General features: G+C 42.1%; 1 protein-coding gene across 4 annotated transcripts; it reads right to left on the bottom strand.

Annotated features, from left to right (window-relative positions):
* Nucleotides 1–33,743: 33,743 nt before the first annotated feature.
* BMS1 (BMS1 ribosome biogenesis factor) lies at nt 33,744–67,200 on the bottom strand. Of its 4 annotated transcripts, none has more exons than XM_025284566.3 (23): nt 67,080–67,200; nt 65,325–65,539; nt 64,295–64,485; nt 63,238–63,317; nt 61,004–61,192; nt 60,246–60,388; nt 59,404–59,525; nt 58,533–58,726; nt 57,395–57,534; nt 53,570–54,336; nt 53,256–53,357; nt 52,271–52,428; nt 49,169–49,250; nt 47,237–47,310; nt 46,413–46,589; nt 43,447–43,635; nt 43,178–43,358; nt 42,928–42,986; nt 40,013–40,135; nt 38,885–39,032; nt 38,186–38,361; nt 34,791–34,952; nt 33,744–34,258 (listed from the first exon to the last, which is right to left on the bottom strand). In XM_025284566.3, the coding sequence occupies exons 2-23, from the start codon at nt 65,498–65,500 to the stop codon at nt 34,028–34,030; spliced, it is 3,864 nt and encodes a 1,287-aa protein (XP_025140351.2). In that variant the 5' UTR covers nt 65,501–65,539; nt 67,080–67,200; the 3' UTR covers nt 33,744–34,027. The 4 variants fall into 4 exon arrangements, with proteins under 4 accessions (XP_025140351.2, XP_006050816.2, XP_006050817.2 ...); XM_006050754.4 differs by having other exon boundaries at nt 66,854–67,151; XM_006050755.4 differs by having other exon boundaries at nt 65,325–65,534; nt 66,854–67,151.
* Between the last annotated feature and the right edge of the window lie 4,889 nt (nt 67,201–72,089).

The following is a 72,089-nucleotide window of genomic DNA, read 5'->3' as shown; positions in this document are numbered from 1 at the left end:
AACTCTTCGCATGAGGTGGCCGAAGTACTGGAGTTTCAGCTTCATCATCATTCCTTCCAAAGAAATCCCAGGGCTGATCTCCTTCAGAATGGACTGGTTGGATCTCCTTGCAGTCCAAGGGACTCTCAAGAGTCTTCTCCAACACCACAGTTCAAAAGCATCAATTCTTCGGCACTCAGCCTTCTTCACAGTCCAACTCTCACATCCATACATGACCACAGGAAAAACCATAGCCTTGACTAGACGGACCTTTGTTGGCAAAGTAATGTCTCTGCTTTTGAATATGCTATCTAGGTTGGTCATAACTTTCCTTCCAAGGAGTAAGAGTCTTTTAATTTCATGGCTGCAGTCACCATCTGCAGTGATTTTGGAGCCCAGAAAAATAAAGTCTGACACTGTTTCCACTGTTTCCCCATCTATTTCCCATGAAGCAATGGGACCGGATGCCATGATCTTCATTTTCTGAATGTTGAGCTTTAAGCCAACTTTTTCACTCTCCACTTTCACTTTCATCAAGAGGCTTTTTAGTTCTTCTTCACTTTCTGCCATAAAGGTGGTGTCATCTGCATATCTGAGGTTATTGATATTTCTCCTGGCAATCTTGATTCCAGCTTGTGCTTCTTCCAGTCCAGTGTTTCTCATGATGTACTCTGCATAGAAGTTAAATAAGCAGGGTGACAATATACAGCCTTGATGTACTCCTTTTCCTATTTGGAACCAGTCTGTTGTTCCATGTCCAGTTCTAACTGTTGCTTCCTGACCTGCATACAGATTTCTCAAGAGGCAGATGCAAATTATTACATTTAGAATGGATAAACAACAAGGTCCTACTGTATAGCACAGGGAACTATATTCAATATCCTGTGGTAAACCATATGGAAAATAATATTAAAAATATATGCATATATATAGCTGAATCACTTTGGTGTACAGCAAAAATTAACACAGCATTATAAATCAACTATATTTCAATAAATAAATAAATAATTGCATTGTTATACATCTGCAACAACAATGAAATTTTAAATTAATTTTGATATTTGGCTGAGCTGGGTCTTTGTTGCTTTCGCGTGGGCTTTCTCAGCTTGCGGCTAGTGGGGGCTACTCTTCACTGTGGTAGGTGTGTGGGCTTCTCACTGTGGTGGCGTCTCTTGCTGCAGAGCACAGGCTCTAGGTGCATGGGCTTTAGTAGTTGTGGGTCACAGACTTAGTTAATCCATGACATGTGGAATCTTCCCAGAGCAGGGATTGAACACATGTCCTCTGCATTGGCTGACAGATTCCTGTCACTGTGCTATCAAGGAAGTCCCAACAATGAATTTTACATTTTTAAGTGATATAATATAGAAAGTGAAAGTGAAAGAAAGTGAAAGCCGTTCAGTTGTGTCTGACTCTTTGCGACCCCATGGACTATATAGTCCATGGAATTCTCCAGGCCAGAATACTAGAGTGGGTAGCCTTTCGCTTCTCCAGGGGATCTTTCCAACTCAGGGATCAAACCCAGGACTCCCGCACTGCAGACAAATTCTTTACCAGCCAAGCCATAACGGAAGCCCAAGAATCATGGAGTGGGTAGCCTATCCCTTCTCCAGCAGATCTTCCCAACCTAGGAATCAAACCGGTGGGGTCTCCTACATTGCAGGCAGATTCTTTACCAACCGAGCTATGAGCTATGATATATATATCATATATATCAAAAAAGAATAAATTTAACAAACTGTGTGCTGGGCTCTATACAGAAACACAACAACTAAATAACTGGAGGGATGTATCATGTTCTTAGATTGGAAGATTTAATACAATAAAGATGTCAATCATCCCCACATAGAGAGATTCAATGCAATCAATCAGTCACAGTCAAAATCCCACCAGGGTTTTTAGAAGGATTTGACAAACTAATTCCTAAAATGTTTAGAATAGAAATGAAATGGACCCTAAATAGCGAAAACACGCTTTAAGAAGACAAGGTGACGGAACTTGCTCTATCAGATATCAATAAAAATTATTTTAAGCTGTCTGACAGACAGTCTTGGTGCAAGAATAGACAGATTAGTGGGACAGAATAAAGAAGCAAGAAACATACTCATGCACTCATGGGCACTTGATTTTAGTTGTCATTGAAGGTCAAAGAACAAAGGATGGAGTTTTCAATAAATGGTGCTCGGACAACCAGATATGCATGTGGGGAAATAAATAAGGACTGACTCCTACTTCATATCATACATAAAGATCCATTTTAAGTGAACTGAAGATAATACAGGAGAATGATTTGGGAGGTAGGGAAAGACCTCTTAAACAGGATACATAAAGCATAACCATAAAGGAAGATTGCTAAATTGGACTACATTAAAGTTAAGAATATCTATTCATCAAAAGATACCACTGAGAGTGAAAAAAGCAACCCACATACTAGGAGAATATATTTACAATACATATAAAAAACCAAATTACTTTAATTTTCTCTATATAGCCTGTTGATGAACAAGGAAAAGACAGGCAAATCAAAAGAAAAACAGTGTAGAAAACTGAACATGGAATTCAAACAAAAGATACACCAGGGGGTAATATACACTTGCAAAATTGCTCGGTCTCAATATCGGTCAAGGAAATGCAAATTCACAGCTCTTTGAGAAACCATTACACACTCACCAGAATGGCTAAAGTTTAAAAGACTGACAATGGGCTGGGTGGAGACTGTGGAGAATGGGATGGGTACTCACACTTTGCTGGCAAGAGTTTATACTGTACCAACATTTTGGAAAACAGATGGCACTATTAATTGGAGTTAATATAAGCATATCCTATGACCCAGAAATTTCACTCTTAGATATATACCCAATCTAAATGTGTGAGCATGTATCTCAAGAGTCATGTACAGGGACTTCTCTGGTGGTCCAGTGGCTAAGACTCCATGCTTCCAATGCAGGGGGGCCAGATTTGATCCCTGGTCAGGGAACTGGATCCCACATGCCATAAATGAAAGAAAAACAACCCACATGCCAAAATTAAGACCTGGCACAGGCAAATAAACAGTCATGTACAGAATGGTCACAGTAGCATCATTCATAAAACCAAGGATCAGAAACAAGCCAAATATCCACCAACATTAGGATGGACAGATTATGACATAATCATTCAATGAAACATTATATAATAGAGAAAATGAATACGTTATAGCCACAGGCAACAATGTGGATAAAACTCACAAACAAAATGCTGAGTGCAAAAATTGAGGCATAAAATAATTCATACTGTGTGATTGATTATAACACATCATTGATGAAAATAATACATATCAAAACCTGAGGGATGCCATAGAAATGCACTAGAGGAATTTATGATCTTTAATGTCATCTGTTAGAAAAGAATATTTAAAGAGTCCAAATGAAGAGGAAGAAGTTAATAAAAATAAAATAATCTCTAGATAAGAAGGAAATAACCATGATCAGAGCAATGAAAGAGAAAATAAAGATAAAACATAAAGGATCAGCCAAATCAAAAAGGTAGTTCTGGGACTTCCCTAGTGGTCCAGTGGTTGAGAGCCCACCTGCTAATACAGGGACACAGCTTCGATCCCTGATCCAGGAAGATTCTACATGCCGTGGGGCAACTAAAACCGTGTGCCTAGAGCCCATGCTCTGCAACAAGAGAAGCCGCTGCAATGAGACCCTCGCACTGCAAGGAAGAGTAGCCCCTGCTCATCACAACTAGAGCACGCCCCTGCGTAGCAACAAGAGAAGACCCAGTGCTGCAAAATAAAATTAATGAAAAGGTAGTTCTTTGAAAATACTAATAAAAACAAACAAACTTCTAGAGCAAATGATGAAAAGAATGGAAAGAGAAAGAGTTATTAGCACAGAGGAGAGAAGAGGATATAATTTTAAACACAACATAAAATTTAAGATAAATACAGAACATCATTATGCCAGAGCACTTGAAATATTGGCAAAATGGACAATAACTGGAAGAAACAAAAGCTTGCACAGAATCTCACAGAGAAAGAGAAAACCTGAATATGTCTTGAACATTCGGAATTTAAAATCTACCCACAGAGCCAACTACAACAAAGTCAGATGCAGAAATCCAGGTGCTGTGTTCGTCAGATGCTTTCTGACCAATCTCGCCTCAGACAAGCTCTGCCAGTTTGCAGACAAGGGGACCTACTGCTCCACTCAAACTAGGAGACTGAGGTATTGATGGTGCCCGGGTCTCCCCTGGGTGAGGTCCGCCTGGCCGGCTCTCCTCCTACAATATCTTTTTCTCTCATTCTTGCACACACACACTCCACTACCAAGGGAGATCAAGAGGTAGCTGTTCACCCATTTGGGGAACCATCGGTCACACCTCTGTCTCCACTGGTTCATACTGGTCTCCCTGTGAAGCATGGACCTGGCACACCTGAAGGTCCCCTTCTGCCCGTTGTCCCTTCCCTGGCCTTGATGGCCATCTCACTTGGCACCCTTTCCCTTCTGCTGTCCATGCCCCCTGACCTTCTCCACGGGCCCCCTGGCTCTTCCCCACTCTCATCTGCCTGCCAGCTACCCTCAGCCTGCACACTCCTGGGGCCTCTGGATCTTCTGTGACCAACTCACTGGGAACCCTGCGATCAGGGTGACTCCAGTCTGGGTCCTCTGCACTTCTGTCTCGACCAGTGCAGGACGCCTCCTGTTCCATGGATCCAACACAGAGCCAGTCAGTTCCTTGGAACACTCACTGGGTCCCCCAGCCCTTGACCTCCTCCTCCATGCCTCCCTTCCCCCGACTGCAGCCGACTTGAGGGACCCTGACGCCCGGCCTTCATTCCCAGAAGCCTCCTGGCTCACCTCTGTCTTCCCGCCCATCATCCTTGAGTGCAGCTTCAGGACCTTTCAGAAGCACAGTGACCCAGTGGGCCCCCAGGATCCACTACACCACACAGGGCCCAGTTAAAGCTCCTGGGCATGTCCGTCACCCTCCGAGCCTGGCCTGCTTCCTTGACCTCTCCTCTTACACCCACACCCTGCCTCCCAGCAGGAGGACCAATCATTCAAGCTGGACCTGGATGCAGTACTTTTCCGACCCTTAGGACTTTTGTTGCTAAAACCAGGGAAGTCCTGGTCAGAGGGACGAGCCATGTCCCTCCACCTCTCGGTCTTGTGCTGCTGTGTCCTCAGCCTGAATCACCCTTTCCCCATCAAGGTCAGCTCTTCCTGCTCCAGGACTCACTTGGGGAGACTCTCACCCCCACCCCCCTACCTCTGACCCCATTGGGCAGGGTTCCTGTGTGCTCCCGCAGGCCCTGAGAACTTAATGCCCTATTCCCATAGGCTCTGGCTCCTGGGGAGAAGGAACCGTAGTTTTTAACTCTGTATCCCCCATCCAGTTAATGCCCGAAGGCACGGGGCATATTCGCTTACAGCTTGCTTAATAAGCATGAAAGATGGATTTGGTGTGTCTCTGACCTCAGCCCTGGGTCTCTCTTGGGGGAAGCGGAACCATGGAGAACATGGTAAAGCTCAATGCCTGATTCTCATGACTCATACCCACCTAGAGGGAGAGGGTCATGGCGGGAGGGACAGGGGAGAGGCCCCTGGGAGATCCTCTTAGGCCAGGCTGGGATTGCAACTGTGGCCCCTGAGGACCCAGGAACAGCGAGGCCCCAGGGAGGGACCCCAATGCCTTATGGGTCAGCCCTGAGTCCCCGGGTGTGGGGCGGACACACAGAGAGCCTGGGTGACTCCAGGAGGGAGGAGGAGGCAGCACAGGGGGACCAGACCAACTACAGATCCCACTGTCTTCCGACAGGAGGATGCCTCCAGCCATCACACTAGTCTTCCATCCCTGGCATAGCTCTGCCCACCACTGTTTCCAGCTGCCCAAGGGGCACTTCCAGCTGTCACCACCTACATAGGAACAGGGAAAGGGGTGGTGAGTGAGAACTGCCCCATGAACCTTCCAGGAGTGACTGGGTGAGGCTGGGCCGGTTCCCAGGTGATGCCCACCAAGGTGGCTGAATGGGCTCATCTCCAGGCACCATGCCACCACTAGGGACTCTCAGAACCCATTGGCTGAGGCCATTGACCGCTTAGCAGGCACCTGGTCACACCCCTGACTCCTGCGAGGGGCCAGGGGCCACTGCAGGTAACACTGTAGGAGGACCAGATGAAAGAGTGTGGCTGGCCCCTCTGAGCCTGGGCAGGAAGCGTGCCACTGTCGAGCAGAGCTGAAAATAGAAGGTGCTCCAGGAAGGGAAGCTGGAGAGGGATGCTCCAGGCCCTCAGAGCCCTGCAAGGGCTACACGCCTGCCCTGCCTCAGGCAGTCTGCCTGAATGCCTCCTGTAGGATGAAATGAAGGTTGAAGATGTAGCCTGTCAGCCTGGCTGAGTGCCGGCTGCCTCGCCTGGGGATGCTCCTGGGGGTCTGGCAGCTCTCCAAGCCCCATGCTGCTTCACAGACCTGCAGAGCTTCTCCCACCTGCCCACCCAGCCCCCTGGGCCTCGTGAGGCGGGTGGTGCCCACAGTGCTCAGTCCTCCGCAGGTGTGTGGCCATCCTCACCCTTCATTGCCATGGCCCTGCTGCTGCCTGCACAGTGCCCACCCTCTGCATCTCTCTACTTGTTCACCAGTTCACAGCCCATCTCCCCAAAGAACCTGAGCCCCACAGGGACAGACAGGATCCAGATCCACCCTGGATCCCTAGACTAGGGCCCAGCACAAGGAGACACTCAGCAAGTGTTTTTTTGGATGAACAAAAGGAAGCAATCGGTGCTTAGAAAGTTTTCCTATTTAATTGCAACAGGGATATTTCATCCGTTTTATGTTGTTTTTCATGACCAGCTTGGCTGTTTTGATCACCTTCACGTCTGTATTAGTCAAGGCCTCGAGAGAAAAACAGAACTAATAGGAGATAGGTATATACATAGATTGATTGATGAGATAGATACATACATAGACTGACTGATTATGAGGAACTGGCTCTTGTGACTATGGAAGCTGAGAAGCCCCACAATCTGCAAGTTGGAGACTCAGGCGAGACACTGCTGTAATTCCAGCCCCAGTGCAAGGACCTGAGTACTGGGGGACTGATGGTGTTAGCCTAGTCCGAGGACAGGAGAACACCGGCATTCCAGCTCAGTCTGACAGGCAGGAAGGCAACAGATCCTCCCTCCACTTTTTGTTTGGTTCAGGCCTTCAACTGATTATGAGGCCCGCCCCCCTGGGGAGGGCAAACTGCTTTACTCAGTCTACCAGTTTAAGTCCTAATCTTGTCCATGCATGCCTTCACAGACACACCCAGGAATAATACTTAATCTGCTTGCCCCATGGCCCAGGCAAGTTGGACACATAAAATTAGCCACCACAATATCTTAGTTATCCGCCCCTCATGCCTAGTCAAGTATCCTAGTCCCCTGTTTGTTCTGCTGAGAGAGGCTGCCAGAATTTCAGGGATGTTGTCAACCATCAACCTGCATCCATCAACCTGAATGAATACCAGTCACAGCATCATGTGTTCCAGGCTCATGTGGCCCCAGGAAGAGACAGTTGAGAGGGTAGGCCACACCACTCACTAGCTCAGAGCTGCAATTTGAACCTGTTCCAGCTGACTTCAAAGCCAAAGCTCCCAACTACTGGGCTACTGACTCTCAAGGGGTCTTCTGGCCTGGGGCAGTTTAAAGCCTCCCTGGTCAGCTGATGACACCATGCCAAATGCTGTAGAGCCCTGTACATGCCAGAAGTGACACACACCCAGGGGCTCTAACCCAGCCTCTGAAATCCTGTAGTTGGGGCGTATACATACATACATACATACATACATATATATACACACACACACATATTGTATACATATATATATTTATTTATCAGAATAAATTTGTGGCAACTTGCAAATAACACAAACATAAGAAAACTGAACATCAGGGAATTCCCTGGAGGCCCAGTACTTAAGACTCGGCACTTCTGGCTGCAGGGAGTATAGGTTCAATCCCTAGTTGGGAACTAAGATTCCACATGCCATGATGCATCCAAAAAAAAAAATCCAACAAACTGAACATCACAGCTAGACAATGGTTATGTGTGTGTTTATGCAACCATATCACACAAATATAGGTCTGTTGGCACACGTAGGCACATGTGTGTGTATCATCCACATACCCACGCACACGCAGGTCTGCATCATCTTCTAGAAATGGAACAGGCTCAGCCTTCTGACCATCAGCAGCTGACTCACCTTGCATTTGGAAAATGTATTTGATGGGAAGGTCCAAGAAAGAAAATGGCCGTGTGAGGCTGCAATGATTTCTTAAGAACATGTTGCTAAATGATTTAATCCCTTCCTGAGACACTGCCCATGAATTGATGACCTCTGCTTTTCCTTTCTCCAGTCTGATGAGCAATGGCTTTTCTGACAGGCCAGTAAATTTCTCCCATTGCTTCTGTTATGAAATTTTTTTTAAAAGATGATGAGGGCGAAGTGCTTTATTGCAAAGCACTCTGCACCCTGCCCCCTTTCTCCACAGAAGCGTAAAGCTACAGTTGAAGGAAGGACAAGCTGGTGGCCGTGCTCCCAGGATGAGCCGAGTCCCGTTAAATTAAAATAAATGAAGGCGACTTCCAGATGGTGACTCACACACGAAGGAGGCCGGAGACAAGGAGATGGCTGGCTGCCTTCCGGAACTATGCCCAGGCTCTGCGATGAGGCAGGAAAGGAGCACCTCCCAACCTCCCACTCCACCCGGAGAATCCTGAAAGTCCACACTCACATCTGGGGGAGCTGAGGGGATCCCAGAGGGACCAGAAAGGAACCTTACTCACCCTTCAGACCACACCATCCAACTAACACATTAGCCTGACAGCCATCTTCCACACCTAGCTGTGGGCCAGGTACACAGCCAACAGGAACACCTCTACCAGGAAGTCCTCCAGGATGCAGCACCAAGGAAGTGCTGTGCAGAGGCCTGGGGATCATCTGCAGCAGCCAGCAAGGGAAGGCTCATGAGCAGGGTATGGTGGATGATCATCAGGACTGACTGCCACCAAGGCATCCCAAGCGGAGGACACAGTGGGCAGGAGGCTGAGGAGATGCTGGGTCTGCAGAATGGGAAGCGCTGGGGGGTTGGAGCGGGTTCTTGCTCAGCACATGTGGCTCAGATCCTCCCTAACTCTGACTCTGTAGCACATAACCCTCCCCTGGGGGTGCTCCTACCCCATCCCCAGAGCAACTTCCAGGGCCCATTCAGTGCGGGACTAACGTGGAGGACTGTGAGGCCCCTGAGGGCCGTGTCCTTGGGACTCTCCTTCTCACGTGGGCAAGCCTTGAAGAGCCACACAGCCTGAGTAAGAACTCCTTTGTGGCTGCCCTCCCGGGGCCAAGTGGGGAGCTCACCCACCTGGTCCTTCCAATCCCAAGAGGCACTGTGTGCCCCCAGCCCTTGTCCAGGTGTGTGCCCTTCCCCAGCTCCCGGGCCTTTACTCCTGAATAGGAATACAGCATGATGTGGTGTGCAGGACCTCAAGAACACTCCCAGCCAGGCTCCATTAATCCCCAGATTGGGGTGGGGAACTGCACTGGGACAGGGGTGGTCCCCAGAAAAGTCAGGGCCATGACATGGGTTCAGTCAGTTCAGTTGCTCAGTCATGTCCAACTCTGTGACCCCATGGACTGCAGCACGCCAGGCTGTCCATCACCAACTCCTGGAGCTTACACAGACTCATGTCGATTGAGCTGTGCCATCCAACCATTTCATCCTCTGTCATCCCCTTCTCCCATCTTCAATCTTTCCCAACATCAGAGTCTTTTCCAATGAGTCAGTCTTTGCATCAGGTGGCCATAGTATTGGAGTTTCAGCTCCAGCATTGGTCTTTCCAATGAATATTCTAGCCATGACATGAACATTCTTCCCATGACATGGGTAGAAAACAATCTGAATTTCTAAGGAAAAAAAAAACACTAAAATTAGAAGGACATCTGTCCTTGTTGCTATTTAGTCAGTCTCCAAGTCGTGTCTGGCTCATTTGCAACCCCATGGACTATAGCCCGCCGGACTCCTCTGTCCATGGGATTTCCCAGGCAAGAATACTGGAGTGGTTGCATGCTTAGACACTTCAGTCTTGTCCAACTCTCTGCAACCCTATAGACCATGGCCTGTCAGACTCCTCTGTCCACAGGATTCTCCAGGCAAAAATACTGGAGTGGGTTGCCATTTCCTTCTCCAACTGGAGTGGTTAGCCATTTCCTTCTCCAGAAGGAAATACAAACTAGAGAATACTTCTATTAAATAAAACTGGCCAGGGACTTGCCTGGTGGTCCACCGGTTAAGACTTCAACCTTCCACTAGAAGGAATGTGGTTCAATCCCTGGTCGGGGAACTAATATCCCACAAGCCTTGTGGTGCAGCCAATAAATGAAACACATTTCAAAAAAACAAATATGACTGACCTATGAGTAGTTTTATGATACATAAAAAATTCGCTCAAGTTTTAATGAACTCAACAAGTCCTTGATAAAGTTGTAATGGGTCTGAACAAATAGTTTAAGAGAATGAAATACAAATAGCAAAACAAAACACAAGAACAAAAAATAGAGCGATCTGTCCAACTCCATAGCAGTCAAAGAAATTCAGATTGAGTGCTACACCAAATTAATGTCTTAATGCCAAACCCAGCAGTGACAAGTCTGAGTGCAGGAGCAAGTGTCTGGGGCAGTGGCCTGGGAATAGGCACCGTGCTTTGGGCTGGCCCCACACACAACCTGCATGCAAATGCTCCTCCTCAGGTGCACTAATCCCCCATTTATTACCCTCAGAAATGACTGAAGAGAAGAGAAACTGTGCACTAACAGGCTCACTGTACACTATCTTCATCAGGGGGCAGAGAAATGGGGACAACCTGGATCTCAGCAAGAGGCAGGCAGGCCACCGTCAGACACAAGCTCACATAGAGCCTGAGGCTCCTCTCTCTGGCATGAGGTCAGTGAGCAAAGCACAACACAAACATACACAGTGCTGCCGCAGGGACAAGCCAAGACAGCCAAGAAATCCGAAAGCAGTGACAACTGAATAAGGGGCACGGACTGTGATCTGGTTTTCACTCCTGTGCACAGGGAGGTTCAGCCATGCTCATGTGCAACACTTCTGTGCATTTCTAGAGTCTATGTCACACGGCATGCCATGATGTCCCTATAGGTGTGTGTTCCTTGACACCTACTCCTTGAGGCTATCAGTCCCACTCCTTTCCAGCCCACAGCCATAACCCATCCTGGGCAGAGAGACCTTCACAGACAGTCATCTCCTATTATTTCTAACTCACTCTTTATGCCTGACCTCCTTCCAGAAAAGATGTCCCACAGTCAGCAATAAAGGGAGGAAAATATACAAAAATTGAGAAACAGTCTTATTTAATAAAGAGAGAGAGACTTCCCTGGTGGTCCAGTGGCTAAGACTCCGAGTTCCCAAAGCAGGGGGCCCGGGGTTGAATCTCTGGTCAGGGAACAAGATGCCACATGCTGCAACTAAGAGTTCATATGCCACAACTAAAGATCCTACACGTTGCAACAGAGATTGACGATCCTGCATGCATTGCTGAGACGTGGCGCAATCAAATAAATATTTTAAAAAATAAAGAGAGAGACTGAGGGCTGTGCCAGCGAGCCAGGCCAGATACACCTGGAGAAGTGGTTCTTTTGGCCACCTCCTGGGAAACGGGGACCCCACCCCCAAACCCCCACATCAACCTCACTTTCAATCTCTAGTCCCTTCGTGGCTGGGAAAACCCAGACCTTAAATTCAGCCCCAGACCCTGACCGCCACACACCCTGCACGGCCCCCAATGCCCCCTGCTCATGCAGCTACAACTCAAACTCATCCCTTGGAGGGCCAGTCCCCACATTCTCAGACTGCACGACATCAAGTTGCCTCTGAGGTCAGTGCTGGGTGCAGGCTGGAGTGAGGAGGTGAGGGTGCAGAAAAACCAAGAAGCAAGCTGCACCCCAGCCGTGCCTGTATCTGCTTCCTGGAATGTTTGACTCCTTCAGTTCCGTCTCACCCTGACTGCCAGTGTCTGTTGAAGCCGCACTCTGGACAATTCCCAGGAGAGAACCCTCGGGAATTAACACAACTCTTTCATTCTGATTACAGCTTTTAATGGAGAGAATTTCTGGACTCTCCCCAATTTTCCTCTCTTCCTAAAATTTTCAATTAAGAGCCTAACCTTGATGGAAAATGGCCATTGTCTGAAATGCCCAAAGTACTGATTCTTCAATGCTAAGTGCTTTTTCTAAGCAGAAAAAACAAACTCTCAATGATTCTGAGTAACACCAGAACCAAGGACCTCAAAAGGAGGGAGGAGAGAAGAAGGCAACATGAAGACTCTCTGGCAAGGCTGCGTCCCAGAGCCAGCCTCTCCCTGTGGGCACAGGCATGGATGGCGGAGGGTCCCTGAGGCCCGTTCAGCCTGGAGAGAAGCCGTGAGCCAAAGAGCAGCGCAGTCGTCCAGGGAGCCAGGCCGGTCTGCCAGCAAAGCAGCTGAAGTCTTGAGGAAACTTCCTGATTGCATTAGCGAGGTGGCACCACCACAACATAATCAAATCTCTCTGGAGGACGTGGCTTCCAGAAGGGCTACTGCTCACACGTGGCCAATTTAGGGTAACCAGGACCAGACAGAGCAGGAGAGAGGAAGGCCAGTGCTTGGGACCCAGGGTGGGATGGCTGGGGGGCCACCCGACTGGGGATCAAGGATATCACAGGGCCGGCCAGCAGCACTGGATGCCAAGCCCCAGGAGGCAGCCTTTCCTGTGACCACGTGTGCAGACACCTGGCATTGGAAGGCCCAGTTACCTGCCCAGCAGCCCTACATCACAGGTCCCCCTAGTTTTACAGGTAAGGAGGGCTGCCTAAGAAACCTGTGTGCAGCAGGTGGGCACGGATCTGAGTTCACTGGCTCACACCAGGGCCCCCTGCTCAAGGGCATGAGCTCTGGACTCTCTTTCCAGGTCTTTCAGCTCGATGGTCCTCGCTCCAGCCTGCCTGAACCTCAGTAGGGCAGGACCAATCACAGCTGCTTGTCAAGACTGCTAAAAAGAGATTATATCACGCAGGGCTCTGGATGCAAGCCTAAGAGCTCCAGGGGTGAGGCCAACTGCAGTGCTGCCACCTACTGGCTAAGGGACCTAATTAACTCTTAATCTCTCTAAGGCTCTTTATCCTGTACTTGGGGCAAGTATAGGGTTGTTTTGAGATTCCAAATAACAGAATGTATGTAAAGAACTAAACACAGAGCCTGGCCCAGAGAAAACACCTAGTATATGACAGTGGATGTTGGGTGTTAGACGCTTGTCATGTCCGACTCTTTGTAACCTCATGGACTACAGCCCACTAGGCTCCTCTGTCCATGGAAATCTCCAGTTAAGAATACTGGAGTGGACTGCCGTTCCCTTCTTTCTGACCCAGGGATCGAACTGGGGTCTCCTACATTGCAGGTGGATTCTTTACCTTGAGAGCCACCAGGGAAGCTCCAAGTGGCTGTTAAGTTGATTGTTATTAGAAAGAAAAGACAGGACCACTCCCACTGGAGTTAGTGGCTGGGGTGGGGATGAGGGGATGATCTCAAAGCCTGATTCTTCATTTTGCAGGTCCAGTACCCTGGAGACACAACTCCTACTAACCCAACCACACCCAAGGGATACACCCAAGGCCAATGTCTTATAATGATGCCTCCTGGTTTCTTCTCTAAGAGTACTTTTTATTTATTTATTTATTTTTTAAAATTTAATTTACAGTTAAGTTTTTATCGATGTTCTTTTCATTTTTTAAAATTTTATTTTTAAACTTTACAATATTGTATTAGTTTTGCCAAATATCGAAATGAATCCGCTGTAGGTATACCTGTGTTCCCCATCCTGAACCCTCCTCCCTCCTCCCTCCCCATACCCTCCCTCTGGGTCGTCCCAGTGCACCAGCCCCAAGCATCCAGTATCGTGCATCGAACTTGGACTGGCGACTCATTTCATACATGATATTATACATGTTTCAATGCCATTCTCCCAAATCTCCCCACCCTCTCCCTCTCCCACAGAGTCCATAAGTGTCTCCTTTGCTGTCTAAGAGTACTTTTTATAATAGTTCTTAGGTCAGCTATAGTTTGATGTCCTGACCACGATGAGAAAGTACACATGAGAGTTTCTCCACATTGATTTGCTGGACAAAGAAACAAATACAGGGATTAAGGAACAACACCTAGAAACCAGGACATGGGCCTGCTGACGAGCACAGGGGTGGCCATCACGGGCCTCTCAGAGGAGCTCAGGCTTGGCACGTAGATTGCACTCGGTGGCTGCACCTAACAGGGGAGGCCCTGACATTCACTAAGCACCCAATGAATGTTCAGTGGCAGAGGAAGGGAAGAAAACAGGGCCAGATATGGCTGAGATGGGTTTGGAATATGGCTTTAAAGGACAGGCAGGGATGGGCAAGGGAGGGTATAATTCAAGGTTCAGAGACAAGAGGGCATGGGTGTGTGTGTGTGTGTGTGTGCATACAGGGGAGGCTCTGGTGGTAAGATACACACTACAGTCCACCTTCCCAGAGCTAGGAGAGCCCGGTCAGCTCCATATCTCAGGGCAGCCCAGGGGCCGAGGGGCTGACAAAACCCCTTCAGACGGCTGGATGGACCCAGCAAGATTCCTGGTGGTGTCTCTGTTATGCTGGGAAGGGGAGTAGGCAGAGGGAGAAGGGCTGGTCTGGGGACAAGGCAGATGAAAATGGTGGTGACTTTGGTCTTGTTCCTTAACCTCTGCAAGCCCCAGCACCTCATCAGCAAATCAGGTGACAACTGTGCCTCTGCTTCTCAGGTAAGAGCTGAGACTAAATTCCTATAAAGCACCTGAAATTGGGCTTTGTGCATAGAAAGTTCTCCATCAGTGCTGACAATGATGGTGAGGATGGAAATAACAATGCAGTTCACAGTGTGGTCCACCTTGGAAAGTCCATGCCAGCCAGCCGCACAGAGGCCCCAGGGCAGAACCCTTACAGTGGGAAGAGCATAATGATGGCAGCAACCTGAGTGTCTAGCCACGGGGGAGGTCTCAGCAATGGCAATATCAGGACAGAGATCCAGGTGCTCATATTAAGTAGATTGGGAATTCCCTGGCGGTCCAGTAGCTAAGACTCTGAGCTCTCACTGCCAAGGGCCTAGGTTCAATCCCTGATCGAGGAACTAGAACCCCAAAGTTTCATGGCCAAATAAAGGAATGATAAAAATAAATAAAGCTAAGTGCGTAAGTCCAGACTGCTTAGTAGTGCACCATTCCATGACTGCAACCATGGAAATATATGCAGACCTGAAAAAAAGCACGGAAGGGTCTGCTGCTGCTAAGTCACGTCAGTCGTGTCCGACTCTGTGCAACCCCATAGACGGCAGCCCATCAGCCGCCCCCGTCCCTGGGATTCTCCAGGCAAGGACACTGGAGTGGGTAGGGAAGGGTCTAAGCAAGTACAAGTAGGTCCTCAGGCCATGGTCTTGGCGGGTCAGGACTTTTCTTTTTCCCAAACCTGTGGAAGCAGGTGCTGCTTGTGCCCTGGAAGGTCTCAGCGGACCCTGTGATGTCAAATACTGTGTCTTCCCTAGCACTTGTCTTTCCTGACTCAGGGAGCCTGTATGTGAGAGGCATCCAGACCTTGGAGGAACTCCCGAGGGAGCAGTGGCAGGAAGAGTCCCACCCCCACACTCCCCAAACCCCTCACCCCACCCACACCCCGCCACCAAGCTGTCAGCCTCAGAGGCCCAAGGTCAGCATCTCCTCTATCCCATCTCCTCTCCACTCCCTCACACCTGCTTCCCTGCACTCATCTTCGAATTAACCACACGCTCACAAGTCTTCTGTTTAAATCTTCCTCTCTTTTTTACATTTAAAGGTTTAAACCATCTGGAATCTTTGTTAAACCATAGTGTAAGGAGTGAGTTTATGAGTTTTTTAAAAAAATGGATTAACTGCCTGTCTCAACTACCTTTGTAGATTAACCCGTCTCTCTCCTGCTTTGCCTCCTGCTTCACCTCTCCTGTGCTGCCTTGAAGTGGCACCATCACCTTATGCCCAGTTGTTCACACTCTGTGGGCCTCCTTCGAGGGCTTCTATTCCGAGCTTTAAGCACAGTCCCTACTGCAGTCTCCTTCCCAAGGGACAGCCTCAGCCCAGGGGCCAGGATGCCCTCCTGGCAGCGTGTGCATTTCTCAGTGCCCCCCCCCCTTTCCACTCCCTTCTCCAACCACTGTCTCCGTCTTTTCAGTCACTCTCTCTTCACGTCCCCTGAAGTACAGGCCTGTCCTGATCCAGTCCTGATCCAGTGCTCCTCTTTTCTTCCTGTAAGCAGGTTCTGAGCCTCTCCCCAAAACACGACACTGGGGATGCATCTGGACTATGGCATCTCTCCTGGGCACCAAATGCCCCGTGTTAACTGCCTTCCTGGCTTCGCCTCTTGACTTCTCCAAGTCCAGCTCAGACAGCCTTAATGTATACGTGCAAGCACACACTCACACAGACACATCCATGAAAACACACGTGTGCGTGCACACTCTTGCACACACCTGCACACACCTGTGTATGTACACACACAGGCTAAAAAAAAAAAAAAATCTATTTTATGTACAAGAACCTCAGGCTCAAAGATGTGTCCAAAGTCACACAACTACTGAGTGGCAGAACTCAGATCTCTATACTTTTAGCTCAATCCTGAACGGGGGTGTTTAACATCAGATTTACAAAAATACAGAGTTCCAAATTTTGGCGAAATAAAATGAGACAATGCACATTATGCGGTCAGCCCAGCGCCTGGGAGCATTAGCTTTAAATTAGCACTAACTGTCCTGAACAGTCATAATTATTACTCTCACCATCAGCGGTAGGCCAGGATCACGCGCTGCCCGCTCCCTCGCCATCCGCCGGAGGCCCACCGGCCGTCGCTCTGCATTTGCTTGTCTGCGGCGCCCCCTCCTGGCCTCTGCGTGTAGTTCCCTGGGCGAGCGCGTGGGAGCGGAGCCCAAGACCCTGGAGCGGCGAATTTACTCACCCAAGACGTCGGAAACATTCCTCCTCCTCTTATCCTCCAGGGTCTGAAGAGAAAGAAAGTCTTCCGCTCTGCTGGCAGCTCGGGCCGTCCTCTGTCTGAACACACACCTGTGCACGCTTACCCGCACGTACACGTGACACACATGCACGCACACGCACGGACACGTGTGCACAATCTTTTGCACCTGGATGGCTCTGCTCAGCTTACACCCGTTAGACACAGCTCACCATCAGGAAGGCAGGCACACAGTATCTGTGCTACGATAGCCTTGTTGGTTCATATCACAGATGGGGAAAGTGAGGCCCCAGAAGAGGACACACTATCCAGTCCAGCCCCACAGCGTTTGCTGACGGGCGGCAGGGCCGGATGTTAGGGCAGCAAAGAACGTAACCTCGTGGTTAGTTCCCAGGTGGGGCCCGCAACGCCGAGCCCGGCCAGCTGACTGTGGTAGCGGAGGATCCAGGAGGGCCCCACGGCCTCTGTCAGTCACAGCTGAGGACCTTGTCCAGGCTCTTAACATTCAGTGGCAGAAGCAGGTGTCTCAACAAACATGCAATAAAGTGTTAGGAGACATCACATGAGCGCCTGCGCTGAGCTCACCGAGAACCCGGACGTCAGTGGTCAGGAGCTGGTGGCAGCCTCTTTAGAGCTGAGCGTGAACGGATGTTATTAGAGGTCAAGGAACAAGTAGGGCAGGATGAGGAGGGGTGCTGAGGATTGGGCGGGAGGGCAAACCTGGCTGGCTAACCTCTCCTGGAAGAAGACTGGGAATAAACGAGATGATAAAATGAGTTTCTTCTTCCAATCCCCACCCCAAAGGAGGCACCCAGGGAAGGTGGCAGTGGCCGTTGCTAACACTGGGCGGGGCCGATCGAACAACTCTGCCAGTGTTAGCCCCCAGAATCATGCTTAAAATACTAGGATTTCCATTTTACAGATGAGGACTGAGGAACAAAGTGGTTTAGTAACCTGCCTAAGACCCAGTGACTTAACAGCCAAGGCAGGCAGACAGGTTCCAAAATCCAGGCCTAAAAAAAAGAAATGTGATAAGATCTGCATAACATAAAACTTGCATTTTAACCATTTTTAAGTGTCCAGATCAGTGGTATTAAGTTCATTCACAATGTTGGGCAAATGTCACCACCATCTCCAGAATTTTTTCATCTTCCCTAAGTGAAACTCCCAACCCAGGGAACAACTCTGGGTCCTCCCTTCCCCCAGCCCCTGGGGGTCCTATTTTTTATCCCTTCAATTTTGTCTTTTCTGGATATCTCATATAAGTGAAATAACATAATATTTTCCCGTTTGTGTCTGGCTTGTTTTACTAAGCATAATATCTTCAAGGTTCATCCATCTTGTAGCATATATTGGAATTTCCTTCCTTTTTTAAGGCTGAATAATATTACATTGCATGGATGCACCACATTTTGTTCATCCATCCATACACTGATGGACAATTAGGTTTCTTCTAAGTTTTGGTTATTGGGAATAATGCTGCTGAGAACACGGATGTGCAAATATCTGGTTGAGTCCCTGCTTTAAGGAATTACGTACTCTTAGCACCTGCTAGAGCAGGGATGGAGCCAAAGCAAAAAGAATACCCAGCTGTGGATGTGACTGGTAATAGAAGCAAGGCTCAATGCTGTGAAGAGCAATACTGCATAGGAACCTGGAATGTCAGGTCCATGAATTAAGGCAAATTGAAAGTGGTCAAATAAGAGATGGCAAGAGTGAATGTCAACATTCTAGGAATCAGCAAACTGAAATGGACTGGGATGGATGAATTTAACTCAGATGACCATTATATCTACTACTGCGGGCAGGAATCCCTCAGAAGAAATGGAGTAGCCATCATGGTCAACAAAAGAGTCCGAAATGCAGTACTTGGATGCAATCTCAAAAACGACAGAATGATCTCTGTTCATTTCCAAGGCAAACCATTCAATATCACAGTAATCCAAGTCTATGCCCCAACTAGCAACACTGAAGAAGCTGAAGTTGAACGGTTCTATGAAGACCTACAAGACCTTTTAGAACTAACACCCAAAAAAGATGTCCTTTTCATTATAGGGGACTGGAATGCAAAAGTAGGAAGTCAAGAAACACCTGGAGTAACAGGCAAATTTGGCCTTGGAATATGGAATGAAGCAGGGCAAAGACTAATAGAGTTTTGCCAAGAAAATGCACTGGTCATAACAAACACCCTCTTCCAACAACACAAGAGAAGACTCTATACATGGACATCACCAGATGGTCAACACCGAAATCAGATTGATTATATTCTTTGCAGCCAAAGAAGGAGAATCTCTATACAGTCAGCAAAAACAAGACCAGGAGCTGACTGTGGCTCAGACCATGAACTCCTTATTTCCAAATTCAGACTTAAATTGAAGAAAGTAGGGAAAACCATTAGACCATTCAGGTATGACCTAAATCAAATCCCTTATGATTATACAGTGGAAGTGAGAAATAGATTTAAGGGCCTAGATCTGATAGATAGAGTGCCTGATGAACTATGGAATGAGGTTTGTGACATTGTACAGGAGACAGGGATCAAGACCATCCCCATGGAAAACAAAGGCAGAAAAGCAAAATGGCTGTCTGGGGAGGCCTTACAAATAGCTGTGAAAAGAAGAGAAGCGAAAAGCAAAGGAGAAAAGGAAAGATATAAACATCTGAATGCAGAGTTCCAAAGAATAGCAAGAAGAGATAAGAAAGCCTTCCTCAGTGCAAAGAAATAGAGGAAAACAACAGAATGGGAAAGACTAGAGATCTCTTCAAGAAAATTAAAGATACCAAGGGAACATTTCATGCAAAGATGGGCTTGATAAAGGACAGAAATGGTATGGACCTAACAGAAGCAGAAGATATTAAGAAGAGATGGCAAGAATACACAGAAGAACTGTACAAAAAAGATCTTCATGACCCAGATAATCACAATGGTGTGATCACTGACCTAGAGACAGACATCCTGGAATGTGAAGTTAAGTGGGCCTTAGAAAGCATCACTACGAACAAAGCTAGTGGAGGTGATAGAATTCCAGTTGAGCTGTTTCAAATCCTGAAAGATGATGCTGTGAAAGTGCTGCACTCAATATGCCAGCAAATTTGGGAAACTCAGCAGTGGCCACAGGACTGGAAAAGGTCAGTTTTCATTCCAATCCCAAAGAAGGGCAATGCCAAAGAATGCTCAAACTGCCACACAATTGCATGCATCTCACACACTAGTAAAGTAATGCTCAAAATTCTCCAAGCCAGGCTTCAGCAATATGTGAACTGTGTGAACTTCCAGATATTCAAGCTGGTTTTAGAAAAGGCAGAGGAACCAGAGATCAAATTGCCAACATCCACTGGATCATGGAGAAAGCAAGAGAGTTCCAGAAAAACATCTATTTCTGCTTTATTGACTATGCCAAAGCCTTTGACTGTGTGGATCACAATAAACTGTGGAAAATTCTGAAAGAGATGGGAATACCAGACCACCTGACCTGCCTCTTGAGAAATCTGTATGCAGGTCAGGAAGCAACAGTTAGAACTGGACATGGAACAACAGACTGGTTCCAAATAGGAAAAGGAGTTCGTCAAGGCTGTATATTGTCACCCTGCTTATTTAACTTATATGCAGAGTATATCATGAGAAACGCTGGACTCAAAGAAACGCAAGCTGGAATCAAGATTGCCGGGAGAAATATCAATAACCTCAGATATGCAGATGACACCACCCTTATGGCAGAAAGTGAAGAGGAACTCAAAAGCCTCTTGATGAAAGTGAAAGTGGATAGTGAAAAAGTTGGCTTAAAACTCAACATTCAGAAAATGAAGATCATGGCATCCGGTCCCATCACTTCATGGGAAATAGATGGGGAAACAGTGGAAACAGTGTCAGATTTTATTTTTCTGGGCTCTAAAATCACTACAGATGGTGACTGCAGCCAAGAAATTAAAAGACGCTTACTCCTTGGAAGGAAAGTTATGACCAACCTAGATAGCATATTGAAAGGCAGAGACATTACTTTGCCAACTAAGGTCCGTCTAGTCAAGGCTATAGTTTTTCCTGTGGTCATGTATGGATGTGAGAGTTGGACTGTGAAGAAAGCTGAGCACCGAAGATTGATGCTTTTGAACTGTGGTGTTGGAGAAGACTCTTGAGAGTCCCTTGGACTGCAAGGAGATCCAACCAGTCCATTCTGAAGGACATCAGCCCTGGGATTTCTTTGGAAGGGATGATGCTAAAGCTGAAACTCCAGTACTTTTGCCACCTCATGCGAAGAGTTGACTCATTGGAAAAGACTCTGATGCTGGGAGGGATTGGGGGAAAGAGGAGAAGGGGATGACAGAGGATGAGATGGCTGGATGGCATCACTGACTGGATGGACGTGAGTCTGAGTGAACTCCGGGAGTTGGTGATGGACAGGGAGGCCTAGCGTGCTGTGATTCACGGGGTCGCGAAGAGTTGGACACGACTGAGCGACTGATCTGATCTGAGAGCACCGTGTGAGAGTTGGTTTTCATAAACCTCACGGAAGATGTGAGTCAGTTTGGGAGAGCAGAGGATAAGCAGTGAAAGAGCAGGGTAAGACAGAGTACAAGAGAGACAGGCTGTGAGAGGGACACCCCAAAAGCCACCACAGGAAGAGGACTGCCCACTGGGGAAGAGGTATGGGGCTTCCCAGACATCCTGATATCAGAGCAGCAGCAGCCTGGGGAGACCCTGGTTGTCTCAAAGGAACATAAGTTCTTCTCCATCCCTGCTGGGACCATGTCCACACTGTGGGCTGGCCAGGATCCCAGGCCAGGTGGGAGCCAGCTGACTAACAAGATCTATCATGAGGCAGGGGAGTGGGCAGTGTCTCAGCCGCAACAGCACAGGTGGGACTGCCCCCAGCCCAAGGGAAACGCACCCCACCCTACCACTGTGCTCACTACGCTCTGAGACAGGAGAGTGCTTACCTGGCAAGATGCAACGAGAGCAAATGAAAAGGTGCCAGTCCTGGACGACAGGCATCTGGCCCCTCTCTACTCTACCCCTTCAGCCTAAGCAGAGAAACATCCTGGCTACATTAAAAGTCTCACTAGCTTGAGAGATTTCAGCAAACAAAACAAATGAGGCTATTACAAAACAAGAGAACAGATTGGAATATCTCTAATGTGCTTTTACAGAAAGATTTGAACCCAACAGAGAACGTATGTTCTTGTCAAGCTCCTGTAGAGCATTTGGAAACACTGATGCTGTGCCTGATGAGCGAGGAGCTGTCAGATCCCACAGATCACATTCTGTCACCAGGGTGCAGTATAATTAGGGACAATACGAACATTAGAAATGCATTTTGGAACCCCAATTAATTTCCACAACGGGCATTATAAAATGTTGGATCTCAATAGCCATAAGGTATTTATATGAAATATGGAATTCAAAAAAATTGTGAAGTAGAGAGAAAGCCATATCCCCAAATGAATTTGTAGTAAACAGAATAAAAGGGGGGTAAAAGAAAGGCAGCTTATGTTGAAGAGAAAATAAGAGCTAAAATGAAAAACTCTTTACAGATGGTCCCTGACTAAAAATGTTTTAACGATTTTTCAACTTCATAATACAGTGAAAGTGATATGCATTCAGTAGAACCATACTTCAGTTTTTGAGTTTTGATCTTTTCCTGGGCTAGGGAAATGTGGTACAGTATTGTCTCATGATGTGGAACTGCGGCTCCCAGTTAGGCACACGATCATAAGGATAAACGACTGATAACTTAGAACCATTCTGTACCCGGACAACTGTTCTGTTTTTCACTTTCAGTAAATTACATGAGCTATCAACAACTTTCTTATAAAATATGCTTTGTATTAGATGGTTTTGCCCAACTATAGCTAATCTGAGTGTTCATTACCAGTAGGGCCACCTGGGAAGCCCGAAAAGAACAATAAACATAACTGAAAAGGTAATGAAGGAGGGCTCCCTCAACCTCCAGAGACAAGGGATTGCTGTTATGGACGTTACCAGAACACAGGAGAGAATGGGAAGCTCCCAGTTCTCTCTACAGGATTAACAGACTGAACAAGGATCACACACGCACACGCACAAATACACACAGGCTGCAATGATATAAAAGATCCTCCAGACGCATACAGTAGTGAAAATAGAGAGCTTCCATGGAAGAAAATTAATATACATGAATATAAGTGTCTAAAATTAGAGATCAGGAAGATACACATCAGACAGAGTACATGGTTAACTGTGAGGCAGAGAGTTTGGAAGGAAGTTAAAGAGAAAACAATTCCTTTTATGCTATTCCTATATTGTTGGAATGTTTACAATCTATGTTCATGTAGGATCTTATATTACTTCAAAATAATTAAACTAAATGTAAATAAATTAGTCAAAATAAAACCAATAATCACCTGATAAATATGAAATTGAAAAGAAAAATATTTTAATAATTATTAATATTTTAAGCTAAAGAATAAAAATTAAAAATTTAGAAAACATACAGAAATATTTTTTGAAAAAATAAGAGGATATTTAAAATAGAGGGTCATTTTTGTAATTAAAGAGGTAAGAATGACTCACCCAGACAGGACACAAAACCTCAAAAACAAAAAGGAAAACAACAGATTTGATCACATCAACATTTAAAACCTCTATACAAGGCATCATGGACTTATCAAAAGACAAGTGTTATACTGGAGGAAAAATATTTATAAGATTTATAAACAGCCACATGGTTTATATCCAGAATACCTTAGGAGCTTTTACAAAGTCAATACGGACCAACAGAAAAACAAGCAAAGATATGCACAAATTACAGAAGATATGAGAATGGCTGATAAACACTTGAAGAGATGCTAAAGCCCTCTAGATAGCTAATAAAAATGCAAATTTAAATGATAATGAAGTATTTCTTGTGCCCACCAGACTGGCAGAAATTAAAAGCATTGAGCACAAGTGTCACTGACAGGCGTCGGAAATGGGAAAATTCTCAGTTATTTTTCAAATATTTCCTCTTATCTGTTGATCTTTCCCTCTCCCTCTGGCACTCATATTATTAATAAATAGGAACAATTTCCCTTCTCACTTCCCTCCTCCCTTAACTCTCCATCTCGTTGGTTCCTCCCCATTCATTCATTTGTTCTTCTTCCCTTTAACCTTCCCATTGAGTTCATCATTTCTTCATTGTTAACACCCTTTATCCCCAGCTGGTTCTTCTTCATAACTGCCTCATCTAGCCTCATATTTCCAGTACCCTACTGAGGGTATTTATTATTCACATGTAAATGCTTTTCCTGTCTTTTCTGTCTATCTGCTCCCTCGGGTATTCAGTTTGTGATCTTTTCCTCTTGGTGTTTACTCTTCTCACGTCTCATTTTTCCCTACAGCCATTTTTTTTTTCTCTTTTATTTCTGTTTGTTTTGTTTTGTCTCACTTGTTTGGTTGGGTTTTTTGTTTGTTTTTGGCTACACCACAAGACATGTAGGATCTTAGTTTCCTGACAGGGATTGAACCCATGATCCCTTAACCACTGCTCTTGCAGTGCAGGCATGGCTTCTTAACCACTGGCCTACCATGGAAGTCCAAGCCACTCACTTTCCCTGGTGAAGGTCAGCCAACTTAGCCGGTTGAGTACACTTGTGAGGAGGAACCGGCAGCTTTCGCCCCAGGCCGCACCTTCCAGGTCAGTTAGGGAAGGCCGGTAGGATGCTCCTCAGGGCAGAGCACAGGGTGAGATGGGCTGGCTCAGCATCCCCTGTTTTGTGCATCCCTGCAAGGCCACTCTGGCCTTAGGGAACCTCTCTCTCTTCTAGCCTGGTTGTTGTCTTTGTCCTGGGGCTGTCAGCCTGCATTGTACCTGGGGATGGGGAGGTGCCATGGGACAGCCAGGTGATCTGCCCAGGTGGGGTGGCACTCACTCCAGGTAGGTTCCAGGCTGCTCTGGTCTTGCCTGTGTCTGGCACAGAATCTGCTCCTCACAAGAGCAATGCTGGGCAGGCCAGGGACCCCAGGGTGGTACAAGTAGGAGAGATGCTGCTTTGGCCTGGTCCTAGGTAGCTGAGCAGCAGCTTCCAAGCTGGAATGTCTCCCCTCCCCTCCCTTACCCCACTTGGCTCTGCCTCCTCTGGATTTGTCTTGCATTTTCACCTTTGTTCTGGGCTCTATCATTTCATTTGTGACTTCTCCAAGGTTTGGGTTCATAGACTAGAGTTAGCAGCCCATATTAATTAATCATCTAATATAGGTGTTCCTAATATAGGAACAAGAAGCAAAATTTAAAAACAAGATCTCAACATCAGATGTTTTTGCATGGATGAAACAAATGGATGCGTGCAAACATTACTGGTGGGGTTATGAGCTGTTACAGCCGTCCCAAGGGACAGACATTGAATGGAACACATTCCAAACACTTGAAAGATTGGGCATTCCATGACAAGATGGTATAGACTCGCTGTTCCTACTCCTTCCCTCTAAATATGACTAAATGCATTGGAAATCCCTTCAATCATAAAAGGATTTGTAAGGTGGAAAGAGGAAGGCAGACTGGCAGGAAGAAGGAGACTTGAGAGATGGCACTGTACTGAGCTCCTGGGTTTCTCCCATTGTCTTAGTCCATTTGGGCTAAATAAATGCCATTAAACTGGGTGGCTTAAACAACAGAAGCTTCTTTGTTACAGTTCTGGAGGCTGAGAAGTCTGAAATCAAGGCACAGGCAGAAGTGAGGGGTGGAGGGAGGAGAGACTAGACAAAGAGTTCTGAAACCTTGACACCAAAAGTACAATCCATGAAATGAAAAGTTGATAAATCGGACCACACTTCATCAGAATTAAAAATTTTCTTTGCTCTGCAAAACATCCTGTTCAGATGATGTAAAGACAAATTACAGATGGGATAAAATACTTGCAAATTGCATACCTACCAAAGAACTTAAGATGTCTAGAATTTATTTAAAAAAAATTCTCAGAAGTCAACATTAAACAAAATTGAAAATGTACTAAAGATTTGAACAGATATTTGACCAAAGAGGCTATATAGATGGCATATAAACACATGAAAATATGGGCAACATCATTAGTCATTAGGGAAGTGCAAATTAGAACCACAATGAATTATGACTACACACCCATTAGAATGGCTTTAGGAAACCACTAACACTAAATGCTTGCAAGAATGCAGAGAGCCAGAGTGTTCATACATTGCTGGTGAGTCTGTAAAATGGTACCGCCACTCTGGAAGATAGTTTGGAAGTTTCTTTGAAAACTAAAAACGGACTTATTATTTGGCCCAGAAAATGAAATGTTAGGCATTTTACTGGAGAAATGAAAACTTATTTTTATAGAGAATCTTATACATGTATGTTCAGAGCAGTTTTATTTGTAATAGTAAAAAACTAGGGATTCCCTAATAGCTCAGTTGGTAAAGAATCTGCCTGCAATGCAGGAGACCTGGGTTCAATCCCTGGGTTGGGAAAATCCCCTGGAGAAGGGAAAGGCTACCCACTCCAGTATTCTGGCCTGGAGAATTTCATGGACTGTAAAGTCCATGGGGTCACAAAGAGTCAGACATGACTGAGTGACTTGAAACTGCACTTTCACTTTCACTTTTCAGAAACTATGCACATGTCCTTCAATGTGGAATGCTGAACAAACTGTAGAACATAATAAATATTATGAAATACCATGCAGCATTAAGAAGGCAGAGATTGAGCTTCTCTGGGGCTCAGTGGTAAAGAATCTGCCTGCTAATGCAGAAGACGTGGGTTTGATCTCTGGTCTGGAAAGATTCCACATGCTGTGAAGCAACTAAGCCCACGCACTGCAACTCTGAGCCCGCATGCCTAGAACCCTTGCTCTGCAATGAGAAGCGACTGCAATGAGAAGCCCACATATTGCAACTAGAGAGTAGCCCTCACTCGCTGCAGCTAGAGAAAAGTCCTGGTGGCAGTAAAGACCCAGCACAGCCAAAAATAATTTAAAAAAATTTTTAAAGGAAGAGATTATTGACACTTGCAACAACTTGCATGAACATTATGCTGAGTGAAATAAGCTGATTTTAAAAGGACACATATTATATGATTCCATAAAGTTGTGAAGTAACATAACTATAGAGATAGAAAACAGATTAACAGTTGTTAGAGGTTAGGGATGGGTGAGGGGTGTGTGACTTTAAAGTGGTAGCACGAGGAAGCCTTCCAATGATGTCACAGTTATGTATGATTGTGATCATTAAAGCTACACACATGCTATCACACAGAATAACACACATAAATTAGTACATAAATGACTCATGAGATCTGAAAAACTCTGTGGATTTGTGCCAAGGTCAGTTTTCCTGATTTTGATATTGTACTACAGTTCTGCCAGATGTTAGCACTGGAGGAAGCTGGGTAAATGCCCCAAGGAAAACTCCCTGTAAATTTTTGGGCAAATTCCTGTGAATCTATAATTATTTCAAAATAAAAAGCAATTTTTAAAAAGTGGCCGCAGAATCTTATTTATAGGAATTTGTTTTAAAGGGAAAAACTAAAGGGGACTTCAGACCAGGAAAAAACATTCAGTAAGTACATTTCACTCTTCCACTGAAATGCAAGTGTACAAACTTGAATAGAATCCATAGAGGAGCTATTTGAGGACTTTTAAAGTCAAATAAAACAACAGCAGGAGGACTGGGACAGGAGACCATAATTCAAAGTAACACTGAGCTGGTGGTGAGTTTTACCATTTTCCCTTTCCTGGTACCTCATAGCTATCCTCACCCGAGCGAGGCAGCCTAAACCTCAAGGGGGATGTAGGTGCAAACAGAGACCGGTCAAGAAAGCCTTCAGGCTGAGGAGCAAGAGTCTCCTAAAACCCAGAGAGAGTGCAAGAAATCTCTCCTCTTCCCTACTCCATTTTCTCCTGCCCAGCCCTCTGCAGCCCATAAGCATGTCCTTTTTTGATCCAGGTTGGAAGGAGTTTTGTTGTTGGTGTTGTTTTAACCATTGTTTTCTTACTCTCTTGGTTCTTTGCTTGACTCTGGATTTGGGCACAGACGTGGTATGGAAGCTGCAGTGTTTAGACTGAGGGCTGAAAAGGAAACGGGGAAAGTACCAGGAAGTCATGGAGTGGAAGAGTTCAGGACAGTGACCCCCCAAAGTTGTTAATGAGCTCCTGGGCGCCCTCCTAGGCTGTGCACGCATTGACTCTAAGCAGCATATCATTGACTCTGAGAATGGGCCAAAGAAATAGATCAAAGTCCCAGGCCCACACAGGCTACGGGTAATGCACATGTGAGACTGACCCAAATAACACTGCAAGGGCTTTGTATGTAAATGGAACTGACACTGTGACCACAACCCATAGAAGGCTGTAGCACTCTGCAGCTACAGAGTGCTTACAAGGACATGTATGACATTAAATGCTTATTTTAGGAAAAAAGAAAAGTCTCAAATCATTAATCTAAGCTTCAATCTTAAGACATTAGGAAAAAAGAACATAATAAAATCAAAGCATGCATAAGAAAAGAAATAATAAAGAGCAGAAACCAATGAAATTAAAAACAGGAAAAGAATAGAGAAATATCAATGAAACCAGAAGCTCATTCTTTGAAATAAAAATTAATAAACTTCTAGGAATACCGACAAAGAACAAAAGTAGAGAAGACACAAATTACCATTATTAGGAATGAAAGAGGTGATGTCATACAGACCCAAAAGATAGTAAAAGGATAGTAAGAGATTCATATGGGGGTTTCCCAGGTGGTGCTGTGGTAAAGAATCCACCTGCCAATGCAGGAGATGTGGATTTGATCCTTGGATAGGGAAGATCCCCTGGAGAAGGAAATGGCAACCCACTCCAGTATTCTTGCCTGGAGAATTCCATGGACAGCGGAGTCTGGTGGGCTACAGTCTTGGGGTCACAAAGTCAGACACAACTGAATGAGCTACACACACACAAGGGACACACAAATAACTCTATTCTCATAAATTTGACAATTTAGGTGAAATAAATCAATTCCATTTCATAACCTAGGAAAATTCACTTAGGATGAAGTAATCTGAGTAGTCCTATAACTATTAAATATATTAAATTCATTGTTAAATAAACATTAAAAAAAATCTTTCTGGTCACAGTTTACGGCTTGCAGGATCTTAGTTCTTCAACCAGGTATTGAACCCATTTCCCCTGCCTTGGTAGCACGGAGTCTTAACTACTGGATCACTAAGGAATTCCCTCACTGACAGATTTTACCAAACATTTAAAGAAGAAATAACAATTCTACCCTCAATTCAAGAATATAAAAGGAGAGGGAACATTTTCCAAATCATCTTATAAGGCCAGCATTACCCTGATACCATAATCAAATAGACATAAGAACTCTACAGAACCATATCCCTTACAACATTCATTCATGATAAAGATTCCCAGCTAAACCAGGCATAGAAAGGAATTTCCTCAAACTGAGAAAGTGTATCTACAATGGGACCAAAGCCAGAATGTCCACCTTCAATACTTCAATTTCACATTATCCTGAAAGTCCTAGCCACCGCAACACATCAGTTTCACAGTTATAAAGGAAGGAATAAAAACCCTCTCTACTTGCAGAAAACATGACAGTCTAAGTAGAAAATCCCAAGAAATCTGCTCTCCTCCCCACAAAAAGATCTAGACTAAATGGGCGCATTACAGTCACAGAATGTAAGTTCAACACAGAAAAACCAATCATTTTTCTAAAAACTAGCAGCAAACAATTTGAAACCAAAAAAGTCTTAAATAAACGGAGAGAGAAGCCATGGACTGTAGAGCTCTATATTGATTTCAGTTCTTTCCAAGTTGATCTATAGATCAAAAGCCATCAAAATCACAGCAGGATTCTTTGGTAAATGTAGGCAAGCTTATTAAAATTTATATCAAAAGGGAAAGGCTCTAGAACAGCAGCAACAATTTTGAAAAAATAGTTAGAGGAATCACACTTCTTAGTTTACAGACCTAATATAAAGCTACAATAATCAAGATATTGTGGCAAAGTGATGGATGCATCAATCAAAGAAAGAGAATACAGCCCAGAATATACCCTCACAAATATGCCCAACTGATTTTTGACAAAGATGCAAAGGTATTTCAATGGAGAAAGGATAGCCTTTTGACAAATGGTATTAGAACAATAAGTGAAAAAAAAAAAAGGACTCCAATCTAAATTTCACATCTATATAAAAATTAACTCAAAATGAAAAGCATAAAGCTATAAAGCTTTTAGAAGAAAACATACAAGAATATCTTCTTGACCTGGGGCTAGGAAAAGAATTCTTAGTGAGGACACTAAATGCACAAACCATAAAAGAGAAAATTAATAAATTAGGCTTCACAAATCTTTTAAATTTTGTTAAAGATACTCTTAAGAAAATGAAAAAACAGCAGTATACTAGAAGAAAGTATTAGCAAATCATATATGTGACAAAGGACTTCTTCCAAAATATACAAAGAACTCTCAAAATCAATAATGATCCAAATAAATAGTAGGCAAAAGACTTGAAAATAAAACATATCACCAGAGAGGACAGACACAGTACATGAAAGGCAAGTTAAGCATATGAAAAGATGCTCCACATTATTGGTCATTAGGGAAATGCAAATTAAAACCACAGCGAGATACCACTATATATCCATTAGCTGGTGGGAATGCAAAATGGTACAACCCCTCCAGAAAACATTTTGACAGTTCTTTTAAACCATATGACCCAGAAGTGCTTCTCCTGGGTTATTTTTTTACCCTGGAGTAATGAAAACATGTTCACACAAAAACCTCTATACAGATATTTATAGCAGCTATATTCATAATTGCCCCAAACTGGAACAACCACAAGGCCTTTCACTGGAGAATGGATAACCAACTGTGGTGTGTCTGTACAGCTGGTAACTATTTAGTAAACAAAAAGAATACACCACTGATACACAGGACAATTGGGATGAATCTCAAAGACATAATGCCAATTTCAAAAGATTACATACTCTGTTGTTTTACTTACATATTCTTGAAATGACAAGTTGTAGTGATGAAAAACTCATCAGCAGTTAATGGGGGTTGGAAGTGAGGAAGGCTTGGGCTACATAGCATGAGGAAGTGCTCTGGAGAAGGGACCTCTTTGGTATCTTGACAGTGGTGGTGGTTACATGAACATATAGAAAATGTGTTAAAATCTATGTAAGTATTAAAACTCTTGGACCCTATACAACTCTTTAAAATGGAACCAAGAGAAACAAAAAAATTTAAAAATCTGTTCTGTGCCAGTCATTTTGCATTAGGTCTCATTAAAGCCTCACAAACTGCAAGATTAGTTTATTACCCCCATATTACAGATAAGAAACTTGAAACTCAGAGATACTTGGGAATTTGCCCAGTTCAGTTCAGCCGCTCAGCTGTGTCTGACTCTTTGTGACCCCATGGACTGCAGCACGCCAGGCCTCCCTGTCCATCACCAACTCCCAGAGTTTACTCAAACTCATGTCCATCCAGTTGCTGATGCCATCCAACTGTCTCATCCTCTATTGTCCCCTTCTCCTCCCACCTTCAATCTTTCCCAGCATCAGGGTCTTTTCAAATTAGTCAGTTCTTTACATCAGGTGGCCAGAGTATTGGAGTTTCAGCTTCAGCATCACTCCTTCCAATGAATATTCAGGACTGACTTCCTTTAGGATGGACTGGTTGGATCTTCTTGCAGTCCAGGGGACTCTCAAGAGTCTTCTCCAACATCACAGTTCAAAAGTATCAATTCTTCAGTGCTCAGCTTTCTTTATGGTCCAACTCTCACATCCATACATGACTACTGGAAAAAAACATAGCTTTGACTAGGTTGTCTAGGTTGGTAGTAACTTTTCTTCCAAGGAGCAAGCATCTTTTAATTTCATGGCTGCAGTCACCATCTTCAGTGATTTTGGAGCACCCCCAAAATAAAGTCTGTCACTGTTTCCACTGTTTCCCCATCTGTTTGCCATGAAGTGATGGGACCAGATGCCATGATCTTAGTTTTCTGAATGTTGAGTTTTAAGCCAACTTTTTCACTCTCCTCTTTCACTTTCATCAAGAAGCTCTTTAGTTCTTCTTCACTTTCTGTCATAAGGGTGGTGTCATCTGTATATCTGAGGTTACTGATATTTCTCCCGGCAATCTTGATTCCAGCTTGTGCTTCTTCCAGCCCAGCATTTTTCATGATGTACTCTGCATATAAGTTAAATAAGCAGGGTGACGATATAGAGCCTTGACATACTCCTTTTCCTATTTGGAACTAGTCTGTTGTTCCATGTCCAGTTCTAACTGTTGCTTCCTGACCTGTATATAGGTTTCTCAAAAGGCAGGTCAGGTGGTCTGGATTCCCATTTCTTAAAGAATTTTCCAGTTTATTGTGGTCCACACAGTCAAAGGCTTTGGTATAGTCAATAAAGCAGATGTTTTTCTGGAGCTCTCTTGCTTTTTCCATGATCCAGCGGATGTTGGCAATTTGATCTCTGGTTCCTCTGGCTTTTCTAAATCCAGCTTGAACATCTGGAAGCTCACAATTCATGTACTGTTGAAGCCTGGCTTGGAGGATTTTGAGCATTACTTTACTAGTGTGTGAGATGAGTGCAATCGTGCGGTAGTTTGAGGATTCTTTGGCATTGCCCTTCTTTGGGATTGGAATGAAAACTGACCTTTTCCAGTCCTGTGGCCACTGCTGAATTTTCCCAGTTTGCTGGTATATTGAGTGCAGCACTTTCACAGCATCATCTTCCAGAGTCACACCATAAACAGTGGCAGAGCCAGGAGCCCCACCGAGCCCCTCCCTGCATCTAGCACTGTGATGGTAAAGTCTGTGTGTAGCAGTCTAGGACACTGGGAAGGACAGGCTGCCCTCTTTGTTTATGTAAGTTATGTGTCTGGCTTCTGTGCACAGCCTTGCTTAGCTGGACCTGTTCAGATTTTAGACGAGTGGATGTCTTAGTAGGATCACTTGGGCTTCTTCGGCGCTGGCCTGAACATGGGGATTGGACTTGATGATGTTCTTTGACGTATGTGGAGACACTTAACTAATGGCAGGAACACTGCACTAAGATCTGGCTGTTTCATCTTGATCCTTTCCTATCCCTGGATGATTCCGCTCACTCCCAGGTAGGTGGTGTTGTCTCTCAGTTATGTATTTTAGACCTAGAGGGTTTACCAATATGAACTTCAGACAGTATGCCTAACTATCTCCACAGATACACATCATCCCTGGTCTAAAACATTAAATGAGTATTTAGTGTTAACTAGCTATTACTGTCTTCCCAAGTGGCACTAGTGGTAAAGAACCTGCCTGCCAATACAGGAGACAGAAGAGATGTGGGTTTGATCCACAAGCCAGGAAGATCCTCTGGAGGAGGGTATGGCAACCCACTCCAGTATTCTTGCCTGGAGATTCCCATGAACAGATGAGCCTTGTGGGCTACCACCCATAGGGTCACAAAGAGTTGGACATGACTGAAGTGATTGAGTATGCACAGCTAACACTAACTTGCAAAACGTGAAGACGTAAAATGTCCATTAGGATCAATGATCAAAGAATATAACATATAACAGACAAAAAACCAAAAATTACATATCCGCTTCTAAAATTTTACCTTAATGCTAAGGAGTCAAGTTAACATTTTTTCCCTCCTGGAAAACGCATCATGAAGTTGGTTGAAAAAGCAATCATCAAGCATTCATCCTTAATGAAAACTACTCAGGCAAAATTAACAAGAAAATATTTTAATACTTTCGTAGCACAAAATTAAACTGAGACAGGTTAAGAGGAATGTGAGGGGATCTAGAAAACCATAAATTATGTAGCTTTATTTTGCGGTAACCTGGATGTTGAGAATGAACAGGTATCCTGTGAGCAGTCTCATTTCTCCTCTCGAAGGCACGGTCTGGGTGATGCCCCGACAAACAGGCTTGTCCAGTCCCCTGACCTGTCACTTACAATGCGAAAACATTCATCACTGTGGGTTCAAATGACAGTCTATCTGTCTGCAGCTCACTTCAACTGCTCCTCAGGCCCCTTTAGACTGGACTTTTGATTTCTTCTTTCTTTCTGACCCTGAATTCGGTAGAGCTTCTTCCTGAGGTCCTTCTGTCGCTTCAGTTTCTCTTCTTCCTCCTTCTGCTTCATTTTGAAGTGTTCTTTGTTGTGGAGATGTCGCTGCTCCTTGGCTTTCTTCATCTTCTCACTGTGCACTGTACTCAGAGCATCCAGCAGTGCAAGGATCTGACAAGGACAAAACCACTGAGCATCAAAATATTCTTACAGCTGTAGCATGCCTTCGTTCTAAGTTTCAGGGATCCTTACACACTGCAGCTGACTGTATCAAAATGAGAATCAATTCATTATCCAAATGAATATTAATCTAGTGAAAACTGATCCTGAACTAGGGAATTATAATTTGCATGGAAATATAAGTAGGAGCACACTGACTTAACAAAATACTTATATAACAGCCTTGACCACAAAACCACCTTTGTTAATCACTCTATGGATACTCTGTACAGCTGATAGAGTGATGTGCCAGCTGTGTGCTTCTTATTCCCCATTAAAATGCATAAGGCAGAGCATGACTAAACAAAAGAAGGGAAATGGATTCTGGCCTTTCTTCTAATTTCCAGATCTAGTGCCCTGAAGTGTCTGACCCTTATCCTTTCCTCATGTAAAGTGAGAATGCAGTAAGAATGCCAAATGTGTTACTGAGAGCATGACTTTCACATCTAAATGCAAAGTACTGGAAGCCATCCATTGACAGTACCTTCCTTTCATGAGGCTCCCGTATGACGGCTGGTCTCACTCTGTCCTTTGGAGTCTTGCCTGCCTTTGCCTGGGTCTTGGGCTTGCTCTTAAACGGCAGGGCCTTCTGCAAGGCTTTTGGAATGTGCAGTGAGTTAAAATGTTTCTTTTGCCTCACAATTGGCTGAAAAAGAAAAAGAAAACAAAGACTATGACATATTTAAATTATGATCAATGCGCACTTAAAATTTGCATGAAATCTTCTCAATGGATTGATTTTTCCACAAATCAGTAATACCACAGTTTGCTGACCATGAGAAATGAGGACTCAATTATCCATCAAATATAAATCGCTTCAGTGAGCATGCACAGCTACAGAAAAAACAAAGGAATATATAGAATATATATAGAATACATATTTATAATTCTTCCAAGAAATCAACTGTGCAAATTTCTACAGTATGGGCAATGGGATCTTAATAGATTTGATGAAAAGATCCAACCTTTCTGTTAATGGCAAATTCAGGCCTTATCTTTGGAGCACTGAGATGGCTTTTTCTAGCCTGACAAGAATAATAATAGCTTTTCATCTTGACTATCAGCCTCTCTGGATTTAAGGACACAGTTATTCCTCCAATGAAGAGCCAAAGTGCGCCCACCCCTGATTCTCATTAAGAAGTTTATTGTGTTTCTAATAAAAGGCTGATTTTAAAAAGCGAGATTTAAATGACAAATGAAGGCAAAACTCTCTCTACATTCAATTTTCAAGCTAACCAAATTCTATACTTAAATTGAGATGACCAAAATCCTTAACTGCCTCAAAAGTAGTTAGTAAGCTGACAGTTTTGCCCTAAACCTTTACTAAAGTAGACTACATAGAGAATATTTATGCAATATCTTAAGACACTGCCCACAATAATATTCAATATTCTCTGTTTAAAAACCAAAATATTTTAGAATGAAAGAATTCAGAGAAATATCCTTCTCAAAAATAAGTAAGCTCCACAAACTGGACAACAGGTACTATGTCCTCAAGCATATTTTAAGAGCAATTCATGGCAACATGACTCAAATTTTATTAACTATTTCACAGAAAAACTAATGCCTGGAAAACTGTTTCTAGCAGAATGATAAACCAATACCCTGAATTACCCACTTATTACAAAACAATTAAATATCCACCATTAACACAAACAAATCTTTTCAAATGCCTTGTTAAGCTGTGAACTAAATAATGGACATTCTCAGAGACTAAAACCTGAATGAAAATGGGAATTCAGGCAGGGACTGAGAACTTAAGAGTAATGCTCAAAATTCTCCAAGCCATGCGTCAGCAATATGTGAATCGTGAACTTCCTGATGTTCAAGCTGGTTTTAGAAAAGGCAGAGGAACCAGAGATCAAATTGCCAACATCCGCTGGATCATGGACAAAGCAAGAGAGTTCCAGAAAAACATCTATTTCTGCTTTATTGACTATGCCAAAGCCTTTGACTGTATGGATCACAATAAACTGTGGAAAATTCTGAAAGAGATGGGAATACCAGACCACCTGATCTGCCTCTTGAGAAACCTGTATGCAGGTCAGGAAGCAACAGTTAGAACTGGACATGGAATAACAGACCGGTTCCAAATAGGAAAAGGAGTTCGTCAAGGCTGTATATTGTCACCCTGCTTATTTAACTTCTATGCAGAGTACATCATGAGAAACGCTGGACTGGAAGAAACACAAGCTGGAATCAAGATTGCCGGGAGAAATATCAATAACCTCAGATATGCAGATGACACCACCCTTATGGCAGAAAGTGAAGAGGAACTCAAAAGCCTCTTGATGAAAGTGAAAGTGGATAGTGAAAAAACTGACTTAAAGCTCAACATTCAGAAAACGAAGATCATGGCATCCAGTCCCACCACTTCATGGGAAATAGATGGGGAAACAGTGGAAACAGTGTCAGATTTTATTTTTCTAGGCTCCAAAATCACTACAGATGGTGACTGCAGCCATGAAATTAAAAGACGCTTACTCCTTGGAAGAAAAGTTATGACCAATCTAGATAGCATATTCAAAAGCAGAGATATTATTTTGCCAACAAAGGTTCGTCTAGTCAAGGCTATGGTTTTTCCTGGGGTCATGTATGGATGTGAGAGTTGGACTGTGAAGAAGGCTGAGCGCCGAAGAATTGATGCTTTTGAACTGTGGTGTTGGAGAAGACTCTTGAGAGTCCCTTGGACTGCAAGGAGATCCAACCAGTCCATTGTGAAGGAGATCAGCCCTGGGATTTCTTTGGAAGGAATGATGCTAAAGCTGAAACTCCAGTACTTTGGCCACCTCATGAGAAGAGTTGACTCATTGGAAAAGACTCTGATGCTGGGAGGGATTGGGGGCAGGAGGAGAAGGGGACGACAGAGGATGAGATGGCTGGATGGCATCACTGACTCGATGGACATGAGTCTGAGTGAACTCCGGGAGTTGGTGATGGACAGGGAGGCCTGGTGTGTTGCGATTCATGGGGTCGCAAAGAGTCGGACACGACTGAGCAACTGATCTGATGTGATCTGATGGGGTGGGGATGGGAGGAAGGTTGAAGAAGGAGGAGACATATGTATACTTAGGGTTGATTCACAATGTTGTACAGCAGAAACCAACACAATACTGTAAAGCACTTATCCTCCAGTTTAAAAAAAAAGCAAAAAAAAAATTCATTGAGCTGTATACACTTATTATTTGTGTACCTCCTCTCTGTATATATGTTGAAAGTGAAAGTCACTCAGTTGTGTCTGACTCTCTGCGACCCCAAGGACTATAGTCCATGGAATTCTCCAGGCCAGAATACTGGAGTGGGTAGCCTTTCCCTTCTCCAGGGGATCTTCCCAACCCAGGGATCGAACCCAGGTCTCCCATGCTGCAGGCAGATTCTTTACCAGATGAGCCACAAGCGAAGCCCAAGAATACTGGAGTGGGTAGCCTATCCCTTCTCCAGTGGATCTTGTTGACCCAGGAATTGAACCTGCAATGATTTCTGCATTGCAGGCGGATTCTTTACCAACTGAGCTATCAGGGAAGCTGTATGTATGTTAACACTTCAATAAAAAGTTTATTAAATCCTTCAAAAATAACCTTCCACATTGTTTCAATGAGAATAAGTATATTAATGTTTTTAAAAGTAATATATGTGTTTAGTGCCAAGAAGAACAGTTCAAATGAGGTATATACAGTGAAAAGTTTAAGTCTCCTTTCCAATACAGAGAAAACCACTTTTACCACTTTTTCTGTGTTCCTTCCAAAATAGTCTATGAACATAAACAGATTCACTCAAGTTTTATGTTAGACTTTCTACTTGAAAATTCAAACCGCAAAAAACCATTACATACAAAGCTTCTGAATGACACGCATCTACAGAACACATACGCGACTATACCTTATAGAGAGAATCCTTGTTGGCTTTTAGTTTGATGCCATGGGCAAGCCGGAGTTGACCAGTTGTCCGCATTCCTGACCAGGTGTCTTTCTCACCAACTGGTTTTAACAAAGATGTTACTGGGTTATAGAAGGCTGGAACGGAGACAGGATACCAAGTTCTCATGAAGACAATATCTGGAAAGAGAGTGTATTTACATTACCATTTTCAGGAGACAATTCATATCCATGTTAGTACACACACAAAAAAACAAAATACTCCAAACTTCTCTAGCTGGTTGCATAGTATTTGAAGACAGACTGTGCCAAGTGAACTACTTTTGAATAGTATATAAGTTCTCTGGTTGTTGCCAGGCGCAGTGCACAAGATGTTCCAAACGGGGAGAACTACAACTGACTCCTGTTTTTCTTTTCTTTTGATGTGTACCATTTTTAAAGTCTTAACTGAATTTGATACAATATTACTTGTGTTTTATGTTTTGGTTTCTTGGCCATGAGGTATGTGGGATCTTAGCTAACCCACCAGGGACTGAACCTACACCCACTACATTGGTAGGCAAAGTCTTACCCACTGGACCACCAGGAAAGTCCCAACTCCTCTGTTTCTAAAGATCTAAACTCCCACCTATAATTCACACTGGCTAGAAATCAATACTGAACAGTAACATGCTGTTAAGAACACACCACAAAGGAGATTTACCACTCATCAGCAATTTATCCTCAAATGTGGCCCGGAAAGCTCCTTCTGGAGCCCGGAGCGCCTTCTTGATCTGTCCCCTTATTCCACTGACCGTTCGAATCACAGCACCTTCAAATTTGGCCACTTCCAAGGCAGAATTAAACATTCCCTATAGAGAGATATATATATATATATAAATATTTAAAAAGTATATAGACACAAAGTCAGATATTTTATCTCTTAGTTCATAAATATATCCTTGGTTAAAAAACAGACAATAATTCATTGAAGGGTAATAAAATAATCAAAATGTATTTCCCCTCAAAAGTAGAATTACTAGGTCAACAGGAGTGCAGCTCTATTTTTCCTGAAATAACACCAATTAAGACTATTGTGAGCTCATACATATGCTCATTACCACTATCTTTGTAGAAGAAAGGAACAAATGATGTTTATTGGCTGAACTAGCCTAGATGGCCTTTGCTGTCATCTCACGGAGCTGGACTACAGCTCATATCCTATTACTTATATGTACACACTCCAAAAATAAAGAAAGCTAGACAAATAAATGCTGATGGTTGTATATTACCTTAAGAACATTTTATGATCATCTTAACTCTATATTTTTAACGGAAACAGCCCACTAATGAAATTTTCAATAAATGTTGCTCAAACTACCCTCTCACGTTATACTTACTGCTTGACATAACATCCATTTCTCCATACCCCTGCCAATAAAGTATTTTGAGAACTGCTTTGTCTATTTTTCTACTGATCTGTTTGACAAACCCATGATTTTCCCCCTCTCTCAACACAAACCAAAAAGGTAGGAAACAAAACCTAGTGAATGAGATTACATATTTTCAATATTGGCTCTGTGACAATCTCACAGGGAAATAATGAGTAATAGCCTTAATTATTAAATATCTCTATTTTATTTCACCTTAAGATTTCTGAGCACATTTAAGTAACACAGAGAACAATATAAAGGAGTAAACTAAAAATATAAAAAACCAAGTTTAGAGAAGATTTCAAATACTTTTCTGAAAGCATTAGAACTATCTCTTAGACCTAAATGAGAAGTATTTCATGCCTCCTTTAACAATATATACATTAAAAATATTTGAATATATAAAGAGATATACAGACCTTAATGAATGAAGTGTTCTTGAAAATTTTATATGGAAAACCAGTTAGTTTTAATTTCTTTACAATTTTTATAGATTTATCCAGATCAAGGACAACTCCTGTGGCAGCTATCCGGAAATCAGGCTAAAAAGGAACCCCCAAAATTTGAATACAGGAATAATATCAAGAGAAAAACTACATTTCTCTGTAATGCAATAAATTACTGAAGTGCAATTCACTTACAGTCACCTAAGAAAAAGAATATGTGAACATACAAACCAGTATTTTAACAAAAGTTATCTGAAATTATAATACGTATAAGCCAAAACTGACGATATCTTGAGCTAATTACTGAGGGTGATTTCATAGTAACACAGTTTCACAAATATGAATAAATGAAAGGGAATATGAAAATTTGGCTACAATGGCTGAAAAATTAAATTTTGGACATTTAGGATGGATTACATTTGCCCATTATTCTGTTTTCTTTGCTGTTAAATGAGGCCAAAAACCTGCTCTGATTGGTCAAATGAAGGCTGTGTGAACACACTTTGCTAAACCAGCATCGTTCAGTTCAGTCACTCAGTCATGTCTAACTCTTTGCGACCCCATGAATCGCAACACGCCAGGCCTCCCTGTCCAACACCAACTCCCGGAGTTCACTGAGACTCACGTCCATTGAGTCAGTGATGCCATCCAGCCATCTCATCCTCTGTCATCCCCTTCTCCTCCTGCCCTCAATACCTCCCAGCATCAGAGTCTTTTCCAATGAGTCAACTCTTCGCATGAGGTGGCCAAAGTACTGGAGTTTCAGCTTTAGCATCATTCCTTCCAAAGAAATCCCAGGGCTGATCTCCTTCACAATGGACTGGTTGGATCTCCTTGCAGTCCAAGGGATTCTCGAGTCTTCTCCAACACCACAGTTCAAAAGCATCAATTCTTTGACGCTCAGCTTTCTTCACAGTCCAACTCTCACATCCATACATGACCACTGGAAAAACCATAGCCTTGACTAGACGGACCTTTGTTGGCAAAGTAATATCTCTGCTTTTGAATATGCTATCTAGGTTGGTCATAACTTTTCTTCCAAGGAGTAAGCATCTTTTAATTTCACGGCTGCAGTCACCATTTTCAGTGATTTTGGAGCCCAAAAAATAAAGTCTGACACTGTTTCCACTGTTTCCCCAACTATTTGCCATGAAATGATGGGACCAGATGCCATGATCTTCGTTTTCTGAATGTTGAACTTTAAGCCAGCTTTTTCACTCTCCACTTTCACTTTCATCAAGAGGCTTTTGAGTTCCTCATTTTCTGCCATAAGGGTGGTATCATCTGCATATCTGAGGTTATTGATATTTCTCCCAGCAATACTGAATCCAGCTTGTGCTTCTTCCAGCCCAATGTTTCTCATGATGTACTCTGCATATAAGTTAAATAAGCAGGGTGACGATATACAGCCTTGATGTACTCCTTTTCCTATTTGGAACCAGTCTGTTGTTCCATGTCCAGTTCTAACTGTTGCTTCCTGACCTGCATACAGGTTTCTCAAGAGGCAGATCAGGTGGTCTGGTATTCCCATCTCTTTTAGAATTTTCCACAGTTTATTGTGATCCATACAGTCAAAGGCTTTGGCATAGTCAATAAAGCAGAAATAGATGTTTTTCTGGAACTCTTTTGCTGTTTTGATGATCCAGTGGATGTTGGCAATTTGGTCTCTGGTTCCTCTGCCTTTTCTAAAACCAGCTTGAATATCTGGAAGTTCAGGGTTCATGTATTGTTGAAGCCTGGCTTGGAGAATTTTGAGCATTACTTTACTAGCGTGTGAGATGAGTGCAATTGTGCGGTAGTTTGAGCATTCTTTGGCATTGCCTTTCTTTGGGATTGGAATGAAAACTGATCTTTTCTAGTCCTGTGGCCACTGCTGAGTTTTCCAAATTTGCTGGCATATTGAGTACAGCACTTTCACAGCATCATCTTTTAGGATTTGGAATAGCTCAACTGGAATTCTATCACCTCCACTAGCTTTGTTTGTAGTGATGCTTTCTAAGGCCCACTTGACTTCACATTCCAGGATGTCTGGCTCTAGGTCAGTGATCACACCATCGTGATCATCTTGGTCAGGAAAATCTTTTTTTGTCCAGTTCTTCTGGTGTATTCCTGCCACCTCTTCTTAATATCTACTGCTTCTGTTAGGTCCATACCATTTCTGTCCTTTATCGAGCCCATCTTTGCATGAAATGTTTCCTTGGTATCTCTAATTTTCTTGAAGAGATCTCTAGTCTTTCCCATTCTGTTGTTTTCCTCTATTTCTTTGCATTGAGGAAGGCTTTCTTATCTCTTCTTGCTATTCTTTGGAAATCTGCATTTAGATGCTTATATCTTTCCTTTTCTCCTTTGCTTTTTGCTTCTCTTCTTTTCACAGCTATTTGTAAGGCCTCCTCAGACAGCCATTTTGCTTTTTTGCATTTCTTTTCCAGCATCATTAGGGGTAGTCTAATGTCTAGCTGGTATCCAGTCGAAGTCAGAACCAAGTAGAGTGGTTAGCTCATGGTGAGCACTGCTTAAGTAATTTTAGAAAAATATGTCCGTAAAAACATAAAAATATAAAACATTATCAGTATCATTACAATTCTACTTCCCTCTTCTCTGCTCCCACACCTTACTTATTAAAAAGACGAAGGAAAATTGAAAGTAAAGAGAAGACTGTGTTAGTCGCTCAGTCATGTCCAACTCTTTGCGACCCCACAGACTATAGCCCACCAGGCTCCTCTGTCTATGGGATTTTTCCAGCAAGAATATTGGTGTGGGTTGCCATTCCCTGAAGACTATAAATACCAAAAATGAGTAATTTTCAACTTAAAGTTTCAGTACATATTCATAATCAAGACATTATTTCCCAAACACAACCTATAAAATAAAACAACCAAGATACTTACCATATTGCCACTGATAGACTGTACTGCCAAGAACCCAGTACCCTGTGGAGTGATAGGACCTTAAAGGAAACAGAAAAAAATAAAAAATACAGTGAACCACACATTCTGGATTCTGTTTCACATATATACTCCAACCCCAGAAAAATCTTATGAATTGTGATTTCATAAAAGGAAAAAAGCAAAACTACAATGATAAATCCTAAAAGGTCTAAATTAACCTATAAAGAAGTCTATTCTAAACTGTTTTTACCCCAAAAGGTTGCTCCACAATGCATGTGCTGTGGGGTATATTTTAGAAGCCTCTGTCTTCCATTGTGGTCTTCAATATAATAAAGTGGGATGGTTTGAAACCTCCTCCACCCTACAGAAAAAATGATTGGATCTCGGGACTTGAGGATTTTCTTATACCAACGATGTTTCTTCAGACGCATCTGAGGGGAGAAGAGATTTCAGTAAGATTATTGCCTCAAGTATGACCCAAGAACCTCAGCTGTTAAGTATGCAGCAAAGGGTACCTACCTGTACATATCCAACATTGCCCTCACTATTGCCCAGACCACCCAAAATAATTGGGTAATGAGGGTCAAAGTTAAGCACAAATTCACAGGGGACATTTTCTATCTCAATTCGGACATACATCCCAGGTCGAAAACCCTCATACTGAACTCTGGCTTCATCATCTTGATCTTCAAATTCTGCTCGGTTAAGCTATATATGTGAGAGGGGGAAAAAGAAAACAATTAAAAATCCACAAGGCTGTTATCTTTACTAAATGTAAGATTAACATTAAAAAAAAAAAAGCCAACTTCTAAATAAAGCAATCATGAACAGAATTACTTAGGCTTTATACTAGTTAAAAATAATGTATGTTTTATCTTTATAGTTTGCTGAGGATATGTCCCAACTGTCTTCTTCTCTGGTGCTCCAAGCTATAGCACAGCAAATACAAACAACTCTGAAGGAAGCCCTTAATGTTGGTTGACACACACCCTGAACTTTTCCATCCACACATTCTCTTTTTACTCTCCAATTATTTCACACTTCTCGTTTCATCAATCAATATCTCCTTCCTCATCTCCATTCTCAACTGTTGACTGTCTCCTAGTTCACTCAAAATTTAAGCAATCTAAAAGAACTTCCAATTAGCCCTTCTACCAGGGTTTATACCCATATTCAGCCTTGTAGCTCTGCACTATTCAATATGGTAGGAACACATGGCTATTTAAATTTAAATTAATCAAAACTAAATAAAATTTAAGTTCAGTCATTCACAGTAGCCATATTTCAAGTGGTCAGTATCAACATGTGGCATTCCATTATCACAGGAAGCTCTGCTAGGCAGCTGTTAAGAGACTATCCATGCCTCAATTTAACCCCAACCTTTACTTGCACCCTAGATCATGTACTCTTGTTGGACTTTATTCCAACAAATCTTGCCTGTTATTTCTCTCATCTTAAAACATTTTGACTTCACTTCCTGTAACTATTGCCCCATTTCTCCACTTACCTTTGAAGCAAAATTCCACAGATGTGTTCTAAAGGCTGGTTCCAGTTATGCCACTCCTATCCTCTTAAATGCTCTAAAATTAGACTTTAACCAACACTCCATTGAAATGCTTATCAAAGTCACTAAAGGCCTCACAATCTAGTGGTCAATTCTGTCTTCACCAAAATTAATACATCAGCAGGATCTGAAACAATTTATCACTTCCATCTACAGTGGTTTCCAGTGTACCTCATGTCCTCTTAGAGTTCTTCTGTCTCCTGAGTGCTGCTCAGTCCCCACTGCTGCTTCATCCTCTCTGCCCAGCCACACAGAGTACCTGGGGTCAGTCTCAGTCTTCTCCTTTCCTTCCCCTACACTCACTCCCCAGGTCACTCCACCCATCTCATAACTTTAAAAAGCAACCAGATACTGAGGACAGCACATTTCAGTCCCTGGACCCCAACAGCTCTCCTCATTGACCACCTGACACCCCTCTTGTCCTTAAAGTATCTCAAACCTAACCAATCCCAACTTCATCTTCCTTGGTAGACTGACACTAGTGAAAGGCTTTTCTATTTTACTTATTACAACCCAGCCCTTACAGTAAGTCATCCTTATTTCCCCTTGTACATCTCACATTCAAAGTTCTTTATAAATGACCCACAATGTTCCAGGTGATTTTAAACAGAACTAGCCTTACACTTTGGAGAATGCAATGGCACCCCACTCCAGTATTCTTGCCTGGAAAATCCCATGGACAGAGGAGCCTGGTAGGCTGCAGTCCATGGGGTCGCTAAGAGTTGGACACGACTGAGTGACTTCACTTTGACTTTTCACTTTCATGCACTGGAGAAGGAAATGGCAACCCACTCCAGTGTTCTTGCCTGGAGGATCCCAGGGACGGAGGAGCCTGGTGGGCTGCCGTCTATGGGGTCGCACAAGGTCGGACATGACTGAAGTGACTTAGCAGCAGCAGCAGCCTTACACTTCCCTAGTCACTTCTATCAAAGGTGAGTACCCAGTAGGAATCACTATGTGAATGACTAACCATACTTCTTTGACTAAATAAAGGACTAGGTTGAGAAACCCTTCAAGTGCATCTTCAGAAATCACATACTTTTAAAAATATTTATTTATAGGGCTGCACTGGGTCTTAGTTGCAGCATGCAGGCTTAGTTCCCCTGTGGCATGTGGGATTTTTGATCCCTGACCAGGGAGCAAACCTGCAACCCCTGCACTGGAAGACGGATTCTTAACCACTGGACCACCAGAAAAATCCCTAATAAATCATATACTTAATCTGCTTAAGACATATTAAGGTGTGCTCCAGTTTACAGGGATTCTTGGTGGCCCCATCTGTCAAAGCATAACTTAAACACTCACCATCAACTATGTACACATCTTTGTGTCTCTAACTTTAGAGTTCATCAACTCAAACAGCCTGCTCAGCATCCCCAGACAGCAGAGAAAGACCATCTCCAGCATTCTACATCCTCCCTTTACCTCTGTATCTGACCTTACATTCAAAGTATCCTTTGAACTCTGATCAAGGAGGGTTTTCAGAAAATCTTCCCTGGAGAGCACTGGTATGTGCATAAGCCACACAAGGCCAAGAATCACATGCCCATTCAAAATATTCAATCATCACGTCAAGGAACAGTAATCAAAATACTAAGGCAATGCCTGCATGTAAATAAACACACTGTCTCAAATCACTACATTGTGAGATCCTCAAAAATGGAGGCCACGTCTCAGCCATTTCTGCCTCCTCAACATATAATGCTTGGTACAAAATAGATACGGATATAATTCTGGTGAACGTCTGACTGAAGAAATAATTAGATGACTGCATGAATAAACACACTCATCTGCATCTCGACCTAGGAGTGCAAACAAGAGGCCCAGACGCCAGTCAGGGAGCAGAGACCTAAACAAAGTTACATATTCACATCACTACTACAACCTTGAAATGAGGCTGATAGGAACTGAGTTTTCTCACCTGTGCTTGTTTCTGCATTTCTCCTTTAAGATCATCAAAGTATGTGCTTTCTCCTTCATCATATTCTGCATCAAACATCTCCTTCAATTTTCTCTTTTTATCTAAATGCTTTTTCTTGGCACTTTCCTCTGCACTGGGGTCAATTTCTTCTTTAACTTCTTCCTCCACATCTTCAATCTTAAATTTCCAGAAGAGTAAATTTTGTGAAAATTTGTGGAGACCTTTCCTTTACATATTAAATATTAAGGCAGATTTTAAGAGTTCTATTTGAGCTGCAAAAATCATAGTTATGCTCATCATGAAAACAAAATAAAACAAAGCCTTTGGCTCTAAATAACATGCACTGCAACAAGAGACATTTAGACAACTACATTACAATTAACTGCAATTCCTTAATATGGCTGGGACTGCCAAACATGAATAAAAGTAACAGCAAGTATCCCCAACCCAAATGCTCCCAGGAACTGTTCTAAAAATATTAGGGAGAACAGGGAATTAGTTTTAAAACAGCACTTAGTGTAAGAAGAGGAAAATGATGACAAATGACAGTGACACAGGAGCTAAAACTTTCAATGACTGAAGAATCATAACAAGAAGAGATAATAAGTATCACTCAAAAAACTCAAGGAATGAAGGATAACAAATGAACCAACATTTTTTACTCTGTTCTCACCCACTTCACTTTTAAGAAGAAATTCATCCAGTCTGTAATCTACACAGATAAGCAAGACTTGTGTTTCTTAATATGGGGCCTCCTGCAGAACATACCGACCACAGATCAAGGAAGGGCCAGTGGCTGACAGCGAGCCATGGCCAAGTCATACCTGAGTATCTGGGCCTGGTTTTCCCTTGTGCACGTCCCCGGTTTCCAGGTCTTCAAAGTCACCATAGAGTTCCTCTGGGAAAAGAACATTCAAATGACTCCCCTGCGTGTGACACTCTAGCACCACCTAGCACTAAGTGTGTTTAGTCGCTCTGCATCTCAAACTTCATTTCCATTGTTCTTATAGCTTCATACCCCTAAAGAATCCTGCATTTACACAGCCTTCTTTTTCTTGTCAAATTTTGTATTTCATCACCTATTTAGGTTAAGTAAATGAACTTAATCCACTTTTCCATATTTTACTTCAAAATCCCACTTAGCCAAGAGCTATTTTCCCAGGATTAGTGATAGATATTCTGGAGTAGAGACGCATACAGTGGTAGCAAGCATGGCCATGTACATCAGTCCCCAAACCAAAAGTTCAAAGAGTGATTTGAAAATCCCTGTCATGATAACAACACATGTGAAGGAGTCTCAATATAAGATTAACACAGTATAACCATATGATATACCTAGGGAAAATCTTGTTGTTGTGTTATTTTTTAGTCACTAAGTTATGTCTGACTCTTTTGTGACCCCATGGACTGTAGCCCACAAGGCTCTTCTGTCCATGGGATTTCCCAGGCAAGAATACTGGAGTGGGTTGCCATTTCCTTCTCCAGAAGATCTTCTCAACTCAGGGATCAAAACCAAATCTCCTGCATCAGCAGATGGATTCTTCACCACTGAGCCACCAGGGAAGCCCAGGGAAAATCTTAGATTACATAAAACACAGCATTGAGAGTAACAGTAGTAACCAAAAGGATATCGAGCCCAGAAGAAGTGTTCATTCATTCATTTTTAGAGCTCTAAGTTTAGTTATGGATCCTACCCTTAAAAGAAACAGAGAAGTTAAACTTTGGGAGGCATCATTTAGAAGGTATCAAAATATTTTCATGTAACATAAAGCAAAAGGACCAGAAGAGGTACAAAAGATGAGAAGATTTCATTTGTAATAATAATAAAAAAGGATAAAATACTTAGGACTAATCTAAACAAGAAATGTGTTGGAACTTCATTTAAAAAATGCTAAAAGTTTTAATATGCTTTTTAAAGGACACATGGAATAACCTTATCTGATGCTTTTAAGTGCTTCACATACTAGGCACTGCTCTAAGTTAAGTTCCTTAACCACCTTCTTCAACATGGCTCAATGAAGAAGGTATTATCAACTGAACAAATAGACTACCACATGTTTGGAAAGGAAGATTCAGTATCATGAAGATTCTAATTTTCTTGTTTACACAGTTACAATGAAAATAATCACCAAGGCTTTCTAGTCTGGAAAAGATAGTATAGACATATTTCCTCTGTTCCTCCTGACTGTGTATAACCATCAACTCCAGAAATGATGTAAGAGCACAAGGGATAACCAAAGGAGAACTCTCAAAGGTGGAAAGACAAAGATGGGCTGGTAAGAGTCCCCAGGAGCAGAGGAATGACACAGTGGCCTGTGTCTCCCTATACCACAACCCACAGAAAAGCAACTTAATGCCAGTGTTTCCCAACTCCCAAGCAGCAAGAGAAGGCAGCCCAGACAGGCTCATTCTTGCCTCAGACTGAACTAGATCTCACCAGCAATCCAGGTAAATCAGGAATCCCACTGACAGTAAGTGATGAAGGAAAGTGCTCACTTTCCCAAAGAGCTTGAATCTCCTTTCCTCCACCGAGATACACCAGGTGCCCAGGGGTTATCAGCAAGGGGGAATTCCACTGGCCATTAGACTCTCCTCTTCCACCTTAGACACAATATGCATCCAAGCAGAACCAAGCAAAGGAGATGCCCAAAGCATTTCCCAGTTGACTAGTATCTTCAACTTGACTATTAAAGATACGGAAGAAAATAAGATATAGTGAAGGCAGTCTTCCCTGAAGAATACAGTACTTTACTTACCATCTTCTGCTAAGATCTTGGCTGCATCTTTATCCTCTTCCCACTTCCCAGTCACGAAGCAATCTCTGATACTATTCATAACCTTATACAGAAAAGTCAGCACTCAGTTGACAGGCTCCGATCACTCAATAAATAACCACTTTTAGAAACAGTAGCTGACAATTTGCCTTTAAATATTTTTCAAGATACTTCTATAGATATATTCATTTTAATTCTATGGATATTTTCATTCCAAACTTTGACGTAGATAGTATAATAACAGAGATAAAAACATATATATCATAGCATTAACAGTGGATAGGGAAATACTATCTGCCTAGTGACTTCATAAGTAAACAATCAGACATTTAACAATTCATTAATTTGTACTTATCGTGGCTGTTTGCAAACCTAATTCCTCTAGCCAATACTCTAACAAAGACAAAATGTCTTGTATCAGTAAAACACTGCAAAGAAGTACTGAGGCTCCCAGTCCCAGATCTGCTAGATCATCCAGTATATACATGCAGTGGATGCTACGTGCCCTTTTCAAATATAGACTAAAACTTGTACACCACTCTGTGTTTCAGAGTGCTTCCTAGGGAACCTGACCTAAGACAGCACACATCCCTCACTGCCAAGGGCTCAAATCTTCACATAACATTTTGATCATGATTCATGTTTTTCATATATAACCCCACTCTCTAAGAGTAGCCTTAGGGGACTTCCCTGGTAGTTCAGTGGTCAAGACTCTGCACTTCTACTGCAAGGGGTTACAGGTTCAATCCTTGGTTAAGTAACTAAGATCCCACATGCCACATGGAGTGGCGCCCTCCAAAAAAAAGAAAAAGCAGCCCCGAAGCTAGTATGATTACAATGGTTGCAAAAGCAAGTCTGTGCATTCACTCATCCCTTCATGTCTACAATCACTCACTAATTATTATTGAACATCTGTTCTATGCCAAGAAGCTTTGCAGGCACTGAATGACAAACTGTTCTAAGAAGATCCTGCTATCATGAAGCTTAACAACTGACTTATGGAAACCAGGGATCAAATAAATTTTCAAAAACAGACCCTCCATGATAAAAAACACTCAACAACTTAGACAGGAACTTCCTAAATCTGATAAAGGGCACCCTTTAAAAAACCCACAGCTAACATCATACTTAATAATGAAAGACTGAGAAAACTTTCCCTCTAAGATCAGGAGTAAGATAAGGATGTCTCCTCTCACCACTTCTATCCAACACTGTACTAGATGTTCTAGTCAGGGCCATTAGGCAAGAAATTTAAATAAAAGGAATCCAGTTCAGAAAGAATAACTATTTCTATTTGCAGGTGGTATGAGTTTACATATGGAAAACCCTGAGGAATCCACAGAAAAACTATCAGCACTGCAACCACTGAGACCTCGTGCTTTAGAGCCTGCACACCACAACAAAGATCCCACATGCTGTAATTAAGACCAGATGCAGCCAAATACATAACTATTTTTTAAAAAAAGAACACAAGGAATAAATTCAACAAAAGTGCAAAGCTGATACTCTGATAACTACAAAACATTATTGACAGAAAATATTTAAATAAATGGAAAGGCATCCTGTGTTAACACATTAGAAGACAATATTGTTAAGGTATTGATACTACCCAAAATACAGATCGAAAGCAATTCTTATCAGAATCCCAGGTGGTTTCTTTGTAGAAATGGAAAAGTTGATTCTAACATACAGAAAATCCAAAGGATGCAGTAAAGAAAAAATATTCTTGAAAAAGAACGAAGTCAGGGGATTCACTTCCTAATTTCAAAACTTACAATGAAATGATAATCAAAATACTATGATACTAGCACAAGGATAGTTGTATAGATACATGGAATATAATTAAGAATTCATAAGTAAACCCATGTATTAAGGTCAAGTGATTTTCATCCAGGGTTTTAGGATAAGTCAATGGAGGAGAAAACAGACTTTTCAACAGATGGGGCTAGGACAGCTAGATATCCACACGCAAAAGAATGAAGTTGGGCTCATCCCACACCAAATTCAAAAATTAATTCAAAATGTATCAAAGACTTAAATGTAAGAGTTAAACTATAAAACTCTAACACAAAATCATAGGAGTCAATTTTTACGATTCTGGATTTGACAATGGTTTCCTAGATATGATACCAAACAAGAAACAACAGAAACACAGTGAGATGTGTTGTCCAGAGGGTAGCTATAACATGTGGTTATTTAAATTCTAATTAAGATCAAACAAAACAAACAAAATTTTAGTTCTTCTGTCTCAGCAGCCACATTTAAAGTGCTCAATAGCCACAAGTAGCCACACAGGATGGTTCTTCGCAGATCATTTTATTATCCCTCTTCCGTAGAGAAGAGTGGACTGTGACCAGGATGGACACATGGTGGCTACAGAGGTACTCACCCAGTCAGCCATTAAGTCAAACAATTACTTTATGTGGTTTTTCTATAATCTGTATTAAATTTTGCCCCCCCTCCAAAAAAAGGTTTATATAAAATAAATTAAAATAGATAACTGACAGTGACTGGCCCTCCCTGACATTTCAACTAAACTGAATGATCAAAAGAAGCCAGCCATGGAAATGTCAGAACATTCCAGAACAGAAAATAGAAGGCAAGAGGTCTAAGATGGGATTAAATCTTGAAAGTCTGAGAACTGAATGAATTCTGTGACTAGACGGTGATGAGTAGGAGATGAAAATTTACCAGGGTTATGGAATTCTGTTTCCTTACAAATAGTAGAAATTATAAATGTTAACTCAGGGATATTATATATCTCCTAGTTATAAAACACAAAATATCTCACATGTATGAAAACCTACATGCAACACTTCAAAATAAAGATTAATAATACTATCCACACTAAGAGCTAACCATTCTCCTTTGTTCCATTAACACATGTATATGGTCTGACTAAACTCAGAACATATTATTGCTTAGGATGCATGAAATACTCATTCCAATATCTGGAGAAATGTCCTCTGTTATGTTATAAAAATAAGCCTAATAACAGGTAGGCAATTTTGAAATTATATAATCTTTTAGAACAATTCCTGAATTCTCTTATAAGTCAAATACGCTATTCATATTCAGCCTTACCTCCTCTAAATCCCAATCATGAGGCGCCTCTACATGAAACCTGGAGCAGTCCAAAGAGTCAGCCTTGTGCTTACACTCGCTGGCAGGCTGGCTGACACGAAACAACCCTCCAAGCTCTTCTCCATTATCACCATCTTCTTCTTCATTATCCTCTGTCACTAAAGAAATCACCATGATAGAAAGGTGAGAACAAATCTACCCACTAGAGGACCTGGCACTGAGGCTCCCTCTTTGTGGTAGATATGGTGATGCCCCTAAGCACATCAGCCACAGACACAGAAAGGCCAGGAAACTTCTGCTCAGCATGTAGTCTAGAAGGAGAATACTGAGGGTTGGGGCAGGGAGGGGACGTTTAAAGACAGAGCTTTCAAATATCATAGAGTTTCTCTTTAAGAGTGTTGAGTCTCTAATCACTAAGATTACTCAGGCAAAACTTGAACAGAAATCATTAAACATCAACCCAATTCAAAGCTCCTAGGTCACATATACTCCTTGGCTTTGTTCTAATCATATAGTAAATAGGAACTGCAATATCAGGTTCACCACTTTGTCTTTTGTATTACTGAGTCAAGCTCTTTCCATAAAGAACATATATATAAATTAGATCAGAGAAGGGTAAAAGGAAAAAACAGAATGAGTTATACAGAGCACTCATTCTCAGAGAGGAAAAAACACCTTTAGAGGCAGAATTTTTTCTGATACTAAATTCTACAAAAAATTCCCATGAAGGATTTTCTACAGGGGGTACAAAATGACGTAACAGAAGAGTATTCTTATCAAAAGTTTTGTTTTATGGCAAACCCATAAATCTACTTTGTATGACTGATTTACAGTCCTCATCAGCTGAAGATTAAAAACATCTGCCAAACATAAAATATGACACCCAGGAATATCTTATGGATGTCAAAAGTATGACAGAAATCCTCTAACCGATCTCATCTCCTTTTCAGAAAACAGTTTAAGGAATTTAAATGAGCTCTTTTACCTGTCCCATAAATAAGCTTTCGAAGGTTTGGAGTTGTTTGCTGCTGCCTCAGAAAGGCCTCAGCTGCCTTCCTGGAAAGGTCTTCCTTCCACTTGAGGGCACCTGAAAAGACAACACAGACATCAGTTAAGTCTGTTTATCTGTCCCTATGCTTCAAGCTCAATGCTCATTCATCCTGAAAACCTTTTATGAGTTATAATATTTGAACAGTTAACAAAATCTCCAAAACAGCTGAAACTCAAATGTAGACATTCTATCTGTAGAACCCTTTCTGTGCCAAGTTTACAATGGCAGTTAAATAAATTTAAGCATACCTGAAGTTTCTCTGGAATAGTTATTTTCTTCCTTATAATCTTCTTCTTCTTTGAGTAAGTCTTCTATATCACTGGTCTCATCAATTAAGTTCCCTGATCCCAGTTTCTGACTACTGACAACTTGAGAAGGTTTTGGAAACTTTTTCCTAATAGCCTCTTCATTTTCTGAATCCTCCTCCTCTGTACTGAGAGAGGAATTTCCTTCAGGTTCATCTTCAGATGCAAACACCTCTTCAGCTGTGCAATTACCTGAATCTGAAGTGGTGAAAGTTGCTTTTTTCCTTGTCAAAGACTTCTCCATATTCAAACTATCACTTGAATCATCAGTTTGTAACAGTTCTGGCTTACCACCTTCTCTAAAAGCCTTAGATTCTAAAATATCCCTCTCTTCCTCTGCAGTGGAATCCTCTTCTTCACTGCTTTCATCAGCTTCCTCTGCTTCTTCTTCCACTGAGCTCCTCTCAAGGTCATCATCACTGTCGGCAAATGCTGGCAAATCCACCTCAAAGTCTTCTTCCATCTCAAGTTTTTGCCGTTTTATACCTTTACCAGACATATACTGTTTATCAGTCACTTCAGCATCTTGCCCCTCTTCTGTTTCATCATCACTACAGCTATTTTCCAATCTGTCACCATCAGACATTTCTTCATCATCTTCATCATCACTGTCTCCAGACTCATCTTCTTCTTCATCTCCAAAAATGGCTTTCCGACGCACTCGACCAGTTTTCAAATCCACCTGCTCTTCCTCTTTTGGCATCCACTGTCTATATGAACAAAAAAAAGCAAAATAATTGTATTTGTACAATAACCAGCTAAGCCAGAGATGGCAGGTCAATAAATATGCAAAGAAACAGAAAAAAATGTCAAGAAATGGTTTTAATGACACAACATATAACGGAATGATTTGATAAATACTGGAATAGTTATGTCATATGCAAACTCATGTATATTTATGTAGTACCACTCTTCAAAAGAACTTACAGAGAAAATAGAGAAATAACTGTCATTAAAAAAAAAAGTCTAATTTTATAAAGAAATGGCTCAAAAGGGAAGTGGGCGCTTAATAGATCTTTTAGCAAACCCATTATTTCCAAGCTTGAAACAGACGATCCTCAGGGAAATAACTGACTCCAGGTCCAAGGCAGGGAAAGTACAAAGCAAGCCTGAAATATTCTATTATTAGAAAGCAAGACGTGCTCTGGCACTAACAGGAACATGCCAAAAGGATACAGACGACAGACTGAAGGGGCAATAAAGGCATCACAAGCAATAATGATAGTAATCGCATAATAACAAGTAGATTTTTTTCTTGGGGGGCTGCCCCGACAGGTTGAGGGATCTTAGTTTCCAAACCAGGGATCAAACCCAGGCCCCAGCAGTAAATGCACCGAGTCCTAACCACTAGACTGCTGGGAAATTCCCCTTTGAAACCCCATTATTCAATTGTGATACTAAAATAAAAAGGTGAAAGTTCTGTGTCAAAGAAGGCCAGCTAAAAAACATAGAAGCAGTAACAGATGACAAATACTGCCATTTTGAAAATACCAACACAATAACTGATAAAGAAGAATCAAGATGCCAAAATTGGGGTAAGAAATAAAAAACTATCAAGCTATTTAATGTAGCAGCATTATACAAAACTGTGAAAAAAAAATCAATTAGAAAAATATTAAAAATTGTACTAAATGAAAATGGGTAAGTTAGAATACATCAATAACAAAATGATGACTATATAAAGAGAATGTATAGAAAAAGCAAATGCTTACAACTAGATACAAGAATTTTACATGTTTTATAACTAACTCTAACTATCTTAAAGTATCCATGTACACAAGAATGATTAGAGGAATGTTCAAAAATGGTAAAAGATAATAATAATGATCATAATAGCAGGGATCTTGTAGTGATCCTTCCTATCTGTCAGGCACCATGCTAAGTAGTGCATGGGCACTACTGTGTTTAATCATCATAACTCCTATGAGATATTAGGAAACTGATTTCCCCAAACTGGCAGACGCACTGAATTTAACTACCACAGTATACCTGTGGTGTTGGAGAAGACTCTGAGAGTCCCTTGGACTGCAAGGAGATCCAACCAGTCCATCTTAAAGGAGGTCAGTCCTGGGTGTTCATTGGAAGGACTGATGCTAAAGCTGAAACTCCAATACTTTGGCCACCTCATGCGAAGAGTTGACTCATTTGAAAAGACTCTGATGCTGGGAGGGATTGGGGGCAAGATGAGAAGGGGACGACAGAGGATGAGATGGCTGGATGGCATCACTGACTCGATGGACATGAGTTTGAGTAAACTCTGGGAGTTGGTGATGGACAGGGAGGCCTGGCGTGCTGCGATTCATGGGGTCACAAAGAGTCGGACACGACTGAGTGACTGAACTGAACTGAACTGAGTTAGAGGGCAGCTGACGATATTTTTCTAAAAATGTTTTCCTGTTTGTGTGTGTGTGTGTGTGTGTGTGTGTATATAAAATAAGTTATAAAGTAGATAATCTCAATCATTTTCAGACTAATTTTTATTAGCAGTCATAAATCACTATTACTTCAGTTCAGTTCAGTCCAGTCGCTCAGTCGTGTCTGACTCTGCGACCCCATGAATCGCAGCATGCCAGGCTTCCCTGTCCATCACCAACTCCCGGAGTTCACCCAAACCCATGTCTATCGAGTCAGTGATGCCATCCAGCCATCTCATCCTCTGTCATCCCCTTCTCCTCCTGCCCCCAATCCCTCCCAGCATCAGGGTGTTTTTCAATGAGTCAACTCTTCACATGAGGTGGCCAAAGTATTGGAGTTTCAGCTTTAGCATGAGTCCTTCCAATGAACACCCAGGACTGATCTCCTTCAGAATGGACTGGTTGGATCTCCTTGCAGTCCAAGGGACTCTCAAGAGTCTTCTCCAACACCACAGTTCAAAAGCATCAATTCTTCGGCGCTCAGCTTTCTTCACAGTCCAACTCTCACATCCATACATGACCACTGGAAAAACCATAGCCTTGACTAGACGGACCTTTGTTGGCAAAATAATATCTCTGCTTTTGAATATGCTATCTAGGTTGGTCATAACTTTCCTTCCAAGGAGTAAGCATCTTTTAATTTCATGGCGGCAATCACCATCTGCAGTGATTTTGGAGCCCCCAGAAATAAAGTCTGACACTGTTTCCACTGTTTCCCCATCTATTTCCCATGAAGTGATGGGGCCAGATGCCATGATGTTAATTTTCTGAATGTTGAGCCTTAAGCCAACTTTTTCACTCTCCTCTTTCACTTTCATCAAGAGGCTTTTGAGTTCCTCTTCACTTTCTGCCTTATATACAACCAAAATACCATGTATAGATATGTACAAATTCCCAACCCAGACTGAAAATAACTCACATAAGTCAGATATTAGTCCAAATTAACCACAGGAGATATTACAACACAATCTAAGTAAAAATTTTAGAGACAAGGTATGTGGTTTCTAGACAGAGACCTGAACTCTGCCTGTTATTTTGGCCAATTAAAGTCAAGTGGCTTCAGGACTCCTAAGAAATAAAAACAACCCATGGAAAAGGCTTTGTAATGTTTGAGAAGTACTCTGAGTCTGTGAAAACGGAATCCTTCATATAATTTCAAGAAAATATTTCCATGTATCGTTACATAAGTGAAGAGCCCTCAGAAACAGAAGCACATACAAAGCAAAGCAAGACCAAACCACCAGGAATGATTGCCACCAAAATGTTTTATGATGGCAAAATGATGTATGATATAATCTTATATAATAAAGTTTTTTTTTTTTAAATATTAAGAATAGAAAAACAGCACACTTACCCTTGATTGTCTATATCTTCTGACCCCAGTGGTTTGGAATGAGAAAACAGTGTCACTCTACTTGAAGCCATCTTGGCATCAATAGTGGAATGGGTGGAAATGAGACTCTGGACCAGTTCATGAGTGGGCCTCACCTCCTCCTGTCAAGGTCACCAAGAAAGGGAAAGTGAGGAATGCACAAGGATTCTGAAGAAAAACACACTGGTTTCAATCAGTTTCTCAAAATTACCTTAAACACAGTTTCTGAGAACCTTTCTTACTGCCTCAAAGAAACAAAAAAAAAGAATTTCTACAACAAAGTCTACAACTGATCTCTGTCCTCATTAAACTCTTCCAAAGTTCATGGAGTAAATAATCTAATAACCTGAATACTGTGTTGCCAATGCTATAGAAAGCAATTACATTAAAATCTCATTTCAGAACAGTCAAAGAAATAAAAATTTGGAGTCTAGTTTTTAAAAATGTATTATCTTCTGATATAAACATTGCACTTCAAGGAATTTACTACATAACAAGATCCCTCCCAGTGACTAAAGCTGCATGTGTGAGGGCACTCACGATAGCACTCAACTGCTCAAACTAGGGGGACACTGGGACTGAGCCCCATAGTCCTCCAATGATTGGTTCAGTAAACAAAGTTTATCTATACAATGAAATACAACATGGCTATGAAAAGCCTCAAGCAAATATGGGGAAAAACAGATTCATATATTCTTAGGTGCTTCCCAGAAGTTGCAAAAGCATTTACAGTCAGCATCTAACAAATACTATCTCTGTCTCTCTAACACACAAATACTATGTATATGATATCTGCATATAATCATCTAGAATATAATCTAAGTAAATATGTATATGTTTAGAGAAAAACAGAAAGAAGAGAATGACCAAAGAGAGCTGGAGAAATGGGAAGTACAGGCACTAAACTGCTTCCAAAGCTCACACTGGGTGACATGGGATCCCTGGTGTGTCTTGGCAACAGGGATGTATGGAGAACATGACTTTCCCTTTCTGCTTGTTGTACTTACATATTCTGAACATTTACAACATGCACTGTGGCCTTTACCATAGATATGAATAAAGATAAAAAGCTTCGTTAAATAAAAGCTGACTACATTACTTCCCATGACTTCCCTCTCACCGATTCCTGGAAGCCATGGCTGCCCCCAAGGTCCACATAGACAGCATCTTTGTCATACAGCACACCACCAACTCCAGAGAGAGGTGCATACACCAACTTCTCCTTCTCATTTAAACAGCGCTTCTTTTGTTGTTCAGGCAGCGCACAAGGGTCTGGGAGGAAACTGACGTCACTCACGGCAAAATCTCCTACACCTGGAAGACAGACACAGAAAGTCGGCGTTCGCTGACAAGTGACTGGTGGCAGAAATGACAGAGACAGAAGGCTTCAACCACAAGGGCAGAGCCTGACACTAGCACTGTGCCTGTCCAGCTAAACACCACCATCAAAGTAGAGGAGATTTGGTCAACTCAACACCTCTGGCGACCAATATAGAGCTGAGTTACTCTTAAAACTTCAGCAAGATGTCTTTATCTTGTTTGGCCATTTTCTGGTTTTCTTGAGAACTGATGCTTTTGAACTGTGGTTCAAAAGAGAAGACTCTTGAGAGTCCCTTGGACTGTAAGGAGATCCAACCAGTCCATCCTAAAGGAGATCAGTCCTGGGTGTTCATTGGAAGGACTGACACTGAAGCTGAAGCTATAATATTTTGGCCACCTGATGTGAAGAACTGACTCACTGGAAAAGACCCTGATGCTGGGAAAGATTAAAGGCAGGAGGAAAAGGGGATGACAGAGGATGAGATGGTTGGATGGCATCACTGACTCAATGGACATGAGTCTGAACAAGCTCCAGGAGCTGGTGATGGACAGGGAGGCCTAGTGTGCTGTAGTCCATGGGGTTGCAAAGAGTCGAACATGACTGAGCCACTGAACTGAGAACTGAAGTCAGGCCAAGAGTTCTACAAATATATTTTACAGCAAAAGGATACCTGGTATGTGAAGTTGGCTTTTGTTTTTCAAGTGTGCTCCCCTTAAGTAACCATAAAGAGACACCTTCCGGTCACACTTGGTATTTGTTCGAATGTCTTCTGGGTTTGTCAAATCTTCCATCCTAGAAAAACAAACCCAATATTATATGTCAGAAATGAATGTCAGAGTTCTTATAACTCTCTTCACATTTCAATGATTCTCACATTCAGTAATTCACTACACATATTATTTAGAAAAGTATAGAAAATACAAAAATAAGGGAGCAGAGTTCATCATCTACCAGAGAAAAAGAAGCAACGCCTGACTATATCTCTCTTAGGCTCTACAGGATCCACATTCCATAAGCGAGACACCAGAAATGGTAAACGACATGCACCTGGGGTTACGGAAAAGTAGAGAACAAATCCAGAAAAACCCTTTAAGGGAGAAGATAAGCTTTGATCTGGGTTTTTTAGTGTGGCTTAGACTTTGGTAGGTGGAGAAAGGGTATTCCAGGTTGATAAAAAATATGAAAAAAGCATAAAGAAAGGAGAGCGCATGGCACATCGGAGTGATCGGAGCACCAGAGTCCAAAAACAGCATCACTGAGAATTAAGGCTCAAACAGCAGGACGGGGCTCACACCCTATAGCCTTCAAAATCCTCACATTTTTTTGAACATTTCATACTTTTTTTTTACTCCTGAAGCCATAGTATCTATAAGTAATGGTACAAAAACAGTAGATATTTTCCATCAACTATACTTCTCTCCATATTTTCAATAATTAAGACAAAATAAGCTAACCTTTTTTAGCTTTGAAACACATGAGTCAGGAAGGAAAAAGTTTACATTCACTTTTTACCTGTCTGCCAGGATATAAGGGTGAGAAGTTTGCCACGTAAGAGGTCTAAACTTCATAACTGTAATAAAACGGCCCAGATTGTGAATTTCTTGGTTTTGGTATTCTCCGTGTACCATTCCAGAAAGGTAAAATAGCTTCGCACCCTAAATATTTAGAAAAACAAAAAATCAAATTCTTGTCAATACAGCACCAAAATAAAGGCCTTTATAGAAGCAATTCTAAGAAACGGAGACTTCTAGCAACCCACTGTGCCAACGCTTACAGAACTTCTCTGGCTTCTCTCAGGATTCATATTGTTAGGGCTTTGTAGGGACAGAACTGCAAATATATTTAGTTTCAAGTTAAGCAGTGGCATGTGTCTGGAGTATGGTACATAAGAACACAGGCTCCCGGGCACAGAAAAAATTCTATGACGGATGGGACACAGTGGTATGGGGGAGAGGAAAGAGGGGCAGTGTGTGTGCACTATAGTTCCTGGTCCCGCAACAAGGAAAAACTCTGGATAAATTCTCTTAAATCGCCGATTCAAAATACTTAAGAGCAAGACACTGCCTGGTGCAGGAGGGATGCAGAGACAAATGAGACACAGAAAGAGGTCCAGAACAAAGACTATCTAAAGGCAATATTTCAGGGACTATGAACAGATATGTTAAGGAAACTAAGGAGGTGATCCTGTAGAGATGCTTGTTAATCTCTCCTACTTATTCTATTTTCAAAGGATTACAGTGTTAATATTCAATAATTAATTTTTTTCCTACCGGGTAGACTTCTGTCCAGAACCTATGTTTTAGTCGCTTCTTCGTTTTCTTCAGTTGCTTATTATGCTTGAAGGAATCCAGGTGAGTAAGAACACCCATAATTTTAGGAAAGCCATGTACTTGGCAGATGTTTAGAAATTCAAATGTTTCCATTTCAAACCCAAAGCTGGCATCTATAAGCATCAAAACCTAAAAACAGAAGACATAATTTCTTAAGGAGGCTACCCAAAATAGACCACCACCAAACTACGGCTCATGAGCCAAATCTGGCCCATCACTTGTTTTATCACTGAAGCTCTACTGGAGCGCAGCCGGGTTGATTTGCTTATATACTGTCTATCTGCACTTGCACTACAACCGCCAACTCAGTGACTACAACAGAAACTGGGACCCACAAAGCCTAAGATGTCTACTGTGTTGTCCTTTATAGAGAAAGCTTGCCAATTCCTGCTGTAGACTAAATCAAATGATTATTTAGGGAATCACCATGATAGAGAAGAGCAACCCTTTGTCAACTAAAGATAAGTGAAGCCACTATTACTCCTCCAATGTTCATACACATGCACACAAATCCATATACCATTGTGCCTTCACTGTGACTTCAGAGGCTTTGTGACAACCCAGAACAGAGCAATCAAATTAAGCTGGAATAAATAAATCAATAAATCTTTTAAGTATCTACATAACTGGATACTTAAAGAATGAGGTTGAACTATAGTACTTATTTTACACGTTCAAGGCATACTAACTGAAAAAAAAAAGCAAAGCACAGACAGCATGTATGATAAATAGTGTTAGCTTTAAAAGGGTTGTGTGTGTGTTTATATACATATCTGGAAAGATATTGGAGGGCGACTGAGAATGAGGGGTCAGAGAAAGGAAAGCAAAAATCATGCACTGTGCATACCCTGTAGCAATTTGAATATCTCATCAAAGGCATGTGTGCCTTTTAAAAGCTTATATGTATATGAAAGGCATTTTTCTTAATACATGTATGCTTTTAAAATTAGTATATGGTGTACATTACATAAAAGAGAAACTAATGACATGCTGAACTATTTCAATCACTTTAAGTATACAAGATTTAATAAGTTTATACTATTTTGTATTGGCAATAACACATTTTTATTAATGGTAGCATTACATATTCAAAATTTGAACGGTATTTATTTCTCTGATATTAAGATGGCATACTGTAACACCTATATTAAATTACTTTTTATGTTTTAGGAGAGTTCCTGGGCCAAAGGATAAAATCTGCAGCTCTTTGTCCCAAATAGCTCTTCAGAGGTAATAAACAAAAAAATTTTTTTTTTTTTAAAAGGTATCTGTCAACCCACACTTACTAATCAATATGGTTTAATTTTTTTTCTCTTTGGCTTTATTTTTGCTAGTTTTAAAGGTAATTAACAGATTAACATTTCTATAAATGCAATCAAGGCTATAAAATTTCCCTATGCTAAGTAAAACACAGATTCTTCTATTGTAAATATTCAGAAGTTGTCATGAGATTTTTTTGCCCAATATGGTAAAAAGATCCATATTTGATCATAATTTAAGAACAGAGTTTCTGACACAACCAAGAACAGAGGTTCCATCCTGAGACAAGTTGCTTAGTTTCTGGGAGCCTCAATTTCATCGTATGTAAACTAGAGTTAATACCTACTTACTGCAAAGGCATACTGGGGGATTAGCTGAGCTAAATTTGTAGAAACGGTTAGCACAGTGCCTAGTAAAGGTCCAAGAAATAGTATTATTGTAAACTTGTATGTATATATGTATGTATATCTTAATGAGCTTTATAAATATATATATTTATTTAGTTGTGCCAGGTTTTAGCTGCAACATGCAGGATCTTCAGTTGCAGCATGGAGGAATCTAATTCTCTGACCAGGGATTGAATGTGAACCCCCTGCATTGGGAGCAGGGAGTTTCAGCCACTGGACAACCAAGGACGTTCCATCAATGTGCTTTTATTAGCTACGTTCATTAAACGTTTTCTCTGACCTATGGTTTGCCTTTAGATTTCCGAATATGTTTCATTATGCACATTCTATTTTTATTATTAACAATTATCATTATCATCACCAATTCAAACACATCTTTTGTATTCCTGATGATACTCATCATTCTTTCTATAATCTTAAACCTTTCTTTCCTTCAACATGGGATAAATAACCTATCTCATTGCTATAAGTCCCCATCAGAAACCCATGCTGTCCCCAGTGACTTACCAAATCTGCTACTTTAGCCAGGTCAATCATCATGTTAATGTCACAGCCACACTCAATAATGGTGAGCCTGCGCTTTTTACCTATAAGTGAAAAAATGAAAATTTTACTTTTAAAAAATCTTGGAAAAAATCTGTTAACTCTAATTATTATTTTTTAATTGTATCTGGTAAAGCACCTTATACATTCACAAGAGTATATCAGAAATTCATTTTTATGGGAGAAAACTAATCAAACAAATTCCATCTTAGTTTTCTTGCTATGTTCTCTAACTTTAAAAGAGTATCAAAAGTCCATCCTATGAATCAAGTGCTCAAACAGGTAAAATTCCAACTGGATGGGCAGATAAATAGGCTTCATGATCGCCTAGAAGTGGAAGTGGATTAACACTTCTATCTCTATAAAAGTTTTCCCTGTTCTTATAACAGCGGAAAAAACCCTCAAACATAGTGCAACAGAAAGTTCCTGTAGCAATCATTATTTTTAAATTAAACTAAAAGAAATCAGTCATAATCATGGGAATGCCTTAAAGAAAAAGAGAAGCCTTAATCCAAATATATTATTGCTATCAGAAGAGACTTCAGATTTTACCACTGTCACATGGGAATTTGTTTCATCTTCCCTCAGACTTTAGAAAGGTCACCATTTCCCAGAGCAGATGAGTTCTCACAGGAAAAAGAAATGAAAAACTCCCTCACTTCCACAAGAATGTGGCTTCATGAGGGCAGGCAGCTGTGCCTGGTGCATAGCAGGTACTCACTATCTGTTAAATCAAGGTGCTCACCATGACCAAGCCAGCCCACCCAGTTCTGCCAAGCCTTTCAGAGGAGAACAGTTTGCAAATCCATATAGCAGTCAGAATAAGGTATAAATCTACATTATTATTACCTTGGGGAATCTATCCTTTTCTGAAGCTACAGCCACAATAAAAGTACAAGAGCAGTAACATGAAGTGATAGTATTACTTTAACATTTACCAGTCAAGCAAGTGTTCAACAAAGACAGGCATGTCCCCTAGATGACAACACTTGCCATGCCAGTCTGTGATAGCACCTCTTACCTGACACGATTGTTACTGGGCCTCTGATCTCTGTCAGCTTCTGTCTGGTAAAGTTCCGAATGAGGCACTGAATCAAAGTGCTCTTTCCAACTTTTGGAGGCCCCATCACTACCACCACTATTGGTGGGGGCTCTAGTGGAGTTCGATCAACCACTGGAATGTGATGCTTTTTTGTCTTCAAATCCTGAGTCCTAATTGTTTTTTTAAAAAATAAATAAATTCACTTTCAATATAGACAGCATTATTCCTAGAAGCAAAGACTTTAAAGAGAGCAGAACAGACAATATGTGAATACTATTATACATTGTTAACTTCTGGTCCCAATCCAAATAACCACTTCAGTAAATATACTTATATCAGGCTGACTTCAATAGTACAGATTTGAAAACTATACACACCTTAAATCTGTTTGCCTTATTAGTTGACTTCAATAGTTTAAAAAGAAAACAAGAGATAAATTTGGAGGCAGTGTACCATAATAAATAGAAGAGGAGGCTTTGGGGTTAAATTTGGCTCTCCTACTAGAAGAATTTAATTCAATAATGTTTAACATACCTATAATAAGGACTCATTAATGAAAGCTATTTAATACTACACACTGTAATTACATGAAAGATATCCAGAAAGTAACACAAGTGTACCTGTTATCATAGAAATTGTTTAAAATTTACAAATTCTATAAATTCTTAAGCTTTTCTCTTGGACAAAAGAAGCCAATCTGTATGCAGATGCTGGAGGCTAAGTGGCTTCCACAGGAAAGACTTCTTACAGTTCAGTAAAAGAAACACAGCTTGCACCTCCATGTCCTTCAGAGTTGGAACAGACTCATGAATTAACTGGAGGGGCTCCTACTATTTAAAAAGAATAAATGGAAGAACCACTGCTGCTGCTGCTGCTAAGTTGCTTCAGTCGTGTCCGACTTTGTGCGACCCCAGAGACGGCAGCCCACCAGGCTCCCCCATCACTGGGATTCTCCAGGCAAGAACACTGGAGTGGGTTGCCATCTCCATCAGACTCCAGTTAAACATACCTGTGAAAGGATCTCGCCATCCGCACAGCAGACTGGACTGCAAATGCTTTGGGGTTTCTCTTCCGGGCATCTTCCTCATCACCAAGTTGAAGATCTTGCAGATGCCGTTTCTTCTTCTTTTCAGCTTTGGGCCCACTGTTTTTCTTTCTGTGTTTCTTCTGGTCCTTGGTCTCCATAGTAGCTTTTTACCAATTCACAAGTAACTCTAACCTACACTGAGTGGGATGAAGGCAAGAGAAGCACTTTACAATTAAAAAAAAAATAAAATAAAAACCCAGAGAAACATAGTAAATTTCATTTGAATCTTTATGAAGAGATATATATTTCCCACCCCTGTTACTCAACGGGGCAGGGGGACGACTGCTTAATATTATCCCCAGTTTCACTTTTTTCTATTTTGCTATAAATTGGTTACCTCTGCTTAGGTTACTTTTGTCTTAAATATCCTGTATTTTTCAACACAGTAGCTGCCAGGCACATGTAGGTATTGAGAACTAGTGAAATTGAATTTTAAATTTTATTTAACTTTACTTAATTCAACTCTAAATTTAAATAGCTACATGTGACTAGTGGTTACCCTATAAACTCAGCCTTAAAAATCAACTGGATTAATGAAATGGCTTTCATACTTACATATTTTTAAGATATTTTATTTTGAAAAATAAAATCATTTTATAATCTTCCAACATAATAGCAGTATTACTTTTAGCAATTGTTGAATATGCAACATTTTTAAGTTCTAATACATGTGTGTGTGTATATATATATATTTAAAAAAAACGGCAATATCTCCCTGCTAAGATATGACTGACTCTGGATGATGCCTGGACACCACATGGGTTTGCAGAAACCCTTACAATGATTTCTGAGAGTCCCAGGAATTCATGGCCCATAAATTAGGAACCACTAGACTGGAGAGTTTTTTAGGGAATCAGGTCGCATACAATCTGGCACTCGCTTGGGGAAAAAAAGGTGGGGGGGTGAGGTTACTTAATTCAATTAAGGTACTAAATTTATTTCGGTTCAATAAATATTTGCATCAGCTTATAATAAGCTAAACATTGTACACGGAGACGACTACAGCTAAGATCTAAACTAGTGGAGGAAACCCAAACCCATGTTCTGTGATACTCTATAGGGACATTAGAAGTCTGCACAATTGTTGGCAGAGACTTCCCACAGACACTCACCAGAGGAAACAGAAAGACCACATATACCAGCATAACGTAAAACAAACAAACAAACAAACAAACAAATAGCCAGACAAACACTAGCAGGGAGTTGGGAGAGCTGGGTTCTAGGAACGCTTTGACTAAACAGGTGTAGAATTTCAGAGACATTATTTTTCCTCTCTACTATGAATATATTTTGGTTCCGAACTTGTACTGATGACTTTCTCCTTCTTACGGCTGGGTGGGGCGTGGGGGCGTGGGGGTGGGGGTGATGAGAAAAGCACAATTTACAGTCAACAGATCTGGCTCAGGTCTAAGTCAATGCTAGGATTACCCAGCTATGAAACGACCTCTCACCTCTCCCTGTCACCTTGCCTCCCGGTCCGGGCTCTCTGAGTGAATGTCATTCAACACTTCTCTGGCAGGTACGAAGTATGTCTGCCCGCGGTAGAGACGCTCCTCAGGAGCAGACTGTCCAGGAGAACCGAGGGAGGACCTTACCACGCGCGCGACTCACGACTCTCTTGGAGCCCCAGCCCGGAAGACCCCACTGCCGCCGCTTCCCCCAGCCCGCGGCCGTTACCGGGTTCACAACTGCTACTCTTCCTCAGGCCCGCATGGACAGCGCCGGAAGCGGAAATGTAACCTACCAGCGGACTCTACACGCCGGCGGGAAACAAGGAGGCAAAAGAAAAAGAGCAGTGGGAGGAAGACTTTCAGAGGAAAGCCAGAAGGAAGGCTTGTGATTGGCTGAGGGAGGACGTTGCAACGACTACGCTGTGCACTCTACCCGGAGCCCCGCCCCGCCCCGGCCCACAGCCCAGTCCCGCCCCGCCCCGCCCCGCCCCGCGCTGCAGCCCCGTTCAGTAGCCCCCACCTGCGATGGGTCTGGGAGACGCTCGCGCACCCAACCCCGGCGTCGCACACGCCCGGGTTCGCCCCTGGGCGGAGGTTGTGGTGATGGTGCTGCATGGTACCCGTTCCCTGGTTCGGGACAAAAGCTAGAAATGACACATTTGTCCTAGTCACACCGGAGTCACTGAGCCCATCCACTTCGAAAGCCCCAGGTACTGCATCCTCCAACTGGCCAAATGGAGTAGCACTCTACTGGGAGTCGCACTGGTTGGTCCGTGTGCACTGGTTGCTCATCTTTAAAGATAACAGAGCTGGAGGACGCTTTTAGCGTTAGGACCCTCTTTTGCCGAGACCAACAGACTTTAAGAGCAAGGACACTCTGATCCAGCATGAAATTCTTTGGCCATTTTCTGTTCCTGAAAGCGGAGCTTTTCCCTGGGCGGTGGACTTCTTGCCTTTTACTTGGGGGCACAACTCCCCCGCCCAGGGCTCTGCCCATTTCCACCTCTCAGGTGATCTGGGATGCTCTAGTGCCAACAAGGCTAGTTACATTTTCAGAATTTGAATTTCCCTCCTGAAGATTTTCGTTTCAATATGATCTCACCAAGGTACCCGAGGCTCAGTTCTTCTACCTCTTAAAACTAGGCTCACCTATGCTTTTCACCCTCAGCATCGCAAAGGTATTCACTCACTGAACGCTATCTCCTCTGTGCTGTGCTTTGGAGGCTACTGTACAGGGCACACATTTCCCTCATCTGTGAACAGGTTATAATTTTGTGACATCGTGCAACACTGTTTCCCCTCACTTCTTGGAGATTTCAGTATACACGTTGTAATCCTTACAACGACCTCTTGGCTCCATGAATGACACTTTTATCCTCTGCCTTACTTCAAGCTTTCACGCTCCCTAAGACCGTACCCTACCTGGACTTTGTCCTGTCTAAGGACTGGAACCCCCAATAACATCCCACTCTAACCACCACTTGCTTTCTTTACAGTTTACTCCCTCTAATGCTCTGAATCAAGACTTCATGACCCAACCCATATCTCCAACTCATATAGTACTAACTTATTCCCTTATGACTTCTCCCTCCCTAGTAAACTAGTTTCAAGTCCATGGTCAATCATTATAATCAGTGTCTTGCATCCTCAACCTCACTTCCCTGTCACCTCATCATTCAGTTTAGTTTAGTCGCTCAGTCGTGTCTGACTCTGCGACCCCATGAATCGCAGCACTCCAGGCTTCCCTGTCCATCACCAACTCCCGGAGTTCACCCAAACTCATGTGCAAGTTGGTGATGCCATCCAGCCATCTCATCCTCTGTCGTCCTCTTCTCCTCCTGCCCCCAATCCCTCCCAGCATCAGAGTCTTTTCAAATGAGTCAACTCTTCCCACGAGGTGGCCAAAGTATTGGAGTTTCAGTCTCAGCATCAGTCCTTCCAATGAACACCCAGGACTGGTCTCCTTGAGCATGGACTGGTTGGATCTCCTTGCAGTCCAAGGGACTCTCAAGAGCACAGTTCAAAGCATCAATTCTTCGGCGCTCAGCTTTCTTCACAGTCCAACTCTCACATCCATACATGACCACTGGAAAAACCACAGCCTTGACTAGATGAACCTTTATTGGCAAAGTAGTGTCTCTGCTTTTGAATATGCTATCTAGGTTGGTCATAACTTCCTTCCAAGGAGTAAGCGTCTTTTAATTTCATGGCTGCAGTCACCATCTGTAGTGATTTTGGAGCCCAGAAAAATAAGTCTGACACTGTTTCCACTGTTTCCCCATCTATTTCCCATGAAGTGATGGGACCAGATGCTATGATCCTCGTTTTCTGAATGTTGAGCTTTAAGCCAACTTTTTCACTCTCCCCTTTCACTTTCATCAAGAGGCTTTTTAGTTCCTCTTTACTTTCTGCCATAAGGGTGGTATCATCTGCATATCTGAGGTTATTGATATTTCTCCCTGTAATGCAGGAGATAAAGGTTCAATCCCTGGGTGGGGAAGATCCTTTGGAGGAGGGCATGGAAACCCACTCCAGCATTCTTGCCTGGAGAACATCATGGACAGAGGAGACTAAGTAGGCTACAGCCCATAGGGTCACAAAGAGTTGGACACAACTTAAGTGACTGAGCACAGCCTTTCAAAAAATTAGAATGCTCACTTTCGGTGTGTCTGCTGTTTCCTCATGGTTAGGTTCAGGTTATGTGAACTAGGCTGGAAAGTGCATAGGTGATGCTGTTCCCTCCATAGGCATCCCATCCACAGCATATGCTGCTACTCTTCCTCAGTGAAAATGCTAATTCTGACCACTTCAGCAAAGGGTTGTCGAATTTCTCCACCACATAATTACTGCCTTTTTAAATCCCCTTGGAACTAATAAGCAATCTCTGGGGAGACTTTAAGACCATGAAAAGCCCTTAATCTTCATCAGATTTAGCATCAATTGATGATTCTTTTTTAAATTTGCAAATTTTCTTTTTTCCTTTGGCCACACCTCATGGCATGCAGAACTTCTCCGACCAGGGGTCAAGCCAGTGCTCCTTGCAGTGAAAGCACAGTCTTAACCCCTGTACTACCAGGGAAGCCCCAGTTCATGATTCTTGCCTGATACAATCTTCACTATGATAAATGCAAAATGTTTTTCAGCTTCTGTAGTTCTTCCATATTTACCAATTTGCTCTTAATCTACCATAAGCAAGAAATCTCCTTTCTGCCAATTTATTTTACATATAGACTAACAAATTCCTATTTTCCCCAGTGGTTTATAATTCATTATTGTACCTAATTATATTGGTGTTCAACTATCTCAAATCTGACTGGTAGAAGCCCCTTCAATCTGACATGCCCTGTAGTTACTTTGAATACTTCTTTCCTCTAGGTCATAACACAATGTCCCAAATTCATCTTACACTCATCCTGCTCCAGCCCTGGAACAGTCAATTCTCCAATGAGTTCTGGTTCCTTTCAGTGGGGAGTGGTATTAGACATCAAGCTCCAGATGCGAGGTGTATGCCAAAATGCTGTTTTTGTTTAAATTTATTTGGCTGAGCCAGGCCTTAGTGCAGCATGTGGGACCTTTAGTTGTAGCATGTGGGATTTGATCGAATCTGGGGTCCCTGCATTGTTGAGCATGGAGTCTTAGCCACTGGACCACCAGGGAAGTTTTAACCACAATGCTGTGGTTAGGGGTAAAGCATTTACCGCTAACTTTTTCATTTTGATTTTCAAACTTAAAGAAAAGCTGAAAAAACTAAAATGAACACTTGAATAATCATCACCTAAATTCCTTTTTGTAATATTTTTGGTACTTCTTTCTATATATAACTTTTGCTGAATTACTTGAAATTTGCAGTGATCATGACACTTCACTCTTCTATATTTCAGCATGTATATCCTTAGAATAAAGTCATATTCCCATACATCATAATATAATCTAACACAACTCTTATTTATGCAATTGTTTCCAAATAGTTCCCCAATCCAGAATTAAATCCAGTCTCACATATTACACTTGGTTGTTGTGCCTCTTCTATCTTCTCTAGTCTAAGAACAAAGTTTATCTTTTTGTTTTGATTTTTTTAAATATCCAGGACTTCTCTGGTGGTCCAGTGGTTGAGACTCCACACTTCCAGCACAGGGGGAGCGGGTTTGATCCCTTCACATTATATGTGGAAGCAGCCAAAAATAAAATTAATTAAATAAAAAAATCCAGACCAGCTGTTTTGTAAAATATCCCACATCCTGGATTTGTCAGATTGTTTCCTTATGGCTAAATGCAGATCAGCTTTTTATACTTTGGAAAAGAACACAACACAGGTGCTTTGCACACCTCTTATTGCAACAGAAAGGGCAACTAAACACCAGATTATCCCTCTATTGGTGAAAATAAGTATGAGTATTTGGTTAAAGTTTGATCACCAGCAATCTCCATTGTAAAGGTACACTTTCTCCTGGAATTGATAAGTACTCTGGGGAGAGAGAGGAAGCAATGCTTTAAGGCCTTATAATTATTTAATAATTAACCTGTTCACCTTCAACATTTCAGTCAATGGTTTGAGTACCAATGGAGACTGTTGTAAAGTCAGTTAATACTGTGGGGCTTATAAAATGATGATTTTCTTATTCTCATTCCTTCTGTATTTGCTAGTTGGCATTTTTTTCCATGAAGAAGAGCTTTCTTTCTTTCTTCTACATCTCTCTTCTGTATCACTAGGAACTCATGACATTTTTTTGATTGTTGTGTAATAATCCATTACCAGTTATTCCTTTTTGAAGCTAAGCTGTCTCAGTTTGGTCAATGGTGGCCTTCTGTGTTCTTTTAATCAGGTATTTCAGTACATTTTTATTTATAGCATAAAATGATTTTCCAGAATTTACTTTATACTTTCCATGTCCCATCTGCAAACAGTACAATTATCAAAATCAAGAAATTAACAGCATAGGAGTTCCCTGGTGGTCCAGTGGTTAGGATTCCTCACTGTCACTGCCAAGGGCCTGCATTCAATTCCTGGTCAGGGAACTAAAATTCCACAGGCCAAAAAGAAAAAAAAAAAAGGAAATTAACATTGGTATGCTATTAACCAAACTATACTCTTTATTTAGATTTCACCAATTTTTCCATTAATATCCTTTTTTTGTTCCAAGATCTAATCCAGGATTCCACACTCTAAGATGAATTAAGAACTAATCAAATAAATTAGAATGTCCAGAAATAGATGTGTGGAGACATGGTAATACAC

Source organism: Bubalus bubalis, chromosome 4, assembly GCF_019923935.1.
Source record: "Bubalus bubalis isolate 160015118507 breed Murrah chromosome 4, NDDB_SH_1, whole genome shotgun sequence".
In the NCBI taxonomy this organism is placed as follows: Eukaryota; Metazoa; Chordata; class Mammalia; order Artiodactyla; family Bovidae; genus Bubalus; species Bubalus bubalis.
Note: the sequence above shows the minus strand (reverse complement) of the source record. Positions and strands in the feature narration are given on the sequence as shown.

What these genes read in the sequence shown, in the direction of transcription:
- BMS1 (XM_025284566.3), bottom strand. Translation starts at nt 65,500, where the DNA reads ATGGAGACCAAGGACCAGAAGAAACACAGAAAGAAAAACAGTGGGCCC. An exon ending in AAGCCAACTTCACATACCAG is followed by an intron (nt 58,727 to 59,403) that starts GTATCCTTTTGC and finishes TCTGTCTTCCAG; the next exon opens with GTGTAGGAGATTTTGCCGTG. An exon ending in CTATTCCAGAGAAACTTCAG is followed by an intron (nt 53,358 to 53,569) that starts GTATGCTTAAAT and finishes TTGTCTTTTCAG; the next exon opens with GTGCCCTCAAGTGGAAGGAA.